Here is a 72,089-nt window from a genome sequence, read left to right on the forward strand (position 1 = left end):
GATGCAGCAGCAGCCGTTCTTCTCTGCGTGAGTAGCTTAATGTTGTTAGTGTGTAATTTACGTTGAGTAGGCTAACCACGTTATTACATTAATGCATGTAAAGTGAACTAGCAAACCTCATCATAGCTACATGCGGCTGTCTTCTTGTTTGATGGCAGATACTCCCTTCACCCTGGCCAAAAAGGCTAAAATGACCAAAGAAAAAGTGGAAAACAGTTAAACATGAGAGGTTTTGGACAAAGTTTGTGTTTTTTCCATTGATTAAGCACTGCTTCCAGCCAAGAGTGATACCATATATGCCCCATAGCTGCAGAAAAGGCACACATTGTTATCTTTTTACAAAAAACCAGCTGAACATGAGAGGTTTTTGGACCAATTTTGTGTTCTCCGTTCTTTAAGCACCGGTTTGAGCACCGTTTGAGCACCGGCACCGTTTCAAAGGTACCGATTTGGCACCGGTATCGGATAAAACCTAAACGATACCCATCCCTAATCAAGACCTGGATTAGTAGTCTTGCTCTCATGGATTTTGCTTCTATATTTCATGACTTTGTACAGTCATGTGCATTGTATGTAGTTGCTGCAATGTTTTGATCTCCAAAGTCTAAGTGCAGCTTGGACATATTGGGTCAGCCAAAGATTGTGTTTTGTGTGGATGTGCCTGCAGCAGGTTTATATAGCAGGTTTATGTGATGAGATCTAGGCATTAAAAGTCTTTTACAGGTAACTTACAGAGCTGCAAGAACACTCAGGCTTCGTCCACAGCTGGAAGTAAAGTGTCCGTTTGTGGACTCAGAGTCTAAATTGGCAAACAGCAGTTCTGTATAAAGAGGGACATATTTTGATAAGGGGTAAAAAGTCAAAAAGTAGCTCATCCACAGAGAAACTTTGTCAGTAGTTATGTTGCTTTCGCCTGTAAACCCCGCCGTACCCCGGAGCCACACGACCGGGTCCTGTTCGCTGTTGGAGCACAGAGGATTTCTATTCTGCAGTGGAGCCCTCAAAGTTCACCATGGGAAACTTTCCTCTGCTTCAAGAATTTTTGCAGAACAAAGGCAGCCAAACAGCTTTAAAAAGTATGAATAAAGAAGCACAACTTTTATTTTGTGTTTTTAATTAGATCACTTTCCCGTCCGCTGTGGACATGGAAAAAGACTGTTTTTGAAAAGGTGGGGGGAGAAAGTAGTTATGTGACAACAGAGGCACAATTTCTGCCAGCTTCTCAGAGCAATAAAACTCTTGTCTATCTCTGCATGCACACATGCTTGCATATCGGTACCCTTTGTATTTCTGAAAACTTCTGCTCCTTTGAGTGGGGCACAGAGAGGGAGAGAAGAAATGTCACCGTAAGTGTTTTGATGTAGAATCCGTTTCATGTGAAGTTCTCCTTTAGCGATGACAACTTTTCTAAACCCACTGCAAATTTAGAAATGTTTCTCATTTCCCTTCTCTCACGCTTCTCCATGATCGTAGCATCAAACGGCAGTGGGATGAGGGCGATTGAGGCGGGTCTGTGGCATTTTCTTTTTGGAATGCCGAGCCAGAATGAAGTGATTAATTAAACAGGTGTTCTCAGAGGGAGAGTGTGTGTGTTCTGGGGGCGAGCAGGTCCTAGGTGTTAATAATGTAACCGGATTTGCACTGCGGCGCCCTTATCGCTTCGTGAGCACCGTTTTATCTGCCTTCTGTGGCCACAAAGACATGCCTGTCGGGAACGGTGTCGCTGTCAGGGTGGAGGCAGAGAAATGGTCCCTTCATCTGGAGTTTATCCACTTTGCTGTGGTCCCCCCTCCCAACACCCAGCCTCTTTTCTTCTTCTCTTCTTCAGAGCGCGCGGCAGAGTGCAAGCAGCGGATAGATTTAGAAAGTGTGCTGTAGATTAGGGCACTTTTATCTGTGCACAGCACATCTTCATGTTGATAATTATTTCAGCAACCTTCATGCCCAAAGCATTATGCATTAATGAACGAATCTTAGATTTGTCAAAAATAATGCCTTCTGCTGCTTTTACAACTGTTCTCTCATTGGAAAGTTTCTGTCAAGTTTTTGCAGCGCGTTATTCTGATATAGTGACGGGTTGTAAGTCGGATTCTTTTCCCTGTTCCTCTCAACAGAAAGAGCTGAATAGTAATCCTGAATACCCAAGGATGTGTGCCTACAAATTAGTCACAGTCAAGTTCAAGTGGTGGGGCCTGCAGACCAAAGTGGAGAACTTCATCCACGAGGTTAGTGACATATTTGGGATTAGGATTCAACTTTATTGGCATTACACATGTATAAATACAGGATAACGAAATATAGTAGAAGACGTAAAAACTCATTTACACAGTTGGCTCATGAGTTATATTTAGATTGAGAGTATTGCAAGTTTGCGCATGCAATACTGTGCCTCTTCTGTCTGGGTGGGCAGTGCTTAATTAGTGCTTAATTATTATAAGCAAGCTGTAACTGCAAACATGATGAGGTAATGTTTGGGGGCTCTATAGTCAAATGGAACTTAAGCCAGTAGGATACAGTAGAGTAATTTGTATTTAGAGTTTCTCAAGTTTCAAATGTACTTATAAACACTTGACTGATGCTAAACATCACCCAGTCCTAACCAAGACTGCTGCTATCTACCACAGCAAGAGAAGAGGATCTTCACAAACTTCCATCGCCAGCTCTTCTGTTGGATTGATAAGTGGGTGGAGCTAAATATGGATGATATACGGCGTATGGAGGCAGAAACGCAGAGAGAACTGGATGAGGTGAGTGTATAAGTAGAAAATCACAGTTAAAATTTAACTTTAAGTCTGGTAAGTGATGGATTTGGTGCAAGAGAAAATAAAACTTTCCCAACCCTAAGCACTTTCTTTGGTTAAATTTCTCTTATTCGCTGTGCAAAATCCGTGTAACACCAATTTTAGTTATCCAGCTGTTGTCTTCCATTCACTAGAAGTAGAGTGTGCTAATGTGATAAAGCCGGAGGACTGCTGGAGTAAATGTAGTGGCTTAAGGGCTCCCTGTGGAGTCTTTGACCCCTAGTGGTGCGATCTAGCTGACTTTCTTTGAGTGGGTCCTGGTGTTATTTACCGAGTGCACAAGTAAAAGGCCCTTTATTAATATATGTGAATTCAAAACCTCATAGTTTTTAGTGTTTTGTTTTTTTAAAATCAATATTTTCAATATCAATAATATTACATTTAAGATCAATCGTCATATTTTTTCCTTTTCATGTATGCATTTTGTTTGTTACTAAACTTCCTTAAACTGTTTGGTAATCAGCACAAAACGGATGACTGTGAGAACAGTGTTTGTTCTTCCTCATAATCCCATTTCTATGATTGCCTTTATTGTATTTTTATCCAGAGGCGTAAGAATGGTTCTGTACAAAGGCTACAGAGGAGTAGCAAGGCCAAGTGTAGGTCTTTGTACTGCTGTTTGTTGTTACTGGTAGGGCAGCATCTTAATGGGGTTTCTGTTAGCCTGGCAAGGCTGTGCCGCATCGTGCCATATAGCTAATTATGATTCGAAACATTTCCACCGTCATCTGTAGGCCGCCTGTGTTCCAGTGTATCCCATGGCTAGTGCATGATGGTCTCGCCTCAGCTTGTGATGTGTAACAATGTCTGCCAAGTGCAGGGTATTTTTATCCCCCAACCGTAACTCTGCATGAGTCTCTATAGTTGGGGGATTAGTTTACGTTCTGTGTCCATGTTTGCACACTTCAGCATCATTTTCTTTATTTTTCTAACAACCAATCACTAAGTTGGAGTAGTTTATATAACCTAACCATTCGTATTATTATTCCATCCGTCTGTCCATTTTAATGGCTCATCCAGTTCAGGGTTGACCTTCACAGTAAACAGTGTCTGCTTGCAGGAACCTTTTATGTGTGAAAAGTCTTAATATATTGTCTCATGTTTTAAGTTGACAGAGCTTCGTTAGATGCTCACTTTAGACGACTTTAGTTTTTCTGTGCGGTGCAGTGGAACGAGCCAGCACGGCTTGGCTGATTGCAGCTGTTCATGGCATGGTGCGACTTCACTCTGCGCTCTTCGGTGTTGAGAAAGGGCTTTACTCCACTGTGTTTGTGCTTGTGTGTGCACATGCCATTTCACATTCGAGGTCCAAAAGCAGTCATCTAAGAGGAAACACTGGTGAAAAGCATCCATTTCTTCACCACAAAAACATCTTCGGTTGCATTTTTGTAATGTTTCTCTTTGTGCGATTTGAACACAGGATAACAGTGTTTGACTGAATCTCAGCAGTACAGATGTGTTTTTCAAGTGTTCATCCTGCTACTTCTGTCAGTAATCACATCATCAGTAAATACCCAGTGACCCAGTTCTGCTGGCAACCACAGAAGCCCATGCCATAACATTGCCTCCACCATGTCTGACAAATGATTTGCTAATCTTAGTCTTATTCCTTCTTTGTACTACATACTGTCTATATTCATGTTAATAAAGGCATTTTTTGATTATAGGCTTCGACAGTGGTGTGCCAACCTCCTCAAGAGTGCTCCTCAGGTAGCTAGATGTTGTGAACAGGCCTTTTCTTTAAAAATTCCTCCATTCTTAGTTGTCTTCTGTGGTATTCCAGGCCGTTTAGGGTTACTGAGCTGCCACTGCTTTTGTTCGTTTTAAGAAGGAGCTATAATGTTCGATTTGATAGCTCATGTGCAATAAAACCTACTTTTATTGCAAATTGAGAGCTCCTATGAAAGGCTAGCATACAAGTTTAACACAAGTAGTTATATATGTACACAGAAGTTCCTGCAGTCCAGTTAATCCCCATAGAAAAATAGTCTACTTCTAAATCACAGGCTTCAGTTTCTGCATCTTGCATTCACTCTAAACCTCTCCACTGCCTTGCTCTTGAAACTTCTCCAAATATCAGTCTGGGAGCTTTTGGCCGTACAAGGAGAACAAGGGAGGGATCTGGGCTGGACCGGCCAAAGTGGGCCAGTCTCAAACATTCCTGGCTCGCTACCAGCATGCAGAATTTTTGCGATTTGCCTTCGCACATCTCGCCCAGCTGAGCATGTGTTTCCAGTTTTCCCTCGGAGTAAGTAAACAGGTTGGTACAATCAAAGACGGCTGCGGCAAGCAGGGCAACAAGCCTGAACCTCAAAGCTCAAGGGGTTACCAGGGTCACATTTGGGTGGTGGTGAGAACAGCCTACACACAAGTCACTGCCCTTCACGTTCTAGACAAAGACAGCACTGGGTGAATGGAAAAACCCAGCATTAAGGAAGCTGTATACTAATAGTCATATCTGAACTCTTTAAGTATAGTGGTTGGGTGCTGATGGTGTGGAAGGAGGAGGTATGCGAGGACGGGGTGTGTACGAGGGGGTTTCAAGATGGCTCCTTTTTCCTCATTAACATACAAATGGAATTCTGCAGTTGAGAAGGAGTCTGTGCTGTGATTGAGGAGAAAGGGAGGGAGGATTGGGGGGTGAAAAGATGGAGAAGTGGGAGGGTGAATCCTCGTGCCATTTCATCAGATCTGTCTATTCCTCTGTTTAGAGCCAGTGTTGGTTTGAACTGTTCCATTAAGGTGTTCGGCTATCAGATTCTAACACTAATTGACTTTCCAAAGCCATCAGCCTCAGGGTGGGAGAATTTGAAAGTGATGCTTTTATCTACCTAGAAGACAAACAGGAGGCTTGATAAGGACTTTTGGAGCTGCCCTTTTTCCAGTTTACAAAAAGAAATGTAATGTATTTTTACTGGTTTGCAAAGCCAAAAGTAAGATTTAATGAATAGAAAGAAGTCCGACCCCTCCCAGTAACCAGCGACTCCTGAAGCCGTCATCTGAACTCTCCCTTACGTGTTTAGCTTGCATAAATCTAACGCGTGTTATTTCTCTCCCTTTCCCCACAGCTTCGCAAAAAGGGTGATGTGCGAGGAACCAGCGCTGCGGATGAATGAAAAGGATTTTAAACACCACACCCACAATGACAGCAGTTGTGAAGACTGCTAAGCGGGCTCCTTTGGTGCCACTTTTTTACCCTAACTGAATCACGCTGTGGAGGAGGGAGCGCTGCTACCTGCAATCAATAGAGCAGATCCCCGGCTTTAACCCAATCATAGTCATTCTATCCAGTGAGGAATTGATTTATAGCCACCGATACGATGCTGGCTGATGAGACTCAGGTTAATTTTGATCTTGGACAGAGAAAGGCCGGCTATGGCCATCAGGATATTGAGACCTAGTCTTCTGCAGAGATGCAAAGAAAAGCTATTTACTTTTTAAAGAAAAAAACAAAAGCAAATTCATCAGCTTGATTCCACAGTGGCAGGTGTTGGACCAAATATTTCCAGCTCCCCCAACCTCCTGTTTTTTCCCTACCAAAAAACCCCCCATTCCTCACAGAATGATGCCCTCTGTGACCTCTCTTTGTCTCTTCCCCAGTCTTCACTGTACACACTGTGGCTCAGTGTGTGGTTTGCATTCCCTGGCAGGAGACTGTTTGTCATGCTCTTGTTCCTTCCTGCCATAACCTCCATTAAGTGATTACTAACAGCCTTGGCCCGTTGTAATCCTTCTTCCATCACCCCCCTCACCTTATCGAAGCACTGCATCTTATTAACACTGACAATCATGTCTGTACAGGTATTCACTCTCACTCCCACATGCAAAGGTAACAGGAAGCCCACACACGCACTCAGTCATATGACACATGCAGTGTGCAGAGAGCATAAACATGTGAATTCATTCTTACCCATACACACTCACACACACACTCACTCACAGGTGTGGATACCTTTGTGCTGACTGATCTTTGAGAAACTCAAGCAGGGGCAGATCCTCGCGAGCTCTTTTAGCTAAAGGATGTTACTTTGAATATGTTTACAACTCTCTCCCCCACCCTATACTGAAAACAGTCGCACATAACATACATTGCAGCATTCACCTCTCTAAAAGATGTCCCTAGAGGAAAACAAACTGCACTGAAAAACAGCCACAGATGGTGCTACACCCCTCCAGCCTCTGTCACAAGCCAAACTGTGCTGCACTCACCCAACCCACCACCAGAGGCCTTTCTCGCTCCTCCGGCTCTCTGAGGTAGACAGTTTCCAGAAGGCCTCCCCTCCTCTGCATCATTCTAGCTGTGTTTACAGATTTGCAATTGCCTTATCAGTGCCTAGTGGATACCAGTACCATGTAGAGTTGCTTATGTGTCCAGGCCTTTACACCTATCAGAGCTACTACACTTAATGAACCTCTGCTGCCAGCCATTGTTTTAGCTACCTCTCTCATTTCTGACTGGCCATTTTTCCTGATGCCCTAAAGTGTGTCCACCAAATGTTTTGGAAAATGTCAGGCACCCAGTTGAACCCTTAAGAGGCACATAGGTTTGGGTTCTTTTTTGTTTTGTTCTGTTTTTCCCATGTGAGAGGATCTATTAGTATGCCACACAATATTTTATGTCAAAGCGGTTCAAATACACGACTGTGCCTGGTAGCCGGTTTACAAATAAAATGTTCCTCCAAGCACTGTTTTTATATCAATACTGTGGTTGTCTGGTTGTCATCTGTAGATATGCTCTTACAGCTCTAAACAACTTATATAAAGTTGAGCACAGAAAAGAAGCTCAGTGCCACTTCAAGCTGCTGTCGTTTTATTTTTTGCGTAGCGTAAATACACGACACACTCGTGCTCAGGAAAAACACTTTGGTGGACACACACCTCGTAAGGGTTAGCATTAGCTGTTAGCTGGTACTTCTTAGGATTCTTGATTCTAGTCTTGACAAAAGAGCTTTATCAGGGCGCAGACTTGTATGTTATTCTTTTGTTTCCTGATATGTGGAAGTGCAATTCCTTTCCATTCCCGCAAGCAGAACTTTGTTACTATAACAGCCAGCGTGCACCGTTTGTCATGTAAATCTTTACCTCAGACCAGCCATTGGAAAGAGCTGCCATATTAATGTTTTCTGGCTTTTCAGCTCTGCATCCAGCTCTCTCTCTCTTTTCTTTTTTCTTCAGGCTTCAGAATTGTGTCACATCAGCCTTGAATATTAATTATGCTTGTGTTACATGTATACAGTATGTGTGGTTTGCTCATGTGTTCCCTTGTAATGTTCTTGAATATTTGTTTGTTTTGGTTGCGTGTCACTGTTTTAAATTGCCCAACATAAATTTGGGATTTGTGTTTAGTAATCGGTTTCCCGTTATTTCTCAAGGCAGATTATATGATTAAATACTTTCAGGAAAGTATTCTAGTGTGTTTGGTTAATGACAATCCTGTGAGGGCAAATCTGACCATGTCCACGGTAATTGGCTTTTCCAAAGAGAATAAATGGTGTTTATGTGTTCAGCAAATATTGATTTAATATAGGAAAATTTGGAAAACTGTTGTCAGAAGCATCGGTTTTCAATAACAGAATCTTCTCAGGCTAACAATAAGACAAAGATTTGAGGCTGCAAAGATAATGTAGCTTGTTCGCTTTTATCGTCTTTATGTGTTAGAGCCACCTTTGTCTTTGTTACGGTCATGAATGCATAGGTCTCTGAGCAAACAGTGTAATTAGTGTTTCAAAGTTCATTTGAATGATTCCTCATGTGTGTATGAATTTAAAAAAACAAAAAACAAGAACCCAGTGGAGAGAGGGGAAAGGAAAAATCTTAAATCAGTCGTTTGCTATTCTTCAAAACAATGATGTTAACAAAAGTGTTTAAAGGTTCTGATCAGCTTTTAAAAATCAGGGGTTGTGGTAACGAATGTATGATGTATTGTGCCTTTTTCTTTTTGCACATCTTTTTTGTGCTACTAAGTCTATATATTGTATCTAAATATAAATACATTTCCTTTTTTTTCTTCTTTTTTTGACAAAGTTTCTTGCAGTTCAGTTTGTGCTGTTTTTGTCTGATTCCTAGAAAATAAAGGTTTTGCCTGAGGGGGATTTGATCAGTCCTCAGGGCAAAGGAGAGAGCTGTCATTTATTTGTAAAGCTTTAAATGGTCACAATCTTTGCTAAAATACTATAAAAGATTTATTATTTATTTATTTATTTGTGCTATATGTTACTCTTTCTTTCATTTTGGCTCTTTGAATGACAGTTCTGTACTGTAGATTACCGATAAGACAAAAATTTCCTACAGATTTTGGTGACTCCAGCGTGGACCGCGCTCTCTACGACCTGCAGGTCAGGAGAGTCGCACAATAAACAGCGGAATCTGTGCTAAAGAGCAGGAAAAGCCACCAGTCTGCTGCCTGAGATAGCTGCCCTTTTTTTTTTCTTTTTTTTTTTTATTGTTTGTGGAGGAATAGTCACATGTGCCTGCTGCAAGGAAACCAGCTATATCTGCTACAGAACAAGCAAATAATGCTGTTTCTAAAAGGGGAGATGGGCAGACTCGCCCACACACCTCCTGTTAAGTGGCAGCTCACAGTAGTCTACTGTAGGCATGCATCCATCCGTCCATGTGTCTCCCTCCCGAGGAAGATGAAGGGACATGTCATGAGTGAGCCCCTGTCGTTTAAATAGATACTGCAACAGATGAAGGAAAGAAATGGATCTCGAAGAGAGGCTCGAGACTTGACACAGCAGGACATCCAGGCGCGTTACCAAAGAAAGCCTCGGTGTTTACAGCTCCAAACACTTTGTTATAGCGGCTTGTCGCTTGATTGCATAAGCACACAGTATCCTGAAATCTGTCAAAATGAGTCGTGTAGGCCTGCGACACCTAGGAAAAAAAAGTTGCTCTAGTGTTTGTGCACCACATGGCTGCGTTTCCTGCCGCAAGACAACACACTCTGGTAGAACTTCTGTTTTTATAGGAAGTGGCACAAGTGAAGATTTAAACTCACAGTTTGGTCCACGCCTACCGTGTTTGTGTATGTGGCCCTCCCCAGGGGGGGCCCACATTTGCTCAGTGGCTGCAGGTTTTCTTGGAGAGGAAAGTTATTTCTGGTCTACACGGGTTAGCAGTGATGTCACGAGCGCTTCCTCATCCTCCGGGCTCGGGTCAAGTTTAGCCCCAGAGATTCTCCTGAGTCTTTCCTGTTGTTCTGAGAGAGGTGCGGAGTCGAGCGATGCGTGTGGGGTGGGATGGGGAGAGGAGGAGGCTGTTGCCACCCTCCCCTTAATACAATGGTGGTTCTTTTGGATGACAGATGCTGCTTAACCCATCCTGACCCAGGGAGCTGCGATGCCTCATCTGAATGACAGGCCCACAGAGGACATACTGATGCTCTGCTGCTCACTGCCTGAGCTGCACAGGACACTGTACCCCCAACAAGGGAAGTAACTGTCTCTTTGGGCAACCCCCCACAGTAATATATGTCTAGCTGAGGAAAGCTTAACACTCTGAATTAAGGGTAGAAAAGGGCACCCACTTCTGCTATCTTGTCCTATTGAGTAAAATATTGAGACAAATTGAGTACTAAATCACTGTAGAAAAGAGTGGTATTGTGACAGTGCTTGAAAGCCTGTAGACTCTCCATTGTCATGAAGTCGCCTCAGCAGCAGCAGCAGTAGCTCTGGGCTGCATTTATCATTACTGGGGACTCAGGAGGAAAGAGACCGTGCCATCAGTTTGTCATACTTAACTTGTCTGTCTCCATTTGAGAAGACAGTGTAGACAGAACTAGCAGGCTCTGTATCACAGAGTTATTAGTATTACTGTCAGACAGAACAATATCTTGATGTTGTTGCTGTTGAGCTGCAGAATATTTGCTTCTAATGCTCTTAATTGGGTTTTGGGATACAGTCTAGTCTTTACACATTTAAAAAACAAACAAACCCATGAATCCTAATGTCTAAAGCACAGGGTGATGCTCACACTTTCAGGTTCCATGACTAAAATTCTTGTCATGATAGATCCAGATGGCTTTTGGAATACGGAGGCAGCCGATTAACACGAGCGTGAATTAGCAGCAATAACACAACAGCATTCAGCACATCTGAACAACTTAGCATCCCTCCCCGTCCCCCTCTCACTCCAAGCCTCCCTCAGAACACAGCCACTACCCATCACTGCCTCTGCAACACGAGCTTCCGTTCTCCCAGCTTCAAGAAGTGCATTTGCACATGTATATTTGAGTGCCTTGTTCTGACCTGCTTCCAGGTTCAGCCTTTTTTTTTTCTCTAGGTGCAAAGCTGAGCACTCTGTCTGCTTCTGTTAAATCAAAGTTTGCGCCATACAGAGCTGGTTATTTCTTTTCAGAACACAGAGCTTGTCCTCTTCATGATCCACAACACTGAGGAGAAATGTAGCATGTGCATTATTGTAATAGGCTTGAACATTATATACATCCCATCATGTATTTGTTGTGTGTTGTGGTTGTTGAAGAGAGGCAACACACTGACCTCGCTGAACAAAGAATTAAAAATATCACTTTTTTTTTTAAAACAGCACTTTCCACTGAATGACCATGTGACATTACAGTAGCTGCACATTTTCTTTCCATCTTCCCAGTTAAAGTATACCTCTGAGTATTGAAATAATTCATTTGAAAATACTATATTTGCTGTTGACAAATAAATTAGTGCATAAATCTACGTCGGTATAGCAGTTTAGAGCATTACACACTCAAGTTTGTAAAAACTAATATCTAAAAGCTTCACTCTGACCAAGTCTTCTCCTCCGTCTTTGACACCATCCGCTAGGTGGCACTGTGTCTGTTTGGTAAAAGTTCTCATGGATACCCCAAAGGTATAGAGCTGCATTAACACCAAATTCTCCCACTTCCCACAGTGTCGAGAAAAGATGATATGGTTTTCTCCTCTGACCAAAAAAACTCTCCACATTTGGTGAATTAAAAGTGCGTTTTGTTACCAGCACGCTCCCTTTGTTCTAAATACCCGCTTGCCTTTGTTATAGTAACCTCACTGTGGGTTACTTAAGAATCTACAGACAAGAAAAACTTCCTTGTCTATTCACACCGGGATTAAATGCAGGAGGAAGGTCGTGTGGAATATATATATGTGTGTGCTTTTTTAAACATTTATTGTTCTTTTTGTAAGTTGGTAAGAAAAGACAAATGCACTGGATAAATAAAATCCACGAGAAGTACCGTGTCCAAGAGGTGTAAAATATCCCAAACCAAATACATTTATAAGCAAATATGTGAGCTGCACGCGTGAACACACATTCAGAATTACATAACACATAACACGAAATAAATTTGAGAAAAGCCTCAAAAACATTGTGTGAAATATACTCAGATATGCTCTACTTCTTACAAATGTATTATTCGGACATTAGATGAGGGTGATAACCGCTCATATTCTGTTTGTTATGCTGTGACTATTGTCTCAAAACACGAGTATGGGCTGTTCTGGCAGTTTTATGTCTTATCTTTGGATATGGCGCTACTTAACCTTACACAGATAGCCTAGGCTGTTGCAGGCCTCTAATTAACCTTTAAAAACAAATCAGGCTTATCTGTTCTTACAAAAATGTTGCCTTTTAAAGACTATAATACTAAGAGAACAGTATTGATTATCGGAACCGCGGCCCAATACCGTCCATATAATTTAGTTCAGATAGTCTTTTAAGGGGGATTTTTTTTTAACATGTGGAATGAGGACAGTGTGATTGGCCGTCGAGGTGTGGATCGACACTTTATAATATTAGTCTGACTGACTTTTTATCCTTGCATCGAATTTCTGTCTGTATTTCCGACTAGGCGTCATAAATCAATCTACGGAGCTCAATACTGGGAAGTTTCATTATCCCTGATAGATTTCAGATTGAGATTTTGAATGTTTACGCAGTTGATTACACGTGAGAGCAAATCCAACCTTCGGATTATTAGCTCCGCACTAAGGATGCATACCAGTTCTTCTCAAATCATCGTCGTCATTACTATTATTTTAATGTAGGGCTAGAAAATCTGTGAACTCCTGCTTACTCGTCTAACCCCTTAGTTGGTGTAACTAGATCCTTTTACAGTCGGGCTTTCTGTCATTGCACTCTAGCGTAAACTGTTAAAAGCACACTGGATACTGCGTGGATCACTCTGTTTAATTCATAAAAAAATGTATTTGACCGTGAGTGGAAAGGTCTAAAGGAGCAAAGAGAACAGCATTGGGTAGAATTTAACTTCACGCAGTCTCATTCAGTTCATTTTCCCATTCCTTATCAGAATATAATTTTATGGTATACGCCAGTGTGGCAGAAAGTCTCTGTTATTTTTTATTAATGTTGTGTTTTCAGCCGCAATATCCCATCTAGTGCAAATCCCCACTTGTGCTTTCTTTTGGGGCAAAACATTACTTTTAAAGTCGAATTTACGCACACGCACGAGTTTACAATCGCTTTTACTCTGCGGACCACCTTAACAGCGTTTGTCCCGCCCTCAAGCTTTCCGTGTTCTCTGTGATTGGCTGAAATCTCGTGGATGGCAGTGGCTGTAGAAATGCAAAACTTGTTGCTGGTTCCTCTGGACTCGTTGATCTCACACAGCGCCAAGCGGTAGAGCGGACAGCGAGTGTATCTGTGAATCGCTCCCAAGTGCACTCAGACCACACCAGACAAAACTCGGTAAACGGAGGGGACGCACGCATCAGGATCGAGACGCACGGAAAGGACTTTGGGACCTGCGCCTCGCTGCAAAGCGCATGACCGACAGTGGGTGAAGGATGCTGTCAAGCCACTCCGTAGTTGTGGAGTGCGGGTAGCGCGCGCCGTGCTGCTCCTCCGGCTTTAGGTCGCATAAACAGACGCCCCGGTTCACCCGCGGCTGGGCTGGAGAGTCGTGTTTGTGGACTGTCCATCACACTGGACTTTTGGCTACATGCCTGCTTGGTCGTTTTTGATGTTTTGAAGGACGTCGGTGGGCAGTATTTATTTAAAGAAAGATTTTCTTCACTCAAAGCCTGGACTTTTTTCTCTCCCCCACCTTTATTTCCAGCATGGGACCTTATTCAGAAAGTCATTCTGGGACATTTGACATCAGATTGGAATAATGAATTAGCTGAGAGAAGCAGTTATTGCCCGTTTGATTGCTTCGAGTCCTCTGCGCTCACCCTTTAGTTTGTAAGCGAGCTGTATTTGTGCCATGTTCGCCCCGAAGAAATGCGCGCAGAAAACTTCGGAATGTCATAGGTCGCTCGTGTAGCAAGTTTACTAGACGGATTTTCTATTCGTTTGTTTAATCAAAAAGACTAGTGTGCTGCACGCATTCACACGGGAACAGGGACACAGTTTACGTGCGTATTTGGACACAGTCTGTCCCTTCTCTGCGTCCTTGGAGAAGTTGGATAAATATTCACAGCAATGAGAACCTATTTGGTGAGTTTTGACATTTAAATGAGATAAATTGTCATAATCAGTAGATTCAAAAAAATATCTGAATAGTTCTTCTGTATCTTTTTTTCTTTTACTTTTTTTTTCCTTTTGGGGACAGACGGAAAAATAGACAGTGTGCCGATGTCTGGCAAACTGGCCGTCATGTGGGATTGATTGCAGGGGAGTATGTTTGGGCTGGAGCAGTTTGGTTCTCAAATTAATAGCAGAAACCCTGGCCAGTCAGAGAGAAACATAAACCAACAGAGACTGAACATGGGCTCCCATTATAAAGGCCCCGGTTTTCATGCTGGAGGCCCGCCGGGAGCCGTGGAACCCGGCATGGGCCCTCTGAGCGAGCCGCAAATGCTCGGGCTCAATATGAACATGAATGGTGAGCAGTACGGTAGCTTTCACCCGCGGGGACACTCAGACATGCATGCAGGCAGTGGACTTCAGCAGCAGCAGGGGCAAGGACCAATGCATGGATTTTTTAACAACCAGCAACCTCATCAAGGACATCCTCACGGCCATCAACCCCACCCCCACCAACATCACCCCCATTTCGGTGGGAATTTTGGAGGGCCAGAGCCAGGGTCATCATGCCTGCATGGCGGCAGGCTGATGGGCTACAACAACAATAACGGCATGGGACCACAGCAGGGCTTTGGAGAAGGATTTGATCCTCTTGCTGAGGGACAGACGGGTGATGGCTTTCCCCAGCAGCAGCAACAGCAACCGCAGCAGCGGCCTGGTAACATGCCTGACTTTCAGCATCATGGCCCTCCAAGTGGGAACCACGCTGTCCCTGCTCCCTGTCTCCCCCTGGACCAGTCACCTAATAGAGCAGCATCCTTTCATGGTCTTCCTTCTTCCTCATCCTCTTCATCTGAGTCTCATGGTTTGGAACCTCGGCGGCTGCCAAACCAAGGAGCCGTAGAGGGATTAGAATATAACTTTCCAAGTGAACCTCCATCTGGACATTTTGATGTACCTGTATTCTCTCCTTCAGAATCAGAATCTCAGTTACCACATTTTGGGCCAGGAAGACCAGTTCCCGGTGGGAATTTCCCAGGGAACGCTGGCATGCCACGGACACCAGGTATGCCGGGCATCTCTAAGGGACACCAGCCACCACCCCAGCCCCAGCAGCCTCAGCACGGAGTGTTTTTTGAACGTTTTGGAAATGGCCGGAAAGTGCCCGTGGGAATGGAGCCTGGGGTCAATCCAAGACATCCTCTCATCCAGCAACAACAACAGGCTGGCTTGATAGCCAGACAGAACTCATGCCCCCCTGGCCTCCCTCGACCCCCTCAGGCTGAGCCCGGCACTACTAACCCTAACATTCTGGATGGAGGGGTCATGATGCCTGGCCAACACAACCAGTTTGAATATCCCATTCACAGACTGGAAAACAGGGGCCTGCACCCCTATGGGGACCCCATGTTTAATATGCAACAGCCAGCTCCTCCTCCCTCCCAACAGCCTGCAAATCAGAGGCTCCAACACTTTGACTCTCCTTATATGAACATGGCGAAAAGGCCTAGATTTGACTTTCCTAATGCACATGGCGGCGAGGGCTGGTGTGGCGGTATGGACAACCACCTCTCTCCATCTGCCTACCCTGGCCTTCCTGGAGAGTTCACCCCACCCGTGAATGAAGGTTTTGGACCAGGTCCGCTGCAGCATCCAGGGCCCGAGCAGCAGTCTCTGCAGCAGCGCCAGAATGCAGCTATGATGATAAAGCAGATGGCCTCTCGCAACCAACAGCAAAGAATGAGGCAGCCGAGTCTACAGCAGTTGGGTCACCATGGCGATGTACCTCCAGGCCCAATGGTTCACGGAGGCCCAGTCGGGAGCATGCCTCATCCTGGCTTTGACAGGGAGAATAGTGGCAGGATGCCCAACATTGATGGGCAAAATCCTCATGTAACTCAGGAGAACTCCTGGTTTCAGGGGTCCCACCCACCAGGAGAAATGATGTCACGGCGTATGGGTGGAGCGGGTAATGAGTCAGGGCCTCATGACATGGGGCTCCAACAGAACGGCGCTGGGATAATGTTTAGGCCGGGCATCGGCATGCAGGAGCCCATGAGAATACCAGGAGATGGACATGTGCAGAACCTTCATTCCCCAGGCATGCACTCACAGTTCAGTGGCAACATGGGCAACCTCACACAAATGCAGTCTCCGGGAGCAGGAGCAGGACATCCAAATGCACCAGCAGAGAGACGGCCAGCTGACTTCCCTGCACCTTCAATGGGTGCACAGCCAGCTTTTCCCTATGGGGGGGCTAACCGTCAGGGGCCGGCTCACAGTGCTCCCCAGGGGGTGAGCACCTCACCTGGCAACTACCCTCCTCAGTCTGAGTTCCCCTCGGGCCAGCGGTCGTCTGTTAGTAAGCTTGGAAATCTGTCCCTCGGGAACTTCAGCAAAACCAGCTCTAAAGACAGTGTTTTCGGCCAGAGCTGCCTAGCGGCCCTTTCCACAGCCTGCCAGAACATGATCGCTAGCCTAGGGGCCCCCAATCTTAACGTAACATTCAACAAGAAGAACCAAAACGAGGGCAAGCGAAAACTGAGTCAGACTGAGCAGGACATTAATAGCAGCACATCTAATGGGACTGGCAGTGCTGGTCCTGAATATTTTCAGAGCAGCACTTCCCAGAACAGCCAGATGCCTGGCACTGGGAATAGCAACCCTAAGCCTGCAAGTCAAAGCCAGACGGTGCAGGGGGAAGCCAGTGCCCTCTCCCCAAATTACAACATGGACGCTACCCCGTGCAGTGAGGGGAAGGCAACAACAGGGAGTGGGAGAGGGAGAGGGAGGAGAAAAAGAGACAGTGGACATGTGAGCCCTGGAATTTTTTTTTCCTCTGATAATAGTAACCCTGTTGTAAGTCCAGGCCAGCAGACCCCCTCGGCTGGCGTTGGGGAGAGGGGTGGGGGCACGCCCCATGAGAAACAACTCCAATCGCCCTCTTGGGGGAAAGGAGGTGACCTAATGTTGGGGGACCAGGCTGACCTTATGTCTTCTTTAGACAGTGGCATTCAAAGTGTTGCCAAGTCTGACAGCAGCTCACCAAGAGTGGACTTTTCTGAAGATGTCAGCACCCACTATGGCAATGAGGATGAGGTGTCCTCCAGCTCAGATGCAGGAGGGGCCTCAGCCAGCAAACCTAATCGCAGCCCTATAATCAACGGCTCACCCAAAATGCAGAGGAGTGACCACGGGTTGATAAATGGACAAAAGCCCCTTGGCATGGGCATTAACAATCATACTACCTCGACGCCAGACACCTATGGACTGAATGCTGGTGTGGGCACAGGGGCCAGTGGGGTCAGCCACCCGGGCACTCCTGGGGTGGAACAGGTACGCACCCCATCCAGCACCTCTGGCCAGGAAGAAATCCATCCTCTGGAGATTCTGCAGGCCCAAATCCAGCTACAGCGGCAGCAATTCAGTATCTCTGAAGACCAGCCCTTGGCCATGAAGACAGGCAAAAAGAATGGCGACTGTCCCTCACAGAACGGAGACAATGAGCTGGCGAGCTGCAGCCCGGATGCTGGGAAGGGCTCAATGGGCACTATTGACCTTGACACCCTCATGGCAGAGCAGCACGCCACCTGGTACGTGCCCAGTGACAAGGTTATGATGGACGGGTCAGAGGATGACAAGGCCACGGGACCCTGGGAAAAAAATAAGAGCCAGAACAGCAGTAAAGAAGGTAAATGAAACAGTCTCTTTCTTTAAGTTTTAATTAATCTCTCTCACCCTCGTCACAGTCTCTCTCATACGCCACTCACATTACATCAGCAGCTCATGCTCATGCAAATGAACAGATTTTCTTTCTTAAATGTCATTTATTTATTTTCAAAATCTGAAATGCAGTGATAACAGCACCAGTATAAATATGTAAAATAATCAGGTGACACTTACAAGAGAAAACATTTTGTCCACATTGCGCAGGCAGAAAGCAGCGTCTCCGTTTACTGGGGCCTTTGGGTTTTAGAGGTCTAACGTTTATAGGAGGATACTACATTTAATAGTAGAGCCATTCATAGTCTTGAAAAGAGAGAAAGACAAAGAAAAAATATTTTCTTTTTTGAATTGGGTCTGTAGTACGAAATGTAAAAAACAAAAACAACACACACACACACACGCGAGTATATATCTATATATAAACCGAAATAACAATAAGCAAAATAAACTTGCATTCATGCAAAGTATTTTATAGGGTTCTTCAGTCCAGAGGCACTTCAAAAGAACAGCTCAAGAAAAGTAAACATTTCCTGTGGCTCTTTATCTCGGTTTTCAGGGTGAACAACTACATTGTAAGATTAATAGCTTTCTGAGGATATGCGTTTTCGCAGCGGGGTTTCCCCCTCGCCTTGTTACGTGTTTGTTTTTGTTATTACCATGAGATAATACTGAGCTGCTGAAAGAGGATTTTTTTTAAACATTTGTTGGACATGAGATTAGACAGCATGGTGATATTAATGCCATTCATTTTCAGTTTTGTTTTACGTGAGAAATGGAAATGGCGAAAAAGATGAAAGAGTTAAATGCTTTTTTTAATTGTTAAATGTTTGTTTCGTCTTGCTCCCTGTCCCTTTTGAATAATGTAAAATAATTGTCTCACACAGTCAAAGTATAAATATTTTTACTATTTACAGCACATTATTTTGGTTGTTTTGTTTTTGAATGAAATTGGAAAAAGAAACTGACTCTAAGGCACAGAATTAGTTTTTTAAACTGCAGTCTGCAGACGTGGTTTATGGATACAATGCGATTTATCTTCTTTATTATTATTATTATTATTATTATTATTATTATTATTATTATTATTAATATTAATATTTTATTATTATTATTTTTTTGTATTTTTAGTGGCTCTAAATAAATAAAATGCAGACAAACCAATATACTATTTAGCTGTTAGAGCCATGATAATGATAATAATAATAATGAAATTAATAATATTAATAAATTACATTTATTTTAAAAACCTAAATTTATGATGCTTCAATATGATTTGTCATTACGTGCTTTAGTCATAATGACATCGTTTTTGGAGCGTAACTGCATCATTAAGACAAGCTTTGTGTATTATAATATGCTACTTTAATTATTGGTGTTATATTTATTGCTTCTTTTTACTTGTCTCTTCATTCTCATTTTATTTCCCTTTTCCTTTTCGCGTGGGTTCTTTAGTCGCTCATTTCAAACCACAGCGTTGTACGGAGGCGTCTGTCGGTGTTAGCAGACGGACAAGCTTTTAAATGGTTGAACAGTGGCGGGTTTGCGCTGAAAGGCCCCTGCGTCTTTTGATATATAATAATAATATGGATAGGTTATATAATTGCGCGAGTGGCTTCGCGCGTCTCGAACGCCTCTTTGTTCTGATCGGCGCGAGCGCAGAGAGAGGGGCGGGGACGCGCATCGCGCGGACTCTGGAGTCCAGGCACACTTGTTTATGAGACTGAGCACAGGACGTCTCGCTGTAGCAGTGGTGGCATTACATCTAAAAAGCACTCTGACTCACCATTTAGGTTTTTTTGTGTTCACCCGGTCATAAAGTAACTGTAACAAGCGGTGTGCTGCATATTAATGTGATCCACAATCAGCCAAACTGGTGCATTTCTGCTCACCTATCCCTGTGCTTCCTCATAATTAAAGAGGCTTCTGTTGTCAGAGATGTATACATGGTAACTCATTTTGATTATAATTACTGAGCAAATCTAACAATGATGAGCAGTCAGCCACACTCATCCTGCTGCATTTACTATTTTAATTCCTCTGGGGCTGATGGCACATTTAAAAAAAATTTCAATAGGCAAAAATCAGTAATTTAAGGCAGAATAGTCCTCCTCTCCTTCCTCTCTCCTCTCCTCTCCTCCCTCTCCTCCTCTTCTCTCCTTTCCTCTTTCAGCCCTCCCTGCATGGACACAAGGCATGCAGCTCTGGAGCGATCGATAGCTAGTTAGCACAAATCACGGCTCCTGACAGTTTCTCATTTGAGTGCTTCAGACAGCAAAGATGAAAAAAGGGTGGAGGTGTATTTGAGAGGGGGGAGGGGGATTTTAAGATTGAATCTGATGCTTAGGCTACACAGAAGGGAGCAAAATAACATAATAATTTAAGATAAATCATAGCCCAGAGTGTAGTTCCATAACATCCCACAGGCTTTTCACACTGCAAAAAATATCCATCTCCACCACTGAGTCGAGTTATAAGTCCTCAGCCTTGTAAACAAAAATCTGCCACTGGCAAGATAATGCCAGTGACACTAATGTAAAATAAATCAAGGCGATTCTTTAGTCCATTAGGCTTAACGAAATTTAACTGGGTCATAGAAAAATGACCATTTTAATTACAAAGAACTTAATTTGTGTAATTCCAGTAAAAATGATTCTTCCTCACGTATCTGGACATTTTAACGAATGTTCAAAGATGACATGACTTGTTAAGATATTTCTATGCTGTGGAACTATAACTGTCATGTGAGTCGTACATGCTGGCTAAAAAGAAGTGCAGCCATGTTACATTTTTTTTCCTTGCAGGTCAAATAGTTCTCTGACCCCTTCCAAAAAACCACACTTCTTTCCTCACCACAGCATGTACACACAGCACATGTCTTAGTATTTGTTTAGAATTATGCATAGATTCTTTTTATTCTTGTGTCAGATCAATAACTTCAGTAATGATGAACAGTAATAGATAAAAGCCTTGTTTTAAAGGTGAAAAAAATGCTTTGAAATTTAGTTCAGTTGTCTGGCGCTCATCTTTTCAGAGAATGTATCTCTATATGAAAAATGGCTTATTTCTAGAGAAACTTGAGGCTTTGTGCTCAAAGTGTTTTTACTCAGTTGTGTCAAGAAATTTACCTTGAGAAGTGGACCAGGGCAATCAGCAGGCTGTGTGTACTTTGGATATCTGTATCTGATGAGGTGAGAATGACCAGCGTTGGGGGTCAAGGATCACTTTAGTTCCTTTGAAGTTGAAGCTTTTCAATCTTGATCACCATTTCACTCAAATGTAAAGTAGGGAAGTGTAGAATAATTGCTGTTGTCGTGTGTATTTGTCTTTCAGGAGGATTTCAGGAGCTATATATCTTGCTATGCTTTAAATAAGCCCCAGTGCTGATATTTACAAGCAGTGTGTAACTTACTGGATGCTTGAGTATGCAGATAAAAGCTAAACTGTGCTTATAGGAACTTTATTCTGAGTGCTGATATCTGTGCATCCCGGCTCGCATCTCTGTGGTCTCTTTGTGCCTGTTAAAGTGATGCGTGTGGCAGTAATGTCCCCCACTGGACCCCATACTTGGCCTCCTATCTAAGTGACGTTGTGCAGCGCAAGTCTTTCGCCCAGGCACAGCAATACCAGTTGCAGAGTCTGGTGTGCTGCTCGGCTTACCCGAACTCTCAAGGAGGTTTAGCAAGGAGGAAGAAGTTTTTAGGTGTACACGATCAACTTTCCCATGTCAGTTAATGTTATTTCTCCTTTTTCTAAAAGCATTTTTTTTACGCTCTTCCTCTTCCCTTCTCTTCTGTATATCTTTGCCAGAAGCTGACCGCTCATTTGGAAAGTCGTGCATAGTCAAGATAACAGGCGAGCAGCAGGCGTAGGAAGTGATTCAGTTATTTTTATTTTTACTTTTCACTGTTTTGTTTTTTTTTTTTTTGCCCCGTACACAGTTTTTTTTTTTCACACTTCACAGTTGACCTCCTAGAATAGTTTTCACTCTTCACGCTCAGTAATCAGTCCTTAAACAGCTTTAATAATGATCAAATCTGTCACTCTGACTTTGACAGCTTTGAAAAGAAGAAGCTTTCGTCTTTATCACACCTACGAGAAAGTACTTAAAGCACAAAAAAGGAGGCTGTATTGATAGCATGGAGAACAATCCTGCGAGACTACCTGGCTTTGACATTTCGGTACGACAACAGCTCCTCAAATCACGCCAGTAATTTGTGCTTCCTTTTTCTAAAATAGAAGAAAGTGATTGGCACGTGCTTGAAATGTGGAGGGGGGAGGGGAAAAAACAGCTTGGGGCAGTCTGTGTTCTTTACCTGTCATTACAAGGTGTTTTATATCGACTTTTTTTTCTCTCCCAACAACACACATCCACCGCACACTTCTGCACTTCATCATTATGATAATCATAGCAATTAGCATTGTTAATATTGTTTTCCGAAAGTCATAATTCATCTTCCAGTGACTACTTCAAGCTGACTTGGTTATTGACAGGTTCATCCAAGCTGCAAAGGACGGTTAGTTTTTAGCAGCACAGATGTATTAATGCAAGAAAAGGGCAACACTTGAAAAAGTGTCTGTAGTGTGGACATAAAAAAACAAACAAACAATATGCATTAAAATATTTTAATGTCAAATTTTCTTTTACTCCTTTAGCGTGTGTGTGTGTGTGTGTGTGTGTGTGTGTGCACTGGCACTGCAACTTGCATATGCATTTGCCTGCTGTGGACATAAAGTTTGATTTATTTAGACTCAGTGTCATGCCCACGGCTTCAGCCTCAGATCTCAGGTGTCTCTCCCGTTGGAGCGCGTGCACAGTGATTCCTAACAAAACATTTAAGAGTATTTACTCTGAGTGTAAAGTATACAGTATCGAAATGCATCCGTCTTTATATTTAAAGCATCTAGATTTAAGACAGTTTCTGTTTGCGTGTGACATGTTCCTTGGGATCTTTGCAAGACAGTCAAAGGAAGCCTATTAAAGACACGTGCTGGTGACTGATGATGAGAGAGTGAGAGAAAAAGACGAACCAAAGTGTCAAGACTTTTTTTTGCGTTGCTGGAGTTTCAACTCTTCAAAATAGAACCTGCATCCGGTGTTTTGTTTTCCCTGGGGAAAGGTGTTAGAATAAAATGAAACTTGTCTCAGCATGTGGTAAATATTCTCCTTGGAAGCAGCAAGGAATGGAAAGCTGATTATACCTAGGCGATGCACAGAGGGAGGAGTTCCAAGCATTTGAATGTGGGTGCAAGTGGCAAGCCTCCAAAAATGTCCACGTGTCTTGTTTAGCGACACAGGGGTCCAAAGAAGACAGACGCATTTCAAAAAAACCAAACCCCAAAAATCAGTTTGATACAAAGGTCCCGAAAGATGTCCTGGGTTCATGTATTCACTGTTAGTCAAGTGCAGCTTTTTAAAAAGTGTGTGTGTGTGTTTTTACTTTCTTTTTTCCAGAGGTGTAGATGTTGTCATGCTGCCAGGAGCGGTTATGTTATGTGCCATACAGGTAGTCGTCAGGCAGTGTTTAATTTGTATTGTGGAACTGACAAATGAGTTATGACACTGGAGCTGTTTCTCTTGGGAGACAGAAGTAGAAACCGATGGCGGGCAAGAGAAACTAAGAGAGATAGAGAGAAGTTTTGTGTGTGTGTGTGTGTGTTTTTATTTTTTTCCCCTTAAAAGAACATCTGTGGTTTCGCTCACGAGGTGAGTGAGGAGGTAATAGCTACCATTTGCATTTATGGAAGAGAAAATAATTCAATTTTTCCATCACTTTCATGCACCACAACCATTGTTCATTCTAGTCTGTGTGTAGGAGTTTTTTTTTTTTTTTCCCAGTGTAGCTGTGTATCTATAGCTCTTCAAATATGTCTGTCCATAAAACTGTCCCTACTTAACACCAATTAGAAAAATACTAAATAAACAGTATAATATTCTATATTTTACTCCTTACACTGTACATGTTGATTTGGGTTTTCTTTGTTTTGTTTTTGTGTGTGTGGCAGGTTGTGGTGAAAAATGAAATTGGGCACATTATTGTTTTAGCTCGAAACAAAAACCAAAGGCATGAGAAACATCTTCGAGTAGCCTTTGTTTTCATGTGTGCGCGAACCCTTCCGAAAAGACCGAAGCACGCAGTACTGTGCTGTGAAACAAAATAGAGACAGTGAAGTAGATCAATATGTCACTGACTTGGATGACATGTTGGACAGGTCCCGGACATGGTTGTGAGTTATGAAAGAGGCATTAAATCACTTCTGATTTGTGTCTGGTTTACTAAGCGCTTCTTGTGGCCAGAGGCAGAGGTGTGCGTGTGTGTGTGCGTGCGTTTGTGTGGGTATGAGTTTGAGGAGATGGCAATGGGTGTGTTGTTGGTGAGAAGGTAACAAATGCTGGGGGCAGAGCCTGCCTGGGCAAGTTTTTCTCTCTCTCCTTTTTCCCCCCCACTTTATGTTTCAGGCCAGAGAACAGAGAGGAAATTCAAACCAAAATAACCTCTGTGCCCTTGCCTGAGAAATGTGCCCCTGCTCCCCGCAGATATCCTCTCTGCTCTGAGGGAAAGGTCACACTTCGGCAGTTGGGTGGAGATGAGGGGGAGTTTGCAGGCGCCCCCCCCGGTGCATGGATACCTGGGACAGTACCTTTGTTAGCCCCACTGATCTTTATTAAGGCTTGACTCAACATATTTCTTTGTTTTTAGGGATATTATTTGGCTTAGACGCTTCAGATCATTTTTGGCATGTTCTGAGGTTTCACTGAAACCATATAATGAAGATTGCAAAGTGTTCTGCTCATCTTTGGTTATGTCTGACTCCTGAAGAGATGCAAAACTTTTACTCTTGCACGTCTTTTCCTGTGGCTTTTTCTCTGTGGATTGTAACGGGTGTTTTGTGCTGACAAAGACAGACTCCTCACACAACACCATAGTGTTAGTTGTTATGCTAAAGGAATCTGACCTGATGTCAAACACTGTCATAGGAGCGGAGGCCTTTGGGTGTTTTTTTTTTTTTTGTTTTTTTTTTTTTTCTTCTTTTCGCAGTGAGTGGAGCATTCTGATTGGTCTGGTTTGTGTTCAGAGAGGATGGGGTCACGGCCTCAGGAGCGTGAGGTTAAAGGTGAAGTGTCGTCATGGAAGTCTAGAGCTCGGGATTTAAAAAAACAAAACAAAAAAGGGGGGGGAGGGGGTTGCACATGCGTGTGCCGCATGAGATCCCGAGTCCTGGGAAATGTGTGTGATGGAGGCTTTTTGTAGATTCAAATATGTGGCATGCATTGATTTTTATTTATTTTTCTTTCCTTCTATCAGTTAATTTAAAAAAAACATGCAATACGTGCGTCAGTCGTCATTATTTTTAAGTGAAAAAAATGAATTGCCGCTGTAATACTTATTATTTAATGGGTGGAGGATACAGACTCGGAGCAGCCATTGTTTATCTTCCTGCGTTGCTTCGGGTGTGTTGAGTGTGTGCGGCATGACATGTAAACCCGTGTCAGGCCGTCAGCTCCCAGACACATTGGTGTCATCCAGACAACCAGAGCTGTGCGCTGTGCTCCCTGCCTTCATGGCATTCGAGCTCTACTCATCTCTGTAAATTGTTTCTGGCTGTGTCTGTGAGACAGCTCCACAACCCTGCTGCTGCTGTGCCTGCATGTCTGTGTGTGTGTGTGGGAGCATCATCACCAGGTACCAAATAAAAATGTACTGCACTTGGGGTAAGAGATATGGTGATATAAGAGCATCACGTTAAATTCAGTGCCTACTTAACACATCACTTTGGTAATCTTTTGTGGCTGTAATGTGGTTAAGGATATTTAGGTGTATTTGTGGCTCGGCGCAGCTGCTTGTGCCGTTTCCGTTTTATTAGGTATTTTCCCCGCGTGCTTGTTGAAGCTAAGCACTTGTTCTCTTCAGATGAATTGGCTATTATTGAGATATTACCGTGGATATGAATTCTACCTTCGTCAGTGAACAACCCTAACAAGATAGATCTTATTGAGGGGGGGGGGGGGGTAGAAGAAAAAAAAAGATTCTCCTGCTTGTAAAATGTCATGGTGATTTGGGATTTGGTCTGGTGTGATTTAGAATTTCACACCGTCGTTTCCACCTTTTGAACAAATCCGTCGGCATGGATAATGCTTGCGATTTAAATGTAGTGTCAGGATTTTTTTTTTTTACCCCCCTCAACCCATAAAATCACAGTCTCTCTCATAATACTCATACTGACTAATATATTTGATCATGTGGTGGTCAAGTGTTTGTGTGTTGGATTTTGCACATGTTTTTAATGCTAAATGGCAATCACCCCATTTTTTTCCTCCTGTGTTTAGTAGTATTTTTAAAGCATTTCTTATGCTTGTATATGTGTAAAATAAACTGTGAGAATATGAAAAGGATGCATTTATGTTTGTGGGAAATATTCATTTTGTTGTATTAGACTATGCATACATTTTTTTGTTAGTGTATTTTCCACCTTTTTCCTTGTGTTGAAGCTGAGTAATGTGTGTAGCCGGGTTCGTGTGTGTGTCTTTCTGCGTGCACGTCCGTATGTAGTCAGGCGTATGTGTGTGCACGTGGAGCAGCAGCTGAGGGCTTGTGTGAGTATGGCAGTGGCAGCAGCGGTTGGCGTGTTGTGTGTGTGTGTGGGGTTTTTTTTTTTTGGGTTTTTTTTTTTGGGTGCGTGTGTTGTCAGTTTGCTGTGTGTCAGCAGTGAGCCACGGGAACGCTTGGCTGCCTATTCAGGCCGGTGCGGACCCTGCTGTGCCCAGCTAGCATGAGCTGCTGGCGGGTGCTGGAGGGCACAGTGCTGGGAAGAGGGAGTGTGAGTGGTTACGGTGGAGAGGGGGGGCGATACTGGCAGGGGGTTGGGGATCAGCCGTGCTGAGGTGTATGACTGGACCCTCTGGCAAATGTGAGATCTTGTCACAACTGCCACCAACACCGCTCTAAATCCTCATTTCTCCCTTACCCCCTGCACCCTCAGCCTCCACTTACACCACGTCTGTAGTCCTTGGGAGGGAGATGGAGACAGAGAGACAGAGAGAAGAGCTCACAGAGACCGGCAGTCAGAGATGCAGATGAAATGGAGAACAACGGGGAGGCTTGGCTGCCTGACCTTTCACCAAATCCCCCCACTTTTCCATTCCAGTGGTCGCAGCCCAGATGGGCTGGGGGGCAAGCCCGCCTGAGCGCCTGCATGTCTTCCTGCCTTTCTTGGTTGTCCTAGCTGCATGGTCTTATCTAGTCTAGCTCGGCCTTCTCTCTGCCTGCATAAAATCGCTGCTGCCTAAGCCTTTTATGAGGGCAGAGAGGAAGGGAGATGGAAATGGTAAGCAAAGCGAAAATAAAACATGGTTAAGAAGCAAAGGAGGATGAGCAAAAAGAGAACACAGGGTAAGGGATGAGAAAGGGGCTGGCGCGATGCTTCTCTTTTCTCCTAGGTGAGCGCTAGCCTGACTGGTGCGTTGTGATCTGCAGCCTCTGTGCCCAGACTGTCGTCTATCACAGCCTCTCCTTTCTCTGACGCATGTAACTCAGCTTGTCAGCGCTGTTTTCCACCTGTCTCTACACTCAGACATCTAGTTGTCCCTGCACCTCAAAGGTCTTCGTCTTCGTGCAGCACACCGATCCGTTTCAACCATCCGCACAGAGTATGTTTTGTGTGGGGAGGAGATGGGAGATTAATCGGACTGATTTAAGTGAAGGATCCTTAACATCTTTATACGCATTTTCTCTTTGCTCTGGGCTCGCTTGGAGGCAGAGCCCAAAACACAGGATGCAACACTTGTGTCATAACACCTAGCCCTAGCACTAACTCTTTGCTAGTGTTTCTCTTATTTTAGTTTTTTATGTGCCTGCTTCCCAACTTTTCCTTATTTCTGGCCTCTTTTCTCTCTGATTGCTACAGTCTGCATCTTGGCAGATATGTTTGATGAATTGTGATGTGCCACATTTAAAAAAATAAATAAAAAAATCTTCTCCTGGCTAATTTTTCCACTGAACAGAACACAAGGCTTTTTGCAACCATTTATTATGACGCTTCACACATTGGTGACACAGGGTCGATGCTGGGGCATGATCATTATACCAGTAAATTGGGTCAAGCGGGGCTAAAGGACAGGTGTCTCGGTACTCTCTGGCCCACTGACCAGAGGTCATTAGGAGGGTTCCACATTTGCATGCCTGGTCGCAGCCAAAATATATGCGCTTACATTTAACGTACGCCCGTGTTTTCACGTGTTTATATCAGGCGACAGGAGGCGGATGCGAGGAGAGGGGAGCTTTTGCTTGTATCCTCCTATTCGGGTCTTATTGATGGGTGGTGGAATAATGTTGAATTAATTTCACAGTGCAGATTTAGAGTGGGATGTGAAGATGACACTTGTTTAATTAAAAGTGTGTACTTTAAATGGTTCGTCTGAATCAGAGAATGCCAACTGCTTGAAGTTGTTTTTTCCATTTTTCTGCTGTCTTAATTAACCGCTTCCTCTCTGTTGTTGTCTGTCTGCAGAATCTGAGCTCACCCAGAGTAAGCCTGGAGCTGGAGCCCCTGGGGCTGTAGGAGGTGGGAGCAGTGGAGGAACCCACCTGCAGTGCCTGTCTGTCCACTGCACAGACGAGCTCGGGGACAGTAAAGGCCGAGGGGGGCCCGTCTCGTCGTGGCGCTCTCTCCACTCTGATATCTCAAACCGATTTGGGACGTTTGTGGCGGCACTAACTTGAGGGGGGGAAAAGAAGAGAAGAAGACGATGACCCAGCAGGACGAATTAAAGAAGATCAGAAAATATCAAGAAAGAGAGATTCAGAGACATTTAACCACGATAAGGATGCGACTATGTTAATTTGTGGATGGAACGACTGTGTGCCGCTCTTGCCTGTTCAGGGAGAGAAAGACATTTACACTCACAAATGGAACACAAATACAGCTACACACACGCACACGTGCACGCACACAAACACACGCACACACACGCACACACACATGCTCACAGACACTCGAACACCATGTTTTGTTTTCTGATACATGCAGTCACACTTAAGAAAACTGCTGGACAATAACAGCACGGGGCTCTACTCGACGATGCCCACATCTGGAAAACCTCAAATCATTTATTTTTCTTTTCTTTTCTCGGTTGAAGAAAAATAAGAAATGTTAAAGGAGGAGAACGCAAAAACGAGAAGCATAAGGAGAGAGGTGAAGTTGTCATTGGCTTTGATTGTATACCAGTGTTTAGTCTTATGACTTATATTACTACCTGTTCTTAAACTTAGCTAAGATTGCCTTTGTAATGTGTATGGCAACTTCGGCATATGTCAGTCAAACCCCCCCCCCAAATAATAAAATAAAATCCTGGCCTTTCACTCCTGTATTACAATTAAATATGGCCCAGTGGTTCAGAAACACCCCAAATACTAAAAAGGAGAACGAGAGGAAGGCGGGATTACGCTTGAATGTAACTCAGCAATTTTCCTTGTGAACACAAAGTTGTTCCTCTTTGTCAACGCGAAATTTAACCTTTATCGTTTGCTGCTCTAAATCATAAGGTTTGTTGTAGCTCTCTATTATTTGCATTTCTGAGAATGTCTTTCCCTCATTCTATTCTATTCTATACTTTTTTCTGCTTTTCTCTTCTGTAGATCTTGTGAGCTCAACCACTTGTATACAACTCAGCCAATGAAAACTAAAAAAAGGGGGAAAAAATGGAGGTCAAGGGATTGATAAATAAGGGAATTGAAAAAAAGATTATTGGTATTGCACATGTATAATAAGAGAAAATTTGCTGTGTGTTAGGCAATCTTGTAATCTTTAAATAAAGCTTCTGTTGAATTTGAATTTCTCAAACAATAGATGGAGGACTGTGACGGCAATTTAAAAACTGATTTTTTTGTTTCCTTTTTTTAATAATATGTAAAGTGCAGTCGTCTGTTTTCCTGCATATTGTATATATCTGTATATGTTTTATTGAGTAACTGAATAACAATAAATATGACGTTAAAGGTGGCCTTGGTGTTTTCATTTTGTTTGTTTTTTCTAAGAGTAACCCCCCCCCCCCCCCCCCCACACACACACACACACACTAAATACAAGAACAAGCTAAACACAGATTGTCTATTTAATGAATAATAAATACTGTGAAATACCGTGTGCGTATTCTGAAGATCAGGGAAATCTAGAGTATATTCCAAGCGACAGATGTGACAGGAAGGTTGTGGACTGATACATAACACCTGACAAGCGTGCTGGAACCGGTGTCATATTAAAGCCTGAAGCAGGCGCATGAGAAATGCTGGAAAATGTGGCTTCCTGGTGGATTTAGAAGCCGAGACAATTCATTTCATGTATACTTGCTTACGACATGTGTTGCATTTTATTCCCTCAACTTCCCTGACATCTTTGCTCCCATCCTCTAATACATCTCTAATAAATCAGCAGTGATGACAATAAAAAAAAAGAAAAACAATAAAATTAGTTCTTGATACAAATAATGTTAAAAGGCATATAACTGAAACAGAAATGTAAATTAATAAATCAGTTATTCTCCAATTTTCTGTCTCACTACTTCCAGCAGCCTCAGCATGCGCGCGCGCGCGCACGCACGCACACACACCCTTTTCCACTCCCCAGACCCTCTTTGGCTCACCTGCTCTTTATTGGCCATCTGCATGGATGCTTAATGCTAATCAATAACTCCCCTGTGTGCCAGCTCTGAGGTGGAGACGTCAATGCTACCTAACAGGACCAGCGATCAACCTTCATCACTGCGGTCTAGGATACGCACACACACAAAGTGGAGCTCCCTCCAGGACCCTGTCTGTGTCATTCAGGTGTGTTTGTGCTTGCTGCTGTACTTGGCGCCTGCTGTGTAGGATTGCACAGCCTGTTGTGAGCGTGAAGCACAGAGAGCTGCAGCGTTAGCAAACAGCAGAGACTGGTTATGTGAGGGACTGTCATATAAGTCGGGAGTGCCTGTTTAGGGCGGGAGAATAACTGTGAGTGTGAGATAGATGGGGAATAAATGCTGATCGTTCTGTTCACTATAAAACTTAAGGTGGAGATTGTCTGGTTTTAATACTCCAACACGTTTATTTGCCTTAGCGCGACGCGGAGTGCGCATTGTAAGCATTTAATCTCTCCAAGCATGCAGTGCATTTGTTCATAATAAGGCAGTTTTGTGTGTCACGTGTCTATTCTCACAGAACATTTTGTACAAAAGGACAACAGGTTCAAAGTCGTGGATGACACTGGTTAGACTAGTAAAATGCAATAGAGCTGACAGGAGTGAGTCACTTAAATCAAAAGGCATGTCTTTTTTTTAGGGATAGACTGGGTGTCTGCTTACTGATCAAAACAGGTTCAAGTGCTTTTTATTGTCGGCTAAATCTAGGCTATGCTTAGGCATTGTGTTTGCTCATACCAAGGTGCTAAATTTCCTAGAGAGTCACTGCAGTCTGTGCATGCCAGGAGACTCCTGTGGTGACACGCTACCTGCCTACCTGTCTGGTTTGGCTGACCTCTTAAATAGCAGGACAAGGGCTTGTGCTCACAGGTTTTTCTGAGCTCACAGTTTGTGAATAACAAACAACTGGTATCTACCTGAAACTCTATTTTTGCCATCCCAAAGAGAAAACTGTATCACAGTCTGACATGCAGTCTCACGATCTTCCTCTGTGTCAATTTGTTGTTGTAATAGACCTAAATCCAGCAGTTATTGCAGCTCTAAACAGGTTAATTGGGTTTTGTGTGTCATAGAAGCATAGAAATGCAGCTCGCTTGCTCTGTTTTCTCAAACATACCATAGCTGCCCAGCCACATGCCATGTGTGACACAGCGACAAAGAAGCCTTGGGATATTGGCTCCAGTCAAGATCTTTGATACTGGGCATTTTCCATCAATGGGCGCCTCTGCATGGCAGCCATATTGGGAGGGAGAATACTGTGTGGTCGCCTGAGAACTTGTGTGTTTCCCAGCCAACGTGCATCTAAAGAATAACAATTTCACTAGCCATGAAGACCATCCATGGAGCCGTGGGGTCCGTGGCCAGAAAGCTCGGCCAAACACTCCACACTCACGCAGCTTTCTATGTACTCCTATAAATACATCTCCTATTTGTATAGAGGCGATATGCATCTTTGGGAAAATACCACAATGTTGACATAAGAGCACCCTCTACACTCTCACCTCCCCCTCCCATCTCTCTCTAAACTCCTACCCCTTGCTGAACCTTTCACTGGTTGGGAGAGAGAGAGTCAGAAAGACTGAGAGAGTGAGGGAGAGAAGGAAAGAGAAATGGAGGGAGACTGAGAGTAAAAGAAGTGTCTCTTAGAGGCCTCCACGGTCTTTAAACCACTATAGTATCCACCAGAGCCCTCACATACACTTAGGCTCTAAAGGGCTTTTGTCCTGTAAAGAGGGGGTTTGGCTAAATTGGGGGTGCTTGTGCATTGGCGGGTGGGATTGGGCTGGATGTAGTATATTTGGCTCCCACGTCTCCATCACTGGAATGGTGAACTTTTTTTTTTTTTTTTTTTTTTTTTTAAAGCTAAGGAGTTGGAAGGTGGGGTGTGGGGTGGTCGTTTTTTTTTTTGTTTTTTTTTTTTGGGAGGGGAGAGAAGTTTGGAAATCTTCCAAACAGTGCCTTTTTGCTTTCAAAAAAACCCCTCTACTTGTGTAAATGTGCTCTTTGTCCCTTGGCCTATTGTTTGAATAGCATTGTGGACTTTTTGTGGGAAGCTCACAGGGGCCTGGGGGCCTAGGGGGCCAAGGAGGGACCAAGGGGGGCGCTGCCTGAATGACTTAGACCCAGGACATGGAGCTGTGGAGGCACCAAGGTACAATTAAGAAATGTTAATGCATGCATACACACACATGGAAATACAACTCCCCACACATGCTTGGAAAAAAATAACCCAATGCACTCAAAACTCTATTAACATTCAAAAAAATGTTAACAGTATGAGTCTTTCTGAGAACTGTCCCATTGTAGTAACTTCTTTGCTGATAGAAACAATATGAAAACCGCCCGGCTCCCTCCCCCTATTAAGGGATTTCTTAATAGAGCTGAATGTCTGGAGTCCCTCGCTTCAGCCAATTCATGACATCCATCTGTCCTCGCTCTCAAAAGATGCCGGCAGGTGGAAGAAAAGCACAGAGCATTTGCATTTTGGGGCCCATTTATTCTTCATTTATTCTTCAGAGTCCATGGGTCAGTCCAGTAAAAAGCTTGCCTGTATTGTAAAATTATGGAGTTGAAGTATGTTTAAAAACACTAACTCCTGGGAAATGCAAGGACTTTGGACCTGCGTATGGTGCAGCCGAGAGAAGCAAAGAGAAGTAGCACACTTTACATTGTGATGAAGTCCTTGCAGAACCGAATGCAGTTAAGCAATAAAGTTGTTGTGATGCCATATTGCAACAGGTGCATTTAGTTACACAGACCTCATGCAGATTTATTTCAGATCCAATCAGGATAATGTAATGCGGATGAAGTAAGACCTAATGAGTAATCACTTGCATGTAAGGACAGATTACTAGTACTTGAAGTTTCTGCGACTCTGTAAATCCCTATCCTGGCTGTACACAGACCCTTGACTATACTTCCAATTACTATACTTCCTATAGTTGGTTAGATACCAAAGGCTCTTCTGAACTCTCCTTCACTGTCATCACTAGATATCCTGTGACCTTCCTAGCACTGATTCCCCCCCCTCATCAGAGCAGCACACGAGCTTTCCACTGGAAGGTGATTGAGCATGGCACCCTGCTCTACCCTGTCCTGCTTTGTCTGGGGACGTGTGCCTGTGTCAGGATCCACAATTAGTGGGGCGCGTCCCCTACCATTAATCACAGAGCAGTCCTGGATCTCAGTACCCTACAGCCACACTTACTGACAACTTACTCAGCATCAGCAGCCTTATGCTAGCATCCTCAAACGCAGCGAGGCTATGTGAAACCAAACATATTCTGTTTTTTTTCCCCTTCTCCCATAGAGTCTAACATTGCATTTCAGTATAAGAACTCACTGAACTGATGCTATATCTTGTATTTTATTCAGCATTGTCACCACACGAGATCTTCTCAGCATGTAAAATATGCACGGATGTAAAACTGAAATCCCACAGACGACTTTGCAGTGTCACATGAACTTTGCAGCCCGTGCGATGTACACCAGTGAAGTCATGAAAAACAATACGTGCTTTTGGCGGAACGAACTGCAGACAGACAGCAAACACAAACCTGACCTCTTGAGGGGAAAGTATATCCCCAATTCCCATTTCACTCAGAGTATTCAGATCAATACTGTGGCAGGATGTTAAATATTTGTCATCAGACGATCACACATTGATGAAACAAATCAATGGGTGATAGGAGGCAATGAGACAGAGCTGTGTGCTTGCTTACCTAGCTCCTAAGAGACGGGGAGGGAAAAGAATGGGAACGATGGAGGGAGACAAAGATTTGTGGCTCTCGGGGGCTGAGATTTTTCTCTTGGGTACTATTTGTTTGTCTTTTTCTTTTTGTCAATAAGGGACAACCATGAGGAAAAGGATAAAGGAACTTATGGGTGGGGGTGTGAAGAATTTCCCCTGAGAAAACTCAGAAAATTCCATGCAGTTCATTTAGTAAGCTTTGCATTCTTTACCCACATGCTTGTATATAAGACATCACACACATAATTCTCTGACATAAACTGATATGTTGAAGCACAGACACACTTTGTCCCGCACTTACACACAAAAACTGTTCTGCATGCTCTGACTGTCTTTATTTAACGCATAATGAATTTTTTGCCGGCTTTCTTTCGATCACTCTCTCTCTCTGTCTTTCTCTGTGCTCTCTGTGCTTTGTAAAAACAGAGGAATGAAAAGCAGCCAGATGGTAGCTCAGGCCTAATATAAAATCAATACACTGCCTCCAAGAGAACTGAAGGGGGAGAAAAAAAGAAGAAGAGTTAGTGGGGAAAAAAAAGAACATTTAAACACCAAATTTGCCAAAATAGTTCTTTGGTCTCTCCTTTTCTCTCTGCTCTCTCTTTCTTCTCCTCTTTTTCTCTCTCATTCTGTTTTTTTCCCCTCTCTGACACAAATATGTGAGCCGAGACATGCACGCACAAATTGAACCACTCTCTCCAGCTTTGAGTACACCCGTGCTGCCGAACTTCCCCACCTACTGTCTCGCTACGCACCTCTGGGGCACGCAACAGGGCTTGCTCGTGTGCGCGAGTGTGTGTTTGTGTGCGTGCCAATGATAGCACACAAGGATGTCAGGACATCTCATTGGGCCCTAAATTGAGAGGGAGGAGGGCAAGGTAGAGATAGCCTTTGAAGAGGGAGAGGACTGAGGGCCATTGAGAAATCATTAGGGTAATGATAATTGGTGCAGTGAATAAGCAAAGAGACAAGAAGAGGAGGACAATATATATGCATTTGAGTGTGTGTGTGTGGTGGTGGGGGGGTTAACAGATGCGGTGTTGCAAGAAACTGTGATTGACAGCTGCGTGCTAGATGGCGATATGGGTGCACAACTTTTTTTTAAATGTGTTTGTGAAAAACAGGAAGATTGTGTGTTTTTAAAATAGAGAACGACAGATGTGTGTGTGTGTGTGTGTGTGTGTGTGTCAGCTCCACTCTGTGTGTAAGGAGCAGTAAAGCCTGTCCCCCAGTGACTGGGCCTGCTTGCTGGGTGACAGATAGCCCAGGGAGAGAGGGGACACCAGGCTGTTTAGCTGATAATTAAGGAGGTTTTATCTTAATTTGAGCTGTTACTCTCTATCCTCTCTTGTGATTTATGAGTCACTGGCCAGCCCTGCTTCCCTGCTCTGCCCCTTAGCTTTGGGAACAAGACAAAGGAACCTCTTCCCTTTCTACAAACACATTCATAAATTCCACATGTACATTATCACCAGTGCAAACTCTGTAGCACTGACACACACAAACTGATAATTACACAGATCCTAAGGAATACATTTGCACACGAGATCTCAGAGGAGCCCATGGGCTCAAAGCCCACAGTATCAGCACGCTGGCTGATTGATATCTGCATGCTGCGGTGCAACAGGTCTCTTCCACCGCCTTTATTCTCCTCAGTGAGGCTCTGGTGGTAATGAATCATATGTGGAAAAAGGGGCTGAAAGTTTAACCTCTCACAAGCTGGCCTGCGAGAGAAATGGAGAACGGCACAGTATTCAGTTTCTGCAAGGTGGAGTGACCGCAGGCAAGAGTTAACTCGATCTTCAGCTGGGTGGGGTATGAGGTGAAGAGAAGGCAGGGTGGAGGAGTTGGGGTGGGGTAGAACAGGCAAACAATGCAAGCCACTGTTCTCAACCTATCACCCCCTGGGGTCACAGAGGAGAAGACATGCTAGTGCAACCTCATCTCCTCCAGTCGCCTTTCACATAAAGGCCGGGGATTTCTCCTGCGCCCCGGCTTGGATGTTGTTTTTACCAAGATAGTGGGTAGGTCTTTTGGCCGAGCGTGTTTCAGGCTGTGCTGTAATAATCCCACAGGTATTTGGCCTCAGGGAGGGACCTTCACACCTCCACAAAAAAAAAAAAAAAGGAAAGAAAAAAATAATGTTGGGCAAAAAGAGTGTTGGCAGGTGTGTAAACTCAGACGTCATTCTCTGCATCTTTCTTTTTGAGCTGCATTTGTCCAAACTTTTCCAGTTAGTCTACATTCAGGAGATTTTTCTGTCGTGTAGTACAACCGTTCAAACCGGTCACAGTTTTTCTAGCGCTATGACCTTTAACTTGTTATCTCTGCTGTTTCCATAACAAGTTCGTAATTGTTTTGACCGGAAAAAAAACAAAGACAAGTAAAAAGAAATCCAGCGGGAGGAATTCCCATGTGAAGGAATTTTAAAGATGTTTTCTTCTGCGTGGATCAAAACTTAAAAAAAGCCGAAGGCGCGCTTAGTCGGAGAGCATGTGTGTGCTTGTGGATGAGGCGTGCAACAGGGCTAGCTGTCCAACAGTGGGAGTCAGAAACATGTTTGTGTTTCTAAACGGGGCCTCCCTGTTTGCTCTTATCTCTTTTCTGGTGGGACAAGTGAAGAGGTTAAAAAGGAAGTTAGTGGTTTCAGCCAAAGGCACAGAGTCGTCTCGGGGCACGAAACCTCATCTGTCCCCATCCTCTAGCCATATAGGCTCTTAACTTTCACCCCTGACCCTGTCACACCCTCCTCTGTGCTCCAGCAACAACAAAAGCAGGAGATTAGGGAAATCAACAGGCTAGAGGGGATTACTGTAGCCCTTTTCATCTCGGCCTGTGCTCACAGTTGACACAATCTATTAGCAGTACTTCAACTTAATCTGAGTGCAGTTTACTTTTTAGTTTGTGTATTTATGTTAGAAATGGTTTGTACATAGACTTGTAGAAGAAGTCCACAGAAAAAACTGGCCGTGTGTGCTTTTCATTTACAAAACTTAGATTAATAAACACACACACAGACACATGCAGCACACATATAATTAAGCGGCTTAGCTGCCGGAAACACTAACATGTGTTTGTTGCTTTGTGTTAATTTTAGAGGGTGTCTCTGAAGACAGACACTGGAGAGTCCAGCAGGAAGTCACTGGAGTTTTACCCCTCTGAGCTAGAGAGGTGCAAAAGTTCAGCAGAATGTGCAAGTGGGAGTAAATAACGGATAACTGTTTAGCCGTCTTTATTGTGTTTTGTTGCTGCAGTGGCCTATGATTAATAAAAAATCTTGTGTTGCTACACAAAGTTGGCTGCAAGATACAGAATGGCTAAGTAAGCTTTAAAACAAAATGCAGAAAGTTGCTCTTGCAAAAGCACAGGATTCAGTTTCTGCACACTCACGTCTCTTAATTACAGTTAAGTTCTTCTTCTTTCTCCAGAAAACCCTGCATATCCTTTTCTTTACTTTTTTTTTTTTTGTGAACCATGCCTGAATCGCTTTTGGCTCTCAGGGTCTGGCAGCAAGTCAAAACTGTGTGCTCGACCCTCTGGAAGCACGTCTGCTAACCGTTAAGCCGTTTAGCTCCTAATACCAACAACAAACACTCTTTCTGTGTTGGCCCTGGGCATAGAGCACAGAGCTGCCTGTGAGGGAGGTCAGACAACTCTATAATCGGACTCTACCCATCTGCCCTCTCCTCTTCCACACTGAGCGGCAGGTTGGGCTCCTCGGCAGGGGACTAAGTGGGACATGGGGACACAGATGCCCACTGACACTGGACCACTCGGGGAGCTTAAGCCTCAGTGTAGCCACAGCCCGATCTCACAATGAGCAACTCCTTTAATGATGATGCGTGTGTGTGTGTGTGTGTGTGTGTGTGGATATTGTATGTGTTTAGCACCTGTGAGCAGGAATGTGTGGATGTGTGAGAGCTGGTTTTATGAGCATGCATAATTGTGTGTGGAGAGGTGTGTGTGTGTGCCTTTATATTTATGAAGTGCTAGATCAGACATTTAATTTGCCACAGCCTAGTGAATGTGCAGAGAGGCGTCTCAGTAGATGTGTGCTGTCACCACCCTCTCTGCCATGTCTCTGCATCGTACTCCTTTTCCTCCCACCCTCATTCTCTCTCCTCTTCTTCCGCACTCCCTTCCTCGACCCTCTCGCCTGTTCCTGCACCCCATGCTGGGGCTAATTTTAGAGTTTCTTCCCTGAATCCCAGAGTGCAGGTGGTTGTCTCTCCACCCCTGCCTAGCTGAGAAGCTTTGCTCATGGATGTGCTCCACAGAGTGCTTCAGTGCTCCTTTGGGGCATGTAGAAGGTGTGCTGGAGGGGAGGGGAGATTGAGCACTGGGGAAAGTGGGGGTGGAGGCAGGTAAGCTACAGCTCCATGCTCTTTAACCATGCCAAGATGCCATGGTAACAGCAATCTACCTCGTTAATGGGTTATTTTTCTCATTCTTTTCTTTTGTTTTGTTCCCCCCTCTCTGCTGTTCACCCTATTCACTGGAAGAGTGCCGTTCTCCACTCAGGAGTGCAAGCTCACAGGTGATTGGCTAAGCAGAATCCCTGGTGACGTATTAGCAGCCAGACAGTACACATACTGTTCTGAACACACTAACAGGCACCTTTCTGTCAGACAAACTCAAATAAGACACATGTAACTGAACGTGCACACCCCAGAAGTGCAGTTTAGATTCATGCGTGGAGTGTCTGCCTTTAATGTTCTAAATGAAATCAGTTTTTCCACAGATCATGAGTAAAATTGGCTTGCAGCACCATGTGCAATGTGATTCTGAACACTCTGTGTACAGTCCTGAATTTACTGTGAATTCAGGAGTGTATTAAAAAAAAAAAAAATCAAGAAGTGCAGCTGTCGATAAATAAAATTCCCCTTTCAAAATGAATGATAGCTCTACTGTAGAGCTGTAAATCAATCACTTTACATAAAACACATTTTTTTTTAAAAATAAATTTTGAATTTACTTTGGAATTTATTTAAAATCGCAGATGGGAAAAATAAGGCTTCACAGAAAATGTGAAAATTGTATTTTTTTATTTTTTTGCAACAGTGACTTTTTTTTGTTTCTCTTTAAATTTAGCTAACACAGAAAGGCCATGTGCCCCAAAGCACAGTGGAAGAGTGAATACTTTGCTTAAATTGAATTGTTTCTTTCATATTTCTCTCTCTCCCCCCCCCCCCCCCCCCCCTCCCCCTTTGTGTCACTGACTGACTGTAATTGAAATCGGAACTGTTTCACCAGCAGACAACTATGATCTCAATGACCGCTAAGCTGCCTAAAAAAAATAAATCCTGCACCAGAAAGTTACAAAACAAACTGGGCAATGTCTCACTTTGTCGTCTGTCCACCTAGATTTGCTCTCTTGTTGTTGTTTTTGTCCTAGCTTTTGGGCCCAATCATTACATGTAGGCATTCATTCAACTGCTTTAACAAGCCTACTGGGGCATGAGCTGAGCTATCTGTGGGACATGAATCGGACCTGGCCAAGGGCACAAATCACAGAGAGGGAAGAAGAGAGACCCTGACAGCAGAGGGCTGTGGCTCAGCTTTCTCCCTCCTCCTCCCTTTGCTCCTTGGTGGATTTTGATTTTTTTTTCTTTCTTCTCTCTGTAGCCTGCTGCTGTTGAGAGCTCTGACTTGGCTTGTTAAAATTAATCTCCATGCAGAAAGCGGGTAGAGGACAGTTGTTTTTCCCGCCTTGCACTGCTACGAGCTGTGTTGGTGAGGGAACCGGTGTATCGGCCTCTGTGTGCCGTTTTGGATGGAGCTGGGATGTGATTCATCATGTGGCGGTCAGGCGAACTCAACAGGCATAACCACAGCCAGCCACACCAAGCCATCTGAGACCATGCAGGGCTGTTTGGTTGGCTGCTCTCTACACACAGCATCACTCTAAACACCCAAGGGAGGCAACAGAAGTGGCGTGTGAAACGTACACATGGGGGGAAAGGCTGGAGGGTGCATGAGCTCATGCTTGTTGATGTGTGCGTGTGCACAAACTGTATACATGCGGATATGTTTGTGTGTGGGGTGCATGTGTTTGATTTAAAAAAAAAAAAAAAAAAAAAAAGAGCCTGCTGAAATCAGCGGTTTTGGAGGGTTAGAACACAATGTGAAAAGATTCTGAGAAAAAGTGGGGAAAATCATGTTGCTGTGCCTTTTTTTTGTAAGTCTTTCTTTCCATAGCTTGTCTGCGGAGTAAGTTTCCAGCCATGACTGAGGCCTCAGGTTCCCGGGATGGAGTGGGGATGATGGTGGAGGGGGTGGCTGTATTTCTGTCTTCGCTTCCTCCATAATCCCTGTCTTCCTCCTTCTTTCTAGTTCTCCCTATGGATTGAGCTGAAGGACATGTCACTACAACAGTGCGCTGGATGAGACAAGCCCACATCTCTCCCTCACTCCTTCCTCCCCTCTCAGCCTTCCAAATTCCCTCCCTTGCCTCCTCCCTCCATGGACTTTTTCTTTTAACTCTTTTTTTTTTTTTTTTTTTTTTGTGTTTGGCTTTTTCTTCTGTCCCCACAAACACATAAACAAACTCAATTAGCTAATGACACTGGCCCGGCCATTGGGTGGTCCTAATTAACGTTTACTGGCTGCCTGATGTCAGCTCTCAAGCAGTGATTAATAACTAGCCCCCTACCAGCACAGGCACACACATACACACATAGAGGCCGTAAACACAGAGGTGAGGGGTGCTTTTTTTTTTTTTTTTTTTTCATTTTTCATATTATGATATTACCATGCAACTGTCTAAGGCTCTGACAACTCAACATGCAACATGTGCCAGTTGGCCGCAAACCAGAGCTGTTTTTTGGTTTGTTTGTTTTTTAATGGTGGACAAGCACTCTGGAGTGGTAGAAGCTGTAATATGATCATGTAAATCCGCTGTGCTGTTAAACAGATTAGAGCCTTAGGGTAGTACAGTGGAGTAGCAAGAGGCTCCGTCCAAACATACCGGACCCAGCAGACAGTGTGTGAACTGGCCCCGAGGAGCGCTCTTCAGGAAAGACTGCTGTTTAGCTTGCAAAGGGTTAACATCTGCTGGGCTTGCAGACTCCCTGCGTGTGACGCACTGTCTCGATGAGGGAAAGTCTAACAGGAAAGGCAGTCTAAAAAAGGTCCCTGTGCAGCGAGGGCCCAAGGTACATTTTCTTTGGCCCTCTTCTCACATTTTTTTGCACTTGTTTTTCCAATTTGCTTAACTACAGTTCAATGGTTTGTGGATTTCCAGATTGCTGTACGGGTTCCCCATTGATTTTGATGGTGGAAAGGTGGAAGAGTCATCTCTTATAGCTATTGTGAGGCTAATTTGACATTTTTTGTTTTTTAGCTATGTTTTTAGTGTGAGGCCCGCTTGCCTGCCACAGGTCTTGCTAACTATCTGCTGCTCCTGTTGCCCATAAGTTTACTGTCCTGTTGATGCACAATCCCTCTAAACTGCTCAGAGATTTCTGGTGATAAAACAGCATCCACCTGACCCAAAAGATCTACGTGTTTGTGTGTGCATGCATATGTGTGTGTTTGTGTGCGCCCGAATACGAATCGGGTCAGTTGGGAGGTGGACACAGCAGTGACAGGGCTTCATATGCTAATATGCTGCACATGTGGCTCTGGTATTGGAGGGCTGGGGTGGTCAGAATGACCCCCTACCCATTTCCACCCCATCCCATTCATCCCCACTGAATGTGGCTCTCCATTCATGCTGCTTTCACAGAGGAGGGAGGGAAGGAGGGAGGAGGAGAAGGAGGGACCGTGGTCACAGAGGGAAAGAGGTGGTCTTTCTCCTTTCCCTGGCTCAGAGAGAAGGAAAAACAATTGGTGTGCAAATGGATTCCTCTCCTTATTCCTGGATGATTCCCCTCCCTTCTTCTCCTCCTCCTTCTCTCTATCCCTCGTTTCTGTGGTCCCGGGAGGTTTAGAAAGGGAAGAACAGTAGAGAGGACAGCTATTGGCTGATCATCTGTGTTGAATCAAAATAAATAAAATGGGATAGTGTGCATCTTGTGGGCGTGTATTTAAACTGTGTCTTTATGTGTTTATATGTGTGTGTGTGTGTGTGTGTGTGTGTGTGTGTGTGTGTGTGTGTGTGTGTTCACGCTTGTCTGTGTGCTAGCTAGCCTGTCAAAGGAGAAAGGCCCCCAGTGTCCTCTGTAATTTTCATAGGTCAAAACTGACAATGGCCACTTTGATAGAGAAGCTGTGGAGATGTAAATCAGCCAATGGAGGAAGACAAAACAACTGTCCTCCCATTGGCCCCCCACACCCGACCGAAAAAAGAGGAATTTAGATTTAAAAGAGTGAAGGAGCAAGCAACACAAGAGAGAGAAAGAGCAAGAAAGACATCCCTTCTGCTTCTGTTGGGATGATAGTCTTCTTTTCAGATTCTCAGTGAGTTAGTGTTAGAAGTGAAGGCGTTTGTGTTTGGGGGAGGCGGGGGTTAGCAAAGGTTGCTAAAGGTGCTAAATGAACTATTTTAGTCAGTAGGCCTCATTCCTGGGAAAGTTTGGAGCATCTTCTCTATTGCCTGGCACCTGGAGTGGGTCGCTGGGAAGCAGAACAATAACGCTGAGGTTGGTGGGTCGTCGGAGCATGGTCCGGCTCAGCTCCAGACATGGACACGCTCCAGGTCTCCCTTAATCCCATCACTACAGCAGCCCTGTGGCTGAAAAGACCCTCTGGAGAGGGTGGGAAAGCCTCCAGAAGCAGCAGTCACATTTAAAATATGCTTCTGTAGTTAATGTAAATAAGCTTGTATGTGAAGATCTATAAAAAGAGTGGAAAAACTGAATAAGCGTGTGAGACAGAGACAGACCACGAGCTCGAGCTTCCTACTAGTTGCATTCAACATATTTTTACAAATATGTAAAAATTGTGTATGTTTCTGTTCTGTGTCTTGTTTACTGTTTGTTTGTATATGTGCCTTTCTTGCTGCTGTTACACCCAAATTGCCCCCTGTGGGACAATTAAAGGATTATTCTATTCTATTCTAACAGGTAAAGCTGAAAACGGCAACAAATTAGCCCAAAAAACCCCAAACCAAAAACATATAACTTGAAAAGTATTTGTTAAACACAGATTAAAATCACAGGAATGCCACAAATAATGATTTGAAGTTTAGCTTAAGTTCTGTTGGATTCCCAGATGGAGGGTGACTGATGCAATAACAAGAAGAAAAACCCTAGTGTTTATGTTCATCTCATACATTACCTCTTCTACTGCTATTCCAGGATATTTTTCTCAGCGCATTTTGGTTAGGGATCTGTGATGACATCATAGCAATGACCAGTATTTTCACAACTGCAACTTGGGAAGCATGGTGTCTATATGCTTTTACACATGTGATTAATGGGCTTGAAGGAGGCCCAACAATAGCGACTGCTAAGTCACCAAGGCATGATTCATACGCAGTATTTAACACAGACGTACATTTTTAGAATAAAGTGGTTAAAGATGAGAAGTGAGAGATGTTTCCCTTTAAAACCCACTTCCATTAATGGTTGAGATCACTGACTATGTTATGTATAGAGGTTTTTTTTCCCCCCCTCGATTTTGGGGGTACGGAGTGAGAGCTGCAGGGCTGTGTGGAAGCCTCCGAGTGTGAATGAGCAGCGAGGCGGTCAGGCAGACAGACAGTGGTCAGAGATAAGCAGATAAAAGCCCTGGGGATGGCTGGTGGGAGAGAGATTGATCCATCAAAGTCTACAGACAGCCTATGTGACATTTGATGCCTACCTCACAAAAAGGAGATGCAAAGAAAGATGGTAAATAAATCTTAGCAGTCATTTTGTCACAGTGTTGTTTTTTTTTCCACAGAGAGAGAAGTATTTCTCTTGTTTAATTTGACAAAGGTTTTAAACTTTAATGGGTAAATGCAAAGGTAAAGAAATTTGAGAATGACGAGGAGAACTTTTGACTTCTGACGAGCTTTAGGGATTAAACCTACTCTGGATTTTTACATGGTAAGTATAGCTGATGACTCTGGGGATCATAAAATCTACTAAAACTGAGATATACAAACATGCAAAACTTGACATATAGGGATCTAGTACTAACAGGAGTAGTAGTGGCGGTTGAAAATACAGATGTAATTGGTCTTTTTTTTCCCCTTTTTTGTGTTTATTTGAAGCTGCTGTTTAATGTTTGCATGCAGGAATACAGATTGAAAAGCACCAGTGGAAATTGTTATTAGATAATGACCTCAGTTCTCCTCCAGTAGGTGCCAAACAGCCTGAGGGTTCAGAGTAGTCAAGTAACAACAACTCCTGGGTATACAGTGCAACTGACAACATGTACAGATCATCCTGGAAAAGGGCAACACACTTCGTTAAGATGTACATCATGATTATACGGAGTGATGATTCAGTCGTGGAACCATTCTATAAACGGTACAAATTCATATTAGGCTGTCATAGGGAGATCATTTTGTACTATTGATTCTATTTTTCATGAGCAAAAACTTTATGGGCTGCTGTAAAATGTTGATTTCAGCAATTGGATATTATGACTGACCATTTTGGTCATTTAATGGCTCACATATTCAATCTATGGGACCCTGTGAGGGCGCCTGTGGTTACTCACTCCTGGCTTGTGTCTGTGTGCGCAGTGCAGTTTTCACGAAGGATGTGAGCCTGGCAGTGGGGAGCAGTGTGTGTGAGAGTTTGCTCAGAGCTCCTGTGCTGTGGGAGCTACACATCAAGACACAGAGAGCGCTCTGTTCCAGATATCTGAAGAAGAAGAGCAGGAAAACGATGGCACTGAGGAGTCATGAAAAAGTGTCTTTGTGTCAGAGGGTTGAAAAACAGCCCATTTAGAGTGGTCTGCCTATTAGCTGAACAAAGACAAGGGTCTGTCTCTGAAATCTGCTGCAAAGACTATTTAGTGTGTATACTGTATCAAGGGACAGCAAACAGGATCTTCTTTTTTTTGCGCCCCGGCTCTGGCTGTCCCCCATCTTCTCAGAAAGGACTCATCCTTTCTGTGTATTCCTCCTCTGGGCCCACAATCCTCTCCGGCCCCTTTCTCTCCTCCCCATTCATCTTCTCATCTAAGCTTCTGTGAAAACATCAGTTTTCTTCAAGTAAAAACTGCAGGATTGTTGTAAGCTGCACAAGCAGCGAACTAAACACATCTAGCACAAATGCAGCGTGTGATCTTGGTTGTGTGGCTAAAATCTTGTGACAGGGCCAGTGGTATTTATGTCCCCTGCTGACCTCCTCTCTCCTTTTTGTTCTCTATCTTGCTTTTCTTCGCTTTAACGCCACTCGCGATTCTCATATCTCCCTATTCCGGTTTGCGGCCACATATGACACTACTTTGTCTTTTTTTTGACACAGACATGTTGTCTTTGAGGCCTCTGGTCGATGTGATCGCGTGGGACACAGCTGTGGCTCCATGCCTGCTTTTTTTTTTTTTTTTTTTTTTTTTTTTTTTTGTTAAGCCGGGGGGCAGTTTTGTTTTGCTGCACGTTGTTTATTTGTGCCCATGTGCTAGGCAGAGCAACATAACAATTCTATTAGGTATGATAGTTATTTTGTAGGCATGTTGGGTGTGTCAAAACTCATTTAATCACACGTTCTTCTATGTGGGGGTGTAAAAATGGATCACTCACACTTTTGAGGTGGTAACAAGTATTTAACAAGGTTGGAAGACATCCAGAGGCATTTTAGCTATAATCGTGTAACTCGTGGGAGTGACTTTCATTTAATCGTTTACTGGGTTGAAGTTAAACCCCTTGTTTCAACGTGGAGCATAGTAAAGTGCCGTTGATGTACTGCAGACACAAGAGGCAATAAATACTGAACCATTTGAATTCGCATCCTCACATTTATGCCGACAAAATATATACATTTGATTCTGAAAACGGGCGCTTACATGGGTTTTTTTGAGTTTCAGTTTTGTTGAGTTGAGTTGAGTCACCAGGGTGAAGACGCAGGAAGCCGTGTGGTGGTAAAGGGGAATGTGGCCTCACCTGTAACACTGCTTCCAGCTCCAGTGACTCATGTTGCTGACGGACTATGAACTCTGAACATTAACTGAACTGTTGATTCCTGTTCTCACCCTGTTCATCAAGTGATGAACAGGGTGGTCTATGGGTATTTGAAAAAAACCTTTTGTGTGAAAAGTTCTTCTGTGTAAAGTCCAAATGGTGTTAGGTTATAGTTAGCAAGTACAGGTATATAACACATAGAATATTAAAAGACAGCTACAACATTTTCTGTATTTCCATTTACTTCGATTAAACATAAACATGGCGCCCTAATTTGAAGCGACACAACCCTCAAACTACAGTAAACCCTTCATGTTTCTCTCACGCTGCAATCTGCTGTGAGAGACAGAAAGGATCTTAAAGGGTTAATTTACATAAATCACACACACACAGACACACATGTTTCCGTGACTTCACAGAACATTAGACTGAGTTGGATTATTTCCTGGAGATTTACTCTGACATTAACCACAACTGCGACTTTGTAAACCTGAACTCCATCCTAAAATTAGCTTCTTAAAAACGTGCCTTCACCTTAAAACGGAATGATTGATGGGACTTGTGGGTTTTTTTTGTCCCTGGTAAGAAGATGAGTCCCATTCATCTGTGTAAACAGACTGGTCCTCACAATATTTTGATTTTTAACAAAGCAGATGCTTATTTTAAGTATGAAGCCAGAAACCACTGCTGAGTAGAGGCATTGTAGCTGTTGTTGTGAAATGTTTTCCTGTTCTTTATTAGATTAGGATAGTAACTAAACAGCTCACACCGTCGTTCATTGTATTTTTCATTTCATAATGTACCAAACGTTTTAAAGTGTGGCAGTTGTAACCTACCAGGAGCCAGCTCTTGCAGAATGCAGAGCCATACTGTTCCAGTACATGCAGAATATAGAATGGATTTGTTTGTCTTCCTGGAATGTGAAGAATGAAATGAGCATCCTTGAGAAAGACAGCTTCTGGATGATGGTGTGTGTAAGCTACGCATTTCATGTGCATTACTGCAATCCCATACCACCATGGATGCCTTCTATCTTCAGTGATGAGTCAAGAGAAGAAGTTAGCATTTGTGGATGTTGGTTAGACCTGTTTCTTTTTTTTTTTTTTTTCATGGTAGAAAAAAATCACTTATATATATACTTGTGAGTCTTTTCCTTAATCTTATAATACGTTATATACCATAGATGCAGAAATTTACAGACAGTGGGCAAATTTACACTGAGACACTTAGACACACACTATTCTTAAATACAATTTAAAATGCTGCTCAAAAAAAAATTAAAGGAACTCTGAAAACACATCAGCTCTCATGCTGGGTATCTATACTGATATGCACTGGGTCATGTGTTAGGAGTTAAAGGATGCCACATCATTTGATGGAAATTATCAACACACAAAGGGCTGAATTCAAAGACCCCATGAAAATCAAAGTGAATGTTATCAATTCCTTGATCCTCAGGAACTGCTTGCATACACTCACTTCATGAGGCCAGAGAAACCCATGAAACCACTGCAGCAGCATGGGGTCTAACAGAGGGTCCAAGGATTTCATCTCGATTCCTACCGGCAGTCAAGGAGCTGTTACCTGTAGAGGCGAGATAACGGTAACTTACCCACTACTAAACCGATCGTGCTGAACAATGTTAGAGGCAGTCTGTCACATGCTCAGGGTTAAACTAGTCACATCTGTGAATATGAGCTGCCAATTCTGGGACTCCGTGGTAAACTCCGATCGGGCCCCATGTTGCTGAACAGTGAGCAAAGGGCCCAGTAGAGGATGTCGGCCCTCAGGTAACCCTCATGAAATCTGTTTCTGGTTGTTTTGTTAGAGACATTCACACCAATGGCCTGTTGGGGGTGATTTTGTAGCTCTGTAGTGTTCAACCTTATCTTACTTGCACAAAGGAGCAGATATCAATCCTGCTGATGGGTTACAGACCTTACAGCCCTGTAGAAGGCCCTCCTGGAGTAACTGCCTCTCTCCTGGAATCTCCTCCATGCGCTTGAGATGTGCTGGGAGACACAGAAAATCTTCTTCAATAACATGTATTGATGTGCCATGCATTAGGAGTTGGACTACCTAACCTCTGTAGGGTCCAGGTATCGCCTCATGCTACCAGTAGTGACACTGATCCTCCCCAAATGCAAAACTAGTGAAAACAACTGTCAGAAAATATGAGAAGGGAAAAAATTGTCAGTGACTCCCACCTGTAAAACAAATCCTGTTTTGGGGATTGTCTCATTGTTGCCCCTCTAGTGCACCTCTTCTTAATTTCATTAACACCAAAGCAGGTGAACCTGACTAGCAACCCCCTCTGCTACTTGACTTGATGCTGTACTCCGATTAAAAAAGTGATCCTTTAAGTTTTTTGAACAGTGTATTTCTGGGAGTGAGATCTCTTTTAGTGTGACTAAAAGGGTAAAACAAGTCAGTGGTTCCCCCCAAGCAGTAAAAAAGAAATTCTAAATATGTTAATTCCATGTTAAGTGACAATCTTAGACAATACACTGGCAGACTTGAAGGAAAATTTTAAGCAAATATTAGATACACAAACATTTTAGCAGACCCTTTATTACAATAGTAGCAGATGAGATGGAAACTGCTGTGTCGACCAGCTAACCAAAGCTAAGGTATTCAACTGCTACCAGCTTAACTCATAAATATTATATAAGTCTTTATATTTTTTCCTATAATGCCTTAGAGTGAGCCTGCAGTCAGGAAATAATCATCATTAGGCAGCACGGGTAATCAATAGCTGTACATCTGACTGACATGCTAATGTTTTTAAAGTCCCTCGAAACTCTTTCTGGCAGCTGAGTTTTCCAGAATTCCGATTGCACCCTCTTCTCTTGCCCTCCTCCTAACTTAATATTGAATTTATATCAAGACCGTGTTAGCAAAAGGTTGTGTTATGCTCAGCCGTAGCTCTAAACCATACAGTACAGTGTGTATCTCTCCACAGTCTAATTTTAAATCCTTGGCAAGTGTTTGGAGTAGGAGGAACTGGGTTGTCTACTCCCAGTCTAAGCACTGAGCTGTTTGGCACAGCCTCCATCTGCTTGAATCTGTGTAGGACAGCATGGATCAGTCCAAGGAAGGCTGTACTGATGCCGTGATCACATTCTAAGGGCTTAGGTCTATTTAAAAAAAGGAAAAAAAGAAGCACTCATACACTTTATCTGCTGTAAGAGAAACAATTAGTGTCATTTGTCAGGAAATGTTTGGACATAAATAGACACAATAAAATACAATAGAACACTTAAAAAAAAAACCAGAAGAATCAGCAAATCTCAGCCAATAATCTTTTTTTAAGCCCCCTGCTAGGTTTCCAGGAGTGAGTTATCCCACAGAAACAGGATGTGAACATGCATTGCTTAGCTCCTTGTTGTATAATGCACTATCAGGAGATGTCACAACCTGTGCAGAATAATCCATATGCCCCCCCCCCCCCCCCCCCCCGCCCCCCGCCACCTCTCTCCTCAGCTTCACTCTGTTTTTCAGCTACTTTCCTTCTTCTCCTCCTCCTCCTCTGTCTGAATCTATCCTTTCTCACACACAGAGTAAGGGAACAGCGAGAGCGGTGCAACAGAATAAGAGAAGATGAAAGTGAGTTTCCCTCCACTGTGACCCTATAGGACATGACGTGACACGTATGTGCTTTGTACTTTGCAGGGCTGCCCTTTATGCTCATAGATTTTCAGATGATGTTGGTAAGGAATCAATGGGACAACAGCCAGTACCAGGAATGCGAGTCCTTTGGAGGAAAACTGCAGTTAGATAGTATTGGGAAATAGATTTTCCTTAACCCCCCCACCCCCGCCCCCCGCCCCTCAAACAACAATGGCTTCCACAAGCTTTCTTTTCAATACTAAATTTACTTGGCACTCACCAGAGAGCGATGGAGCCTTGCAAAACTAAATTGTCTGTTTGTGTGTACAATTAGAGTGACCATGGAAGACGGGTGATGTAATTCAGGTATTGTTGTCATCTCATTTAACATTTACATGCATGACAACATGACAGATTTCCTAGACCCTCTGTTGTCACATTCCACACTTGTGCAGGCATATGGAAATGGACACACACATCCACACACTTTTCTTGTGTTTTATCCCCTTAGGAATCTGGAGGAAGGTGTCAGGTCCATCTCTGCTCTACACACAAGCTTCCCTCCATCTCTCCACTCTTTTTCCATCTCAAGTTTTTATGTTATCTCTCTGCTTCCTCGTCTCCCTTGTGCCCTCCCTTCTTTTTTCTTCCACTCTTTTTGACCTCCTCTCCCCCCCTACTCATTTCTCTCTCCCTTTCACTCCATGCCTCTCTCTCCTCCTCCCCCAGACTGCTCTATCTTCCCTTTCCTCCCCCTTCTTTCGGTGTCTGCCTTTCTCCTTCCACTCCCCCCCTCCCCTCCTCTTTCCTCCTGTCCTCCTCCGTGTCTCTCTGTCTTACCCGTTTGCCTCTAATTCTCCCAGCCTCTCTTGCTCTCTGCTCACCTCACTCTGCAACAATAAATTACGCACAAACTCAATGTACATCTCTTTGTTCTCCCCCGCCAGATAATTCATTTTAGCCGGGCTCTGCATTCTGAATGATGAATGCATTGACTATGCAATTAAACAGGGCTATGCATTAGCGCACTCTCAGTAAGCTCCGACACATGCATCGCACATATACTCTCTTGGACCAGTGTTTAAATGCTGTAATGCAACCATACTTTGCAGTGAAACACATGCAGAAGAAAGCGAACAACCCCTTTTGTTTTCACCTATTTTCACCATTCACTGAAATTATCAGCGTCAACGCTGTTTCAGAGACAGAGGCAGTGTTTCTCATCCAGATGCCTCAAAGGACAAGGATGCTGCACAACATGACAATGTTGCGGCGTCCTACCTACAGTGAGGCAGATGAAGAGCTGTCTGCATACCATTTGGGTTTACGGCGCTGTGCAGAGAAGTGTTTTAACAAAGGTGACCCTGCAGTCCTTGAAGCCATTGGTGGGTGGTTTCCCCTCTGTCCATCTTCCTTTCTCACCATGGCTTCCTGTGGTGTGATTAATGTTTGCTCAACAACATCCAGTCTGCATACATTCACATTTCCCTGTCAAGACACGAGGGCAGCGTCAGTCAGCTGGTGGGACCGGATCAAGTAGTGTAGGGTGGCACTAATAGACTGGTGCCCAGCTGGGTAGAGCTTGAATGTCTTGACAACTGGAACTCTCCTGCACCAGCTGAGAGCGAGATGTCGAGATAGTTATCAAGGCCAAGGGCAGAGTTAAGCGAAGAAAATGGCAAAACCGGGGAGGAGAAGGTGACCAGTTCTGGGGAACTTCATTCCCTTCCTTAAGAGAAGGAAGAATATTTACACTGGCACCTGTGCTGCACATTGTCCCCATGACGAGCACCCACTTTAAATGCTGTGGGATTGTGGGAAGGCAGAAGGTGATTAATGGGGCGTGTGTAAACAAAGCCCTTGAAACAAAAGCGAGAGTGTAAAGAATAGAGATAAGGCCCGACTCCACTCAAGTTTGGCATCATCCCTCTTCCACTAACGACCTCTACTGTCGCCCAGTGATGGCGGGGGCAGTGAGGATGTGGGGACTTTAGAATAGAAAGAAAGGGAGTAAAAGAAGCCCTGACATGCACATTCATTCTTTAAATGAAAAGAGATAATTGTGAGAGGAACCGACCTGTCTTCATTCTTTGAATAAATAAAAACGCATGACCTGCCTGAAATATGGACAATGCCATTACTGATTTAATTTGAATAGACCACTTGTTTTTGTGCCTTGCTGTGGCTTGCCATGAATGCTAAAGTGGTCGACGTGACTAAGAAACGGTGAAGGGGAAGATAAACCGAGCCTGCTTTGATGGAAAAAAAAAAATCATATGCAAAATGGGCCAGGTATATGTGTCAAACACAGGTGATAGTCTTCCTCGGCATTATCAAATGGCTCCCCCCCCCCCCCCCCCCCCCAATCATTTTATATGCGCTTCAGCTAGTGTTGCCAAACTCGAGTCAATTCATTATTAATATCATTGTGACTGCAATCATAAAATGAGCCACTTTAAAGATGAGTTGCACTGGTCCTACATCTCTTTGGCCTTATCTTTTCTTCTTTCATCAGCCCCCAGTGTGGTCAAGTGAGGAAAAACATGTTTAGTAAGCACATTAAATCATAGCAACAAGCCCTGACTCCTAACAGCTGAAAGCTTATTCATTTACACTCTTCAATATGATGGTCTCGCGCAGGTCTTAATCTAATATATTTGACAAAAGCTGACCAATTAAACAGATTGATTTCTCACAATGATGTAAGCAAGCTATAATCAACGTGGACTTGTTCTCTGCTGATTTATGAAATACTGTCTGTCAACCTGTGGCAAAGTCCTGTATTTACATAATGATATAATGGGAGAGAGGGCGCCTGTGTCCTCCCCTTCAAATACTTTAGATAAGGCGAGTTAGGAGGTTTTGGACGGAGCAGTGGGGAGGCTATCTGTGGGCAGCCTGGCTCATTCCATAGAGCATCTCTCACCGCGTAGTGAGAAACCTAAATCACTGGAAACACATTCATGGCATACATGATGCCCTGGATGTTCTCCTCGTAGGAATGTATGCGTGATGGGGAGGAAAATCTGGTGAAGGGAAGAGACTGAAATTAAGAGGTTGGATGAGCCGGGAGTGAAGCTTTTCTTGTTGACTGAACACAGTAAGGTGTAGCTGCTTGGTTCTCGTCATCTCCCGTCTCTTCTGTTGTGGTGGTGTCAACTATGGCAGGTTCAGCAATGGGTCAAGGAGAGACAAAGGCAGCCATCTTATTACCCACAACCATAAAACACCTTAGTATATGAAAGACAACTGTATGTGTGCATCCATGCAGCTCTGGGGACAGTGCTGATCAACGCTTTGTGCTCAACTTCAAGAGGTTTGGGATAATATGGGCAACCAGGTTGCACCGGTGCCACTGAATTAAATGCAACACTGTTTTTATTTTGTGCAAACTGTGGATTGTGAAATTCTGGTTGTTTCCTGACATATCGTAATTATGCGCAGTAATCATGGCTTGTTTTATATTTGAAGCTTCAATTTATTTATGCTTAGCGGTATGCTGTCAGTACGTCTGTATGTGTCAGTGAGCTCCATCTGAGCGAATACACCAGCCATTCACTCAACCCATCGACCATACAGTGCTTCCCTGTCTCCTAGCAACTCACCGAGTGCCTGCGGCTGGCTGTTACCTTTCCGTCAGGACCCGTGATTTTTCCCGGTTGGAGTGAGGTGACTTTCATGTGTGATGTGCGTTTGAGAGCCCTCCTCCTCTTCTTTTGCAGCTCCCCCTGCCAGCCTCCTCCGCTGGTGCTACTGGGGTGTAACATACAGCAGCAGCCCCGCTGTCAAAACGCATTGGGTTCAGATTCCTGTTTGCTGTACCCCCAGTGGAAACTGCTTTTTGAAAAAGGGGAAGACTTGAAAGAGAGGAATCACAGAGACTGATCAGTGAATGTGATATAACAAGAGAAAATTCTGAAGTGCTCGTTGGAGGAGGGGAAAAAAAAGAAAAAGTTGCAAGAGGAGTGACAGTTAGAGGTGAAATTTTTTGCGAAGAGCAGGATGTTCAGATTCATGAAACAAGAAAACGATATCTGCCCATTTTCCGCTGTTTTCTCAATGTTTCCAGAGAAATAGGCGTGGAACAGTAGCCATCTGAACCAACACGTGCATTTTAACAAGTGCAACTGAAAGGCTTGTGCAGGAACGTCGGAGTGGTCCGTGGCAATGGACATTTTCAACACTTCATTCACACTAAAGAGCCACTTCAATAATTCATCACTCATTCTCTGCACAGTGCCTCTCTGCAGCGGGCTAATAGTTTTCAACACCCTTTAAACTCTACTTTCTCTCTCTCACACACACACACACACACACACACACACACACACACACACACACACACACACACACACACACACACACACTGAGAGCTCGCAGAATTACTTCGCTTGGGCTAAAATACCAACAAAAATCATAGAGCGCGAGGTAAGTTTATTTAATAAAGGGAAACTATTTTTATACTTTCCACACAACAATAAACACGTCAAAACTAATTTGATGAAATAGTATTCCTGCAAATGTGATGCTCATTTTACATGCTTGAAATGCAGGGATTGCTGGAGTCTAATAGCGGCCTGTGATGACCCCATTTTGACCCATGATATGGCTACTCAGCAGCACAGTGCTTAGAGTCTGAAAGGGAGGCCTTAGAGGGATTTCTGGCCTGGCAGTGTTCAGCATAGTTTGGGAGAGTGAGGTCACCGGTGTGTGTGTGTGTGTGTGTGTGTTTTTTTTTAAAATAAATGTGTGAGTGTGCATGTATGAGTGTGGTTTTGTATTTGCGAGTGTGTGTGCTCATACGTGTGTGTGTGTGTGTGTGTGTGTGTGTGTGTGTGTGATTTTTCATTGTGCCAGGGGGATATGGGTTTGGAAAGGCTAATTTGCGTTTAAGGGCACTGGGCCCTTGCCAGGCACACCAACCAATCTCATATGCCATTTATTATATGATGGCCACAGCCTACATGCACACATGCACAAGCATGCAACCAGCCTTCAACCCTGCCCCCACCCAAGGACCATTCCCTGAGAACATCAGTTCGTTCAGCAGTGAAATACACTGCACTGAAATCATTCTTAGCTTGTGAGTCTCCTGTCACCCTCAATGCTGCTTATTTACTTAAATCTCTCACTCATTCAGCCCATGATTGCCTATTACTCTGTAAATTTTCTTTCCATGTTAATCAAATCCTCAAGTTTTTCCCAGATTTAAATACTAAATCATGGATAAAAAACTTGTTAACAGTATAAACTCAAACTGCTCTCTTTTGGGAGTCACAGGGGGATGTGCTTTGTTTTCTCTGTTTTTACTAAAAGGGAGGGCATTTTTAAGTCTCACCGCCCCTCCATCTTTGGTGTTGAAACAGTTGCTCCTGATTATGGTTGAGTCATAAGACTTGAAAAAAGTGTGGAGGGGCTACAGAGGCATCAATGACACAAATAGCTTTTCACTCTTCTTCCTCCCCCTTTTTTCTCTTTCTTTCCCTCTTACTTAGGCCCTGCAGTTTCCACCCCTCTCCATCTGCAGTCTGACCTCTGCTATTCTTCACTATGATTCCTGTGTGTTCAAAAGCGGCAGGATGTCAGTAATTGGAAGGGATGTGATGGAGCGGGGGGCCGCTCCTTGGGGCTGGAAGACCCCCAGCGCTAGAGAGGTCAGATAGAGCCTGTCTCACACTGACATGTAGGCTTGGACGGCAGCATCCAGCCACAACAGGCCTGAGGCAGCGCGATCAGCAGCAGCGGCTCTGTCAGGGGAGAAGCAGGAGAGCAGGGGAAGGAGCTGCTGTTTCTCCTCTCTACAGTCCAAAACCCAAGCTCTATGTGTGGCTCAGGTTTCCACTTAAAGGTATCTTTTAAGATACTTTGCTGCTTCTGAGCTAACAACAAAATCTCTGTTCCTATATATGGTACTTTTCAGTGCTAATCTCCCGTCTACCCGTTCGCCTTGTGGGCAGTGGGCGCGTTCTCTAATCAGCTGTGATCAAATTGCTGGGCTACAGGGAACATTCCTGCTCACCTCGCACACAGAAATGGCAGAGCGATTAGCACACCTCTTCACACTAGCTTAGACCACAGAAGCCCCGGAAAGTGCGGCTTAACGGGCTACTTTAACCACATCAGGTTTAAATAAAGATGTCTGGACCCACCACAAGTTTGAATCCACGCTGTACGCACAGGTTATACATATGCACTGTATACACTACGATGTATTCTGACAGAAAAGCAGTCAGATGCTTATTCACACACACACCCATTTGAATACATGTCGATGTTTATGAGAAAAAGATTGTGCGCGTGTGAAGTGACATAAATTACACAAGCACACATAGTCAGTCTCTGCCTTCAGCATATGTCATCTTCAGTAGTCCATATCGTTTGAGGGCTGTCCTGGTGGAGTACGAGGCTGATTTGGGGAAACACCCAGCTGACACATTAGCCCGGGCTTTTCATAGCGCAGAGTCGCCACTGCTCTTCTATGACACTACCTGGGGCTTTTCATGTGCCATTTGGGATTACCACTCGACCACGTTAGTGCCATACTGCCCACCCACTGCCTCCCAAAAAACAATCCCACCCCACCCAAGCGTCTGGCATTTCTGCAAGGATATGGCGATGAGAGAAGGCAAGGCTGATGCCGACCAACGTTACTGTCACGTTAACCCTATGGGGCTCCGTCTGCTTGTCTTGCCCTGGGGTGTGCCATGCTTGGAAACCTTTCCCAAGGGTGGACTTGGTCTCACAGCTCAGCCCCCACCCAGTATGCTAACCCCTCCCAGTTTCTTCTTATGCCACCAAAATTCACCCAAATCTGAGCGTCTCCTCCTCTCTGTCTGTCTCCTCAAATCTTTCGTGGTCGAGGTCATGAATAATGTCAATTTCATGGTCACAAAGAAAATGCTTGCGTATTTTACAGTGTGTGTACTTTATTTCCTCAACATAATTTTCTTTGGATGCCATGTTTTAAACGTATTATTGTCTACCTCTCATCACGAGTTTCTAATATGCAAAGAAAATGATCACGTCATCCGTTGCTTTTTTTTTTTTTTTTTTTTTTTTTTTTTGCATAATCTCTAAAAAAAATAATGGTACTCTAAAATGACATTGAAATAGTGTTTTTAATAGTATTAAAGAGAAGAAGTCTGCATTGACTTCTCTGGCAGGTCATTTCAAGAACAAAGAGGCTCAGTCTTCTCAGGTTTTAAGTCTTGGAATTACCGATCACCTTTACCTGAGGATATTAGGCCGCATTTAGTGTCGCATGACGTCAGCATAGACTGCTTTCACACATAAACTTCGGACCATTTCTTGAGAATCAAGGCCAAAGTTCACACGTGAAGTTCCTCTGTTTTTATTCATGTATTATGGGGCTACAGCATTCAGAAGGCATAATCGAAACATCATGAGCAGTTCCAAACTTGCTTGCTATGAATGCTCTGGACAGTTGCCTGCTGTATTCACACATGGGTTCACTCGGACATAACACAGACTTTGTGTTCAAGATAGGAACAGCAAAGTCAGTTTGATGTCTGGCCCGACTGTTTCAGACTTTTGCATTATAAAATAAAGTTTCTCTGGGTAATGTCCTTAAAAAAGGACAGGGCAACAGTGCAATGTAAATCTAGCTTATAAGATGTAATGCAATTTAAATGCATCAAAAGAAGACAGCAAAAATGTAAAATCTGTTTTGAAACACACAGTTAAGAATCAAGACCTAAAATTATATTAACTATACCCTATTGGGAAAGAGCACTAAATGGATGAGATATGTATTCTTGTTAGCCTTATCGTGGGATTCTTAACATGTAAACATTTGGGTAGGCTGGTTGACTCGGGTAGGAATGGAGGCTGTTACACTATTATCAATAGTTCCTAACAGGACGTTTTTAACCTAAAAACATTCTCGGAATTAACTTTCCCACTTAGGTTGGTAATGAGAAATCTGGTGATTAATTTATAACCATTTTGCACATAATCCATGATTAAGCTAGTGTATTCAACTGCAAAATAAATAAAAATGTCGTAAATATTCTAATCATTGAATCCTTTATTAACTTTGTTTCTTATTCACTGGTTCACACGTGTGTAAAACGTTACAGATATTTAGGGGTGAAAAAGCTGCATGCACAGCCATGTAGCATATTACAGGCACTGCATATCCTGTTGGTTGGTTGTTCTTACCTTCTCAAGAGTGTTTCCGCTTCCACAAATCTAGCATTAGTAGGATGGTCATGTCTGACATTTGACAGAAAACTGTAGTTTGCGTCTCATTTGTGTCCATTTGCAGATTTCGTTTTCACCGAAGTTGCTTTTTTGGACTAGTTTATGGGCACCAAAACTACTTGGAGGTCTCTAAGAGGACAGTAGCAGTCAGACGCCTTTATAGTAAAAGGCTGTTTAACTTTTGTTTTCCATTATTGCATTCACTGAAGCCAAAGTGCGCAGATGTGGGACTGTTTCTTTTTCCATGGCTCGTCTTTATTTATTTATTTTTATTTATTTTATTTTATTTAGAAAGAGGGCCAATACATATTAATGAACATTTTAACAAATGTAAATATGCCAGATTATAGCCTTGGACTAATTTCCATCTGCAGACCCTCTGGCAGGTTGGTGTTAAACACAAGTTAGTAAAAACACACAGAGACACTATTTACAGGTCATGTGACAAGGACAAAAACAGTGATCACATTATACTAGAAGAAACAATGACAAGAAGAGTGGACAACAGAGGACAATATAGATAACAATAACGGAAACACATCAATTATATTGCACAAACCCCAGTATTGCACATGCCCTGACTGTCCTGATATTGCACTGACCCATTACACTAATAGTTGTTTCCCTTTTTGTAATACACTAACTCTTTTTCACGTCCAATATAAAGCATGATTATTAAACATGATCACATGTTTGTGTTTGTTATCTGCACCTTGACTGGCTCTTCTTCTCCAGCACTGGACTGGCTTCTGCTGATGTCGCTGTCCCTCCTAGTGAAGTCTTTTAAAGCTGTCAGATGCTACATTTATATGTGATTGAGGAAGCATAAACATAGGTCCTGCGAACTGGCAGTGATTGACTGTTTGTTAGAAAGGTTAGCTTTGAGTCAATTGTTGAAATTATAGGTATAGATATAGATTACAGCCTTGGGGATGTATGGCGAGTTGTCTGCTGAAAGAAGGGTTTTTCTGATCATTTTAAAAGTGTATTCATAAACTGTTAGCGATATGGGTATTTTCGATTGTATATTTGTGGGTTTTTTAATGTCATAGTAGCTTAGATTCTCCATACAGGGACATATATGAAATTGTTTTTCTGATGGTAGAAAACAATATTTTGATTTCTAATAACCTTATAAACTTAAATTTGGTCTTATACTAACATAAACTGGATAATAGCAACACCTTTTGGCAGTTTATTATCACTAGTGTATGGCTAGGCAGCTGTCATGGAGTGGTAGAGTGTGAAGAGAGAGAGAAAGTTTCAGCTTGGAAGTGATGGTTGAATCACATTATACTTCCACCTGCCACTCTAGTAGGGAAGCATGCTATTTTCTGGCCAACATACAGCTGAAGGTTTGAGAGACATCAGCTGGAACATCACCTGACTGTGAAGCTCTACTCTTACACTGTAATGAACCGGCCCTGGAAACCTATCTTCTGTCTCTTGTTCAAGCAATATCATCTCGTTGATCTTGATTGTGCATCAGTGGACCAAAACATTCAAGTCAATGAGTAGCAGTGCATCTGTTAGCCATCTCTTTTTGTCATTCCGATGAACACTCATGGGGTGAATAGTATAGATGACCTGAGCATGGCAAAAGGAAAGGAGGCTTGTTACAGGAGGTGAAACAAGAAGCGAGAGACCCAGGGAATTTAGGATACCTGAGCTGGCAACTTGAGCCCAAGAGAAAGAGAAAACCGCATCCCAGGGGAGAGTGGTAGGGCTGGAGTCGGCCAGGGTATGAGACACGGCCCAGGTACAAGGACGAGCCAGCACGCTGCTGAGACAGTAGGATGAGGTTTCACTTCAGTGGGATTAACAGGTGAGCCAAGCGGGTTGCTTATTTAGATGAACAGAGCACCCCATCTCATTAGCAGAACAGTCAGACCTCTCTTTATGGGATAGGCAAGATAAAGTTTGGTGTCCATGAATTTCAGCAAGGAAAAAAAAGTGCTTTCTAAATCCACACACTGCAGGCTAGTATTCAATGCCTGCCCATTCCTTTGTTATCTCTGCTTGGCTGTAAAGCAGTCAGAGAAGTGGAAGGAATGTGAGATATTTTCCTGTGTGTGTGTGTGTGTGTGTGTGTGTGTGTGTGTGTGTGTGTGTGTGTGTGTGTGTGTGTGTGTGTGTGTGTGTGTGTGGGGTGAACGGTTCAGGAGGGTGGTCAGTCAGTGCCCAGTCAAAGCACTGCAGCAGCATGATGCCTCCCAACACACATAAAGAAAGCCTTGTCTAACACTCTAACTTCATTCTTTTTCCTCTTACATACATACATTTGCTTTCCACATCCTTTTCTCCATTTTCTTCTTTTTTTTTGCTTGACACACACACACACACACACACACACACACACACACACACACACACACACACACACACACACACACACACACAGGCACAAAAATCCAGGCGAACACAAAGTGACTTAACTAAACTGGCGAAAATGATAATTATATAAATCTTAATTAGTTTCCAGGGATTAAAAGTGTGCAGATTTGGTAAGTGAAGAAAACGCGAACAGCTTGAAACCATGATTATCTCACTGCGTAGTATAAAATTGGGGTTAATATACCTGAGATGAAACAAACAGCTTAAAAGTCCCAAACCTCCCTGTGTCTGGCAGGGGATTCTGGCAGCATCACAATGACAGGGATTGAAATACAGTTCTATCATAGACAGAAAACACAGAATATTCGCAATTTATTCAAGAGATATAATTCATCTGGCTTTATGGGCCTCCGTACATTCTCTAAATAACAGATGATGAATCACATGTGCAGCTGTGTCTCATACAACAGGAAAAAAACATCTCGGCGTTCAGTGGTAGATAAGGCTTTCTTATTTTCTTTCATCCTCAGTTTGCTGCTTCTCTCCCGTTTCCCCCCTGCTGCCCTTACTCCTCCTCTCTGTGTTAATGCTATTAATCCACACAGCCTTATTGAGAGTGTCTGTGCTTGGAGCAGGATTCAGATATTGGGTAGCTCATTTGGTAAACTCATTGACTGCTATCAGATTTCAGGTCAATGACCTAAATGACCAGACAGCAGCAGAAAGCAGGTACGGAAAGTGGAGAAATGAACACCAGTGTCGTTGGTATGCTGGTTGGCTAAATAGATGCCTGGTATTGGGGATCGGGGGGAACTATCTGGTAGATAATTGGTGGGTTTTACCGCTATTGCAAAAACCATTTAACAAAAAAATGTATGCAGGATTGTTAAAAGAGCATCAGTTAGATTACTGGATTAACAATATGAGTAATTTGTAGACATAATCTTATGTTCCTCTTGCTATTGTAATATTGTTGAATAATAAGGGAGCACAACTTCAATCCATAAAAGTACGATCAGAATATGTCTTGATGTATCTGATATCCCTGTGTCAGTGTCGTTCCTACATCATCATAATAATGTTTGCCCAGGATCAACATCCTGATTGACTAGTCACATTCTTGTGATGTCATAGCTTTGCAATATAGGGGGAAAATGCCTTGGTTTGTATAAAACATACTTCTGAAATAAATAATAAGCATTTTAAGTGTTTTCTTTTTTAATTTGTACATTATAATAATGATATTAAGGGACAAGGGTTGACATCCTCTTATTTGATTATAAACAGACTGGAAAATGATGTTACTGATATGTTTTGTCCTATAAATCGGTTGCACCTGCTTTTGTTGGAAAAGGTCAAATACAGGTAAAAGTGGGTGTACAGCAACTCATTTGTTTAAATTTGTACCTCTTTCCTGTTCCTGTACATGCTCTCTTCCACAGCATGTCATGTCCTCCTCGTCTCACCCCAACCAGTCGTGGCAGATGGCTGCCCTTCCCTGAGCCTGGTTTTGCTGGAGGTTTCTTCCTATTAAAGGGAGTTTTTCCTTCCCACTGTCACCAAAGTCCTTGATCATAGGGATCACATGATTGTTGGGGTCTTCTTGGTTGTATTATTGTAGGGTCTGCCTTACAATATAAAGACGACTGTCGTAATTTGGTGCTGTATAAATAAAATTGAAGTTAATTGAAGTGAATCTGTCAGTTCTTAAAGTGAAACACGATCCTGTAACTTATTACAGTTTGGGGGAAATTGTAAATAAAAAATAATATTTTGCATTGAAGAAAAGTTGTTTTTTCTTTATATATGCTCTCTATATGTTTAGGTATTACTCTGTTAGTCAAATTAGAATTGGCAAAAATAGGTATTGTCAGGTCATCCTGGGTGAAAAAACATTGGAAACAATTGAAATTTGTCATTAAATACTTTTATAAATATATTACATTATGTATTGTATTATAGCATAGATAAGGGACTATAATAATACATAATACATACTATATCTCGTCTTATGTCTTTGGCGGTTTGTTAACTCTCTGATGTCTAAGTCATCATCAGTAATGAGACTAACCTTACGCCATCAGAATGTGGAAACGTCATGACAATTATGGGCACATAGAAATGAATCACTGTAACTGACACATGCAAACAAACTATTTACAGTTTTTCACAAAAAAGTACTTTTTGCTTGTATGCAAATCATTCGGTCTGAACCAAAACAAAAAGCCAGTAAAAGCAAAAGTAAATGAAGAGTGAAAGCAAAACAGAGAGTGACACTAAAGAGTGTCTTTTACACTGTAATTCACACCACAGTCACGCCACCACACCCCTTCTGTCAGCTTGTGTATCAGTGTGTTGTGTGTTTAAAAACATATTACTATTATTCTGACAAAAACAAACAAACCCCAAAACAATAAACATCAGTTACAATTTCAGAAAGGACATCCAGTCAGTGTTTCTGGAGGCTGAAAAACAGTATTTATTAACTATTTACGAAGTTTTACAATTTTTGGTGCAAAACCAATAATTAAAAGTTAATTGACTTTCAATGTGCTTTTATTAATAATAGTTATCCATCCATTTGCTTAACTGCTTATCAAGTTAAGGGTCGGAGCTGTCGAAGGTTCAGAGGTAGCGTATATCAGGACACTATTCATCGTGTTATTATGTCGGTAGTCTCAATAAAAGCAAGTAAAATACTTGTTTTAAAAAAAATAAGCAACAAAAAAGCTAAAATGGAAAAGATAACAGTTAAATCTTTATGCGCAATAATTCTGTTTATATTAATAACATTAAGGAAGGACTTTTTTCTCACAGAGTGCAGTAAATATTGTGGCATTGCATTTTAAACAACAGAGTTTTGTGTTAGATTAAAACTTGCTGAGAACAAATCAGTCTGAGAGATGCTGCACTCTACATATCGTGACATTCAGTTAATTGTTTCAGAACAAATTCAAATATACAAAGCAAAGAGAGCTTTTAAGGCGGCCGTGCATCGAGGGCAAATATAACATGTTTGAAAAGTATGAGCTGTGGTTACATTATGGTGAAGACCTTGATGTTCATGCATAATGTCAGTGAGTACTTTGGGCTTTGCTATAATTACATTTACAGCTGGAGTGCAACAAGGTTCATCTACGTGATGTATTTTCTCTTTGCTATGTGCTGATCACAATGATTAAAGATGCTTTTCTAAATTTGCTCCCTATTTTGATCCTAATAGGTGATACGGTCATTCAGGCAGCTTTGAGAAAGACATTAATTAAAATATATAAAACTCCTTAAACATATACAGCATTGACTATGGCTGTAAATGACAGCACAGCTACATCAATGTAATTGCAGGCCTTAATGAAGATTCTGTAACCTTGGTTCTTTCTCAGTAAGATGTTGTGATAGGAACACAGACCTTCTTTTTTATCCAATCCTAACTGTTCTGAAATTACATGTGAAACAAAACCTGAAACTCATTCTCATTTTGGGCATGATTAGAATGGAAGAAGTATTTATTGCATGTCTTCTGGGCAACATATTGTAAATGTGAGGCTCACACAACTTAGAAGAAATGAAGTTTTGCTTGCAGAACGAACACCACCATTAAACTTGTCTGGGCTATAGTCGACTGAAAAAGGTCGATCATGCAAGCTTTTAAGTGGGCTATAAGATACAGTGACATCATTAACTCTGTAAACCTCGGCACCTTCATAACATGGCTTTCTAACATGCATTTAATAATGTAAAATTATTATTATTTTTTTGCTAAAAACATAATCTTTTCCTGACGCTTACCAAGGTGCTTGGATGCCTAAACCTAATGTGAAGGTACGTGAAAGCTCACAATGGTCCAAGAAGACAGCTGAACTGCTGCACGTGTCCTTTAAAGAGAAAATGCTGTTTTTGTTCAGGTTCTTGTGATGAGCCGTTTAATAAAATGGATGAGCCCCTTACTTTGCCATTCATATTGTTAGCCTTTGTAAGATTGAAAAAAAGAATGCTATCAAAGATGTAAATCACAACACTGCCATCTTGTAGTTCAGAAGGCTGTGCTGCATTATGATTTTACTGTTTTGCATCCCTCAGGGAGCTTGATACTGATACTGGTTTCAAACAATACAACAAAAAAAAGATCTTTATTGTAACGTAACATTCCTGGGTTGCTAAAACCCAAGTTACACATGTAATGGTTCATAAGTGAAGTTCTCCTTATCACATATATTATATAGGTCATGTAGACATTGCCTTTGTGACCTCCAGCTGTGTCTCAATTGTTTATAAAAGAGGAAAACATCTGTTCTGTTAGTGACCCCATCCTTTAATTATCTTTCTGTTTATCTTTGTTTCTCTACCTCTATGCCTCCTTTTGCTCTCTTTCCTCCATCGTTGCCGCCTCCTTTCTGCCTCTTCTTGGGTCATTAGCATGTTGCTGATGGGGGCCGGTCATCCATTGAGCGGTGTGGGGAGGTTTTGGCCGGGGCTGCAGCAGGCCTGTCAGGGCTGGTCATTAAGAAAACGACGGGTCGTGGAATACACAGACAAGGTTGATTGGTTTCCTGCAGCCGTCAGCAGAGCCCTGCAGCATCTCCTGACCCTGTGGGCCCCATCTAACCTGCGTGCACACACAAGCACCTGCACGAGGAAACACACAAAAGACATACTTTTGCATACACATGAACTCTCAGAACCTGTGCAGCCATACAACACAGTAATGTATCATATGTATTCACACCTCTGTCCAAAGGCTAAAGACTGGGAATGGATCATGGGGAGCCGCATTCAGGTGATTAACTTGATCCCGATCTGAAAACCCAGCTTGTTGCCAGTTTTTAGATCCCCTAGTAATAGTGTTCAGCTTGGCATTAATCCAGACAGCATGCCTACTGCTCCTACTGTCAAGACCAGCGTATCCAGGGTAGAGCCAAAGGAGCACAGTGATAAAATAAAATAAAATAAAACGCCTGAAGTTGACCCCAGTTTTCTTGAAAGGTCATGTGTGGGATTGAATGTGGCTGTGTTCAGGGAGTGGCTCTGTCATGCATGCATAGATGGAATACTACCCAGCATCCATCTCTGCTGTCTGTTGTGCTGTGAATGTCAAAACCCAGAGGCTCTAACACCCTACCTGACCCCCCCCCCCCAGTTTCCAGCTGCCCTTGCCTACCTGATGAACAGAGCCTCATGCCTGGGGCTTCTGTGCTCCAAATGAGCCCTATAATAATGTTACTTCAAATGTCAAAGGCAGGGCTATTATCGCGGTGCGTGTTTCGGGTATGTTGCATGTTGTTGGGAGGATACATCATGTTTTGTAGCTGCCATAGCAGTCTCTGCATCTCTCAGTGTAATCAAATGCATTAATGTGTAAAAATGCCATTTAGCACAGCGACTCTGACTGCAGGCTGGTTAGTAGACAGTGATAGACTGATAGGGTTTGACTGACAGTTCCTGGCTGTGGCCTGTCTGTGGGTGTTAACGACACACAAGCCTGTCTTCATGCTGCAGGGACCGATATGATTGTGCGCTGGTCCTACTCAGAACTTTGCACCCCATATGTAGATCAGGGATGCCAAACTCATTTTACATGGTGAGCCCACTTAAGTGGCCCGGACCAGTGAAAGTCCCCTTTCTGTCAGTGTAAAGAAATTTATTACACATTTAAACCCTGATATATTTTAATATAAGAATAAGAAGTGCAATTTCAAAAATTCATCCCAGTTGTTCTGCATGATAAAGAAATGCTGCTGCAGAAAATAGAAGAAATCTGCCAGCATGACGCTTTGGGCATAAATTACAAGAAATAAATCTCAAATTACAGAAATAGTTCTGTTATCATAATGCGCATTTTGTCTTTTTTTGTTTAATAGAAATGTCTATTGTAGATAGTAAAAAACAGGATCTTCTCTTCTGTTCATCTGTTCCTCATTTACTATGGTGTAGAATGAATGACATGGGGGGAGGTCTTTATCTGTGGGAAAAACCATAAAAACATAAGTTCAGATTTATGCCTTACTTCATATTTTCCAAAGTCATCCAGTGAACTAGAGTGAAGTCTTTGCCGGGCTGATTCTGTTCCCCGGGCCTTATGGTTCATATCCCTGGTCTAGATGATGCAGATTTGTGCTGTCACCAAGAGCGGTGTGCAGTATTGAGTGTAACACACTGCAAAATAACTTGTTACTCATTACTGTATTAAATCTAGTAATCACATTAAATTTGCAGTTATGACATTACTTGCGTTACAAATGTACTTCAGTTTCTCCATGATGGGCAGATGGAAAGGGGAAAAAAAAAGTCAAACGTGGATTTTTCCACCTGCAGTCAGCTGATTGCAGTTCATTTACAAGGATGATGAAAATGTGGCGTGGTCTATAGCTTTTGAGGAGTGGGGATATGGGCTTTAAAAACAAAACAAACCGCCAATGGTGGTGTGAAGTGTAAACTTCGTTTAAGACAGAAACAATTGGATTACACCGCTAACACGGCATTGGCTCTTTGCATGCATCTGCAGAGATGGCATGCTAACACAAAGCTAGCAAAGAGGCCAGATTGAGTATATGCAGACTTAAGCCCAGCAGCTAGACCCTGATCTTTAACAGGTAACAAAGGCAGTGATGGGGAGTCAGGCTTGGAGCACTGCAGCCGTCATTTATACCTGTACAGGTTGCTACAGTAGAATTGCTGTGGGGATTGCTTCAAAGCGTTTTTGGGTTGGTTTTCAGCTTCATCGCAGTTGCTACAGTTTGCACTGGTTCACCAAAATTGAACTACAGAAGATTGGAAAAATGTCCTGACTGTTTTATCTGTATTGCTGTTGATCATGTTCATCACTTTCTGACCACAGTGTACTCATCTTCTGATGGCTGCTTGCAGAAGGATACCACACACTCACTGTATTAAAATGGTCTCCACCAGATTTCAATCTAAGAACACCATTGTGATGTGGTCATATGGGAGATTTGAATCATGAATGGGCAGCCAACAAATGTGCAGCAGCTGTGTCATGCTATCATGTTAGTGTGGACCAAAACCTCAGAAAAATGTTTCTAGCACCTTGTTTATTGTGTACAAGTAAGATAGCTCTGAAGACAATCCGGTCGTTAAGTCTGACGTCACTAGCCGTGTTTGGGCCTAAACTCCGCTGCAGGTCCATATATCAAACGATCACTGTGGCATTACTGAGAGTTGAAAAACTGTCTAAAGTCTTTCATCTTTAATAAAATGATCAGCGTTCTGCTCTACCAGGTGTAACAATTGAGTTTAACATCCAGGCATCCATGAAAATGGAATTTATGACATTTAACGAAGTTAGAAGTTAGCAGGAAGTTAGCTCACTAGCTTCTATCTAAATACAATATAGCATTACCTGACTGCGGGGTTTTGGAAACAAATTCAAACGTACAGCTCTGTTATCACTTACAACATAAATGAAGACAGAAAACTAAACAGCAGTGACGTTTGTAGGCTTACTGAAGTTTGGCTAGCTGGTATATAAGGATGTGCTACGTGACCGCTAGCGACACAGCTATGTTAGCATAATATAAACAAGCTAACTTTTTTTCCACTCGATAAAAGTTAACGTGAGTGTTCTCGGTGGTCAGGAACAAATGTAATCGCATGGCGGGATGCTGTAAAAGGACCAAACTTCAGGAGAACAACTGAGATAATCCATCCACAATACGAGGTTAGTCATTCATATACTGCTGCATGGGCTGGGCTGTAGTTACATCCTAAGGTTTTAAAAACTGAGCTTAAATAAATGATTAGCGGTAATAAAAGCCGAGGGAGGTCAACCTGGATCACTGACTGTTTTAGGAGCTTTTTGAGATTAAATAGAAGAAAATATATAACTTTAAACATGTTAACAACACAAAAGCCATATTAAACGCAGACTACTTTAGGCCCGGAAGTAGGATTCGTCACGTCATAGCTTAACGACCAGATAGAGGTTGCAACGTAGTACTAGCAAGGTATACCTAATAAAGTGGCCAGTTAATGTTTGTTCTTGACCATAAGAGTTGCATACAATAGTTACTGTAGCTAACATTTGCAGTGATTACCACCATTACATTGATGTCATCAACAATCAACTGTAACTAGTTTATTCAGCTCTTCTCCTCTTATTTTAAACAAGTAAACACATGATTTTTATTAAAATATTCTTTATAACGATTGTGTTTTCATGTAGCAGAAGATTAAATTTGTTCTTTTAGCTTTAATAAATAAATGTGTAATCTTTTTAAGCAATATCAATTTCAAACTATGGTGTGATCACAACAATCACTTAATATTGTATGGTAAAGATCCTGCAGTAATTATAAAATGCATTGACAGTCACTTTTTTGTCTAAATTGTCCTCTAAAGCTGCAAGGACACAGAAAGCAATTTAACACGCCTGCCAGAGACCACAGAATATTGATGAAATTTAGCGACTTCAACTGATTTTCTGGTTAAAAAGCACACTGTCTAGGCCCCGAGATAAACTTTTCTCAACTTCAATGCGAACGACTGAAGCAACTACCAGTGAGAGTGCCTTATACCGGTAATTGACACATGACAGGGTAGTGAATACATTAGAGGGTTACCTAGGCAACCGGAGCCTGTGATGTCTGCTAGTGACCAACCTTCACTTTCAAAGTGATGCACAGTGAGCACATCGCTCCCTGTGTGGACGCAGCTTCATTTTGGCGTGCTCCACACACCAACACACACATTTGTAAGGCAATGTACACACTCTGGCATTAGCCCAATATAACTGCTAATGGGACCTGTCTTAGAGGTGAAGCGCTGTTAACCTTTGATCAACCCTAGGCTCAACCACTTATAGGCTAGATAGAATTCATCACATTTCTGACTGACCAATTTCACACCCGTGACAATGACGAACACGCGAAGAGAGAGATGACCAAGAAACGTTTTAGCGCTCCCTTTTTTTTTCAGCTAATAGATAGCCTTTTACTGTTTCTTAAATGTTAAATTCATTTCAGTAAGTGATGGTCATTACACAAACAAGCCTGCTGACTGGATAATGTGTTGTTTGCATTAATGAATTAGTTAAAAACATTCCATGAACCAGCTAGTCAGCCAGAAGCTGGATGTCAGGGCGGGTGTGTTTAACTCACTGTAACTGCCAGTTAACCAGGCTGCAATTAAGATGTTAGCTTCATAAGGATGACAAAGTGGGGGTGAGGGGTGGGGGGCGCCCAAGCCAAAATAGATTTCCATGACATCTTTTTAATAGCAATAGCAATTAACCCAAACTATGTCCTGTGTATTTCATGTACCAAAAGCACAGGAGAGTTATGACACATTGTTCTTTAAATGTTACATTTTTTCATTTATCGTGTTTTTGGCAGTTTTGATAAAACACCCATGTCAAACAAGAAGGCAAATAGCTAAACTACAGAGTCATCACCTCAGGGCTAATCCTTTGCTTAAGATATTGTAATATAGTACTTTTTTTTGTTGCTATTTTGCATTTATTCATCAGGTGAATAATTTGTGTGTGTGTGTGTGTGTGTGTGTGTGTGTGTGTGAGAGAGAGATACAGTACGGCCAAGCAGCAAGACAAGGGCAGGTGAATGATTGCAAGTCTAATTAACAGGGTGGTGGCTCCTGCGCTGAGCTGCTTCGAGAGACGAGTCGTCAGAGACTCAGAGGTGCCGGGCTCAGTGGGGAGGACTCAGAAAAACAGCTTTAATTGGTGGGAGTTATTTATAGACAAAGCACCTCTTCCAGGGTTAGTGGGTTAAGTCTGTTCAGTCCTCTGTGGGGACAACTATGTTTGATGGGAACAAACAGACCATTACCAAAAAACCTGCATCACCTCCCCATCTCTTTATATGCACATCCCAAATCCAGTGCACACACACACAAATGCAGATATAGCTATAGCTATATACTGCTGAACTGTTGCACCTTTCCCACGCACTTAGACATGCTGTTGACATCCTGGGTCTTGTGCAGAGCAAAAGAAAGTGAGAGACAGCAGGAGAATAACAAGAAAGTGAGAGAAGGGGTAGAGAGATGTGGATGAAAAAGACAAGGTGGGGAGGTTGCTCCTGGGTTGAATCCCTCATTGGAAGCGTCTTCATCTGCCGGCCAATCCTCCTGGGGGCCTCTACCTCTCCATTTCATTAGTTTGTCAGCCTGCACGAAGGATTGTGCATTAGGCCTTTAATTTAGTGGATAGCCAGAGGCTGGCTACCTGGTGCAACTCTCAGCTCCAACAGGCTGGAATTTAACTAGGATCAACTTAGCTCAACTCAATACACACACACGCGCACACACACGCACAAGCACACATTTTTCACTCACTCAGTGGGAGATACAGAGAGGGTTGGAGGTCAATTTATGTACTGTCTGTGTATCTGTCTACTTGTCTGTCATAGTGGCTAAGATGAGAAACAAAAAATGCCAAGTGCAAAAGACAATGCAGTGTGCAAGACAGCAACTCATCCTTCTTATAGCCCAACTCAAAACATTCCATCTGATCACCTTGTTTTCTTTTCAATGTACAGCTCCTTGTTCTCCGAGGCCCATCACCCCCGCTAATTTTCAACCATCTCTCCAAGCATATCTCTCTCTCTCTCTCTCTCTCACCTTCTCTTGCAAACTCCTCAGTTTCCCCTACATTGCCGGGGTGGGTGAGGTGGCTAAGTGGGGTGCAGGGCCTATTGGCGTAGACAGGGGCCCTTCTTTTGTTTCCTGTTACAACATGCATTTCACGTGGAGCCCTAGTTTCTGACCCTGCTGAGGCTGGAAGCTCCAAGGGAAGGGCCCATCTGCAGCATCCATCAGGGCCACTCTCTCCCACTGAGGTACTGTCAGAAGCTGGGGTGGGGGAGGCGGGTTGTGGGATGATAGAGCGGGGGTAGGGATGTTCAGGGTGAGGGGTTGTTCAATTGTATGGTTGGGGTTGAGGGGAATTAAAACAGACTTGAGGGAGTCAGAGTCTACCTAAATTTGAGGTGAAGTTGAGGGGAAGAGGGAAAGGAAAAAAATGTGTTTTTCCACACGTGTGTGTGTGTCTGTGTAAGAGTAATTAGAGCAAAGAGCTTTGAAATACAAAAACATGTGAATAAACAGGAGCAAACAGTGAAACATGCGGAACTCATGAATCTCAGTGGAAGTGGGAGTGTGGTGAAGAATTCCAACAATTTGCAGCTGACAACAAAACAGGATTAATTAAAATGCCATTGTTTATGCTATATATACATATTATATATATTAGTGAATCTTCATGTGTGCACGAGACACGGTACTGATACAGATACCAGTGGATGCAGGTGAAACAATTGCTTTAATTTCTGCGCTCATACCACTGACAGAGGTTTACTGATACCAGGGGTTCAGGTAAAAGCTGCTGAGGGTGGAACTGAAAGACACCAGATGTTGCTCTCTGCCATTCTTTTTTCTCTGAAGACTCTCGTGTGTTGTTGCACATACCTGAGGCGTTACAGAGGAAGAAAAGTGGACTGGTTTGAAGGTCAGTTTAAATAAAAATACTTCAGCAAGTATGAC

At 43.1% G+C, this 72,089-nt stretch overlaps 2 protein-coding genes across 3 annotated transcripts in view; both read left to right on the top strand.

Annotated features, from left to right (window-relative positions):
- LOC308404933 (phosphatidylinositol transfer protein beta isoform) overlaps positions 1–7,634 on the top strand; it is a 16,849-nt gene extending 9,215 nt beyond the window's left edge. Inside the window, exons 9-11 of the mRNA XM_080895241.1 lie at positions 2,115–2,225; positions 2,625–2,747; positions 5,870–7,634. Coding sequence (XP_080751367.1) covers positions 2,115–2,225; positions 2,625–2,747; positions 5,870–5,917 — 282 coding nt within the window. The 3' untranslated portion in view covers positions 5,918–7,634. The remainder of the gene's footprint in view (positions 1–2,114; positions 2,226–2,624; positions 2,748–5,869) is intronic.
- A 5,734-nt stretch (positions 7,635–13,368) lies between these two features.
- mn1b (meningioma 1b) lies at positions 13,369–29,984 on the top strand. Of its 2 annotated transcripts, XM_080893614.1 has the most exons (3): positions 13,369–14,231; positions 14,347–17,952; positions 28,494–29,984. In XM_080893614.1, the coding sequence occupies exons 2-3, from the start codon at positions 14,415–14,417 to the stop codon at positions 28,703–28,705; spliced, it is 3,750 nt and encodes a 1,249-aa protein (XP_080749740.1). In that variant the 5' UTR covers positions 13,369–14,231; positions 14,347–14,414; the 3' UTR covers positions 28,706–29,984. The 2 variants fall into 2 exon arrangements, with proteins under 2 accessions (XP_080749740.1, XP_080749739.1); XM_080893613.1 differs by having other exon boundaries at positions 13,369–17,952.
- The last annotated feature ends 42,105 nt before the right edge of the window (positions 29,985–72,089 follow it).

The sequence above is a fragment of the Rhamphochromis sp. 'chilingali' genome, assembly GCF_963969265.1.
Source record: "Rhamphochromis sp. 'chilingali' genome assembly, chromosome: 10".
In the NCBI taxonomy this organism is placed as follows: domain Eukaryota; kingdom Metazoa; phylum Chordata; class Actinopteri; order Cichliformes; family Cichlidae; genus Rhamphochromis; species Rhamphochromis sp. 'chilingali'.

What these genes read in the sequence shown, in the direction of transcription:
- mn1b (XM_080893613.1), top strand. Translation starts at nt 14,415, where the DNA reads ATGTTTGGGCTGGAGCAGTTTGGTTCTCAAATTAATAGCAGAAACCCT. An exon ending in CCAGAACAGCAGTAAAGAAG is followed by an intron (nt 17,953 to 28,493) that starts GTAAATGAAACA and finishes GTCTGTCTGCAG; the next exon opens with AATCTGAGCTCACCCAGAGT.